The sequence below is a fragment of the Natrix helvetica genome (genome assembly GCF_964273705.1).
Source record: "Natrix helvetica genome assembly, chromosome: 2".
Classification (NCBI taxonomy): Eukaryota; Metazoa; Chordata; class Lepidosauria; order Squamata; family Natricidae; genus Natrix; species Natrix helvetica.
The window spans coordinates 262,720,064-262,792,152 of record NC_138552.1 but is presented as its reverse complement, the minus strand read 5'-3'; positions in this window follow the sequence as shown (position 1 = coordinate 262,792,152).

Sequence of the window (72,089 nt, the reverse complement as noted above, 5' to 3'; positions counted from 1 at the left end):
AAATCATTGGGATATAGTAGTTAAGGAGCTGGATGGGCACAAAGAAGAGCCAGCTCCTAAGCCAAACTCAGCAATAGAAGACTTTGAGGTGGTCATTCTGTCAGCCAAGCTTAACTGACATGGATCAATGAGAACTTGAAGAGAACATTATGAGTCGATGTTCCCTCCAGATGACCAATAGGAGAATACAAAATGCTATTCAATCCCCACCTTAATTACTATAGGTCCTGGAATAACCCCCTCCCCTTTATTTCCATTCTATGCAAAAAGGAAATAAAACACATTGTTGCCACCTCCCTACTCCATATTGCTATGAGGAAACTTAGGCAAATGTAGATAACTCATGAAAAAAGTAAACACTCAAGCACCTTACAATATCCTTCTGCTGGACTTAAACATCTCCAAACAATAAAATGATGTAGCTGGCATGAGAGGAGGAATCTAAATGATGTGGACACCAATAACAGGGCACCGAGTCTCTATGGTAGGCAAGGAGAATAAAAAAATCTTGTTATTTAAAGACTTTCTGGAGCTCCATGAAACTACTATATTTTGAAGGAAAACAGTGTATTGATGTGACACAGGTAAGGGTGATATAGTGGTCTGGTTATGAAGCAAAACATGTATCAAGGGGGCATTGGGGCACATGTTACCTCTATTGGGGTCTCCTCGGAAAATCCACACTTTATCCCAGGCTTACATCAATAGCTGTACAATCTCTGGAAGATATGTGTGGACTGTGGAGGTAACGGGTATTGGCAATATTCCCACGCCAGCTCTGTAGTATTTTCTTGCACCCAGACAGTGACTCATTGCAGTACCTCAAATCAGTATTATCCTGGGGTAGTGTGGCTACCCTACAACCACAGGAAAAGATAGTTTGTTTGAGGAGCTGCAAGCAGATATAGCGTGTATGCCCACACCACCCAAGATACAACTCTTAGGCGTCAGTTTCAAGTGCTACACATTGCTTGTCCAGGATTATTTTCAAAGTGGCATAAAACTCTCTCTAGATGTAGTAACTGTTGTTGTTGTTTTGTTGTTGTTGTTGTTGTTGTTCCAACAAGTCATATCCCAATTTGAAATCACAGAGTTGGAAAGAGATACTGAAGCCATTGAATGCAATCTTCCACTTCAGGGCAGAAAAGTAAATTCAAATCTCCCCAACAAAACTTTTGCATGTTCTGCAAATAGCAAGGAGTGGGGAGATATCACTTCTCAGGAAAAATATTTCTACTGTCAAACTGCTCTTGGTTTCTTGAGGCCAGGCTGGTTTTGTTTTTCCTGATTACAGTCAGATTCTTTCTTCTTGTAACTTGAATCTTGAATTTTATAAAGGAACCACAGAGCACTAGTCTGTGTCACATCTTTTCAGGTATCTGAAGAATGCTACCATGCTCTCCCCCCCCCCATAATCTTTCCCCCCCTCAAGGATAACATTTCTAATCCTTTCAATCCTTCTTCATGAAATTAATTTCTAATTTTACGATCATTCTCATTGTTCTTCTTTCAACCTGTTCACATTTATTTGGATTTCTTTTAAAGCATGGCACCCAGAACTGAACCCATTATTAAGATGAGGTCTGACCAATGCAAAAATAAAAAGGAATGATTACTTCTTGTTATTTGGAAGCTGTACTTATATTGTTGCAGCTTAAAATTACATTTGTCTTTCTTGTGGTGACATCACAGTGCTCATATTCAGTTTGTAATGAACTCTCCTTCTAAGTTCTTACTCACAAGCCAGGAATCCTGTATTTTATAATGATGCATTTGATGTTGCTTTCCAACTCGGCAACTTTACGTTTGTCTTTGTAAAATTCATTCTGTAATTTCCAGCCTATTTCTTCAACTTATCAAAAATGTTCTTGAACGTTCTTTTATTATATTAGCTGTTGCATTCATTTTTCTATTTTCTGCAAATCTAATAGGCAGTCCCTCCAACTCTTCATCCGAGTCCTTAAAAATATATCAAAGAGTATAGGACTAGGACTGATTGTTATGGCAAACCCATCAATTACTCACTCCAGTTTGATGAGTAACTAATGATGAATACTCTGCATGGTTTTTAAACTAGATATGCATTCACTTAGCCCAAACTCAACTAATGAGAATGTCTTAGGAGGTTATTTTTTTTTTAAAAGAAGAAAATTAAGACATATCTGTGGTGTTTTGATAATCTACAAAAGAAATTACCTGATCAAAAAATGAGATAAGGCTAGTCTGGCAAGAGTTGTTCTTGGGAAATTTTTGCTTGGGGACTGCTGACATACTAACTTTGGTATTTACTGAATTGCTTTAGAAGAGCTTTCAGGTCAATCCCTTTATGATCTACTCTACAATCTCCCCAGGTGTTGATGTCAGATTGACTGGTTTGTAGTTCCATAGCTCTCCCTTCCCTCCTTTTAAGATAATAATTATTACCTGTTGCTGTCCAGGGCAAGAAAACACAACATTTAAAGCCACCAGAAGTTGTGAGATAGATTGAACTAGACAGAGCAGCAATGGTGGGGATAAATGAACCAGGTAATAGTACTCAACTGTAGGGATATTAAACATCTTGATTGGGTATTCAGATCGGGTGACTTTCTTGAGTATTTTTAAAGCAGAATTTTGAAACCACTTGCATTGTTCCCTTGCCATCTGATAGTTGTAGAAAAAGTTGTAAGTGAAAGTTGCATTTGTGTATAAAAAAACCCTATGTGAATATTTGCATTCTGTTAGCCATTTGCAAGCATATCTGCACACTTTCCCTCTCTGTGCTCTGAGTAAGTGAAGGAAAATACTGTAGCTTTGCACTACATTGTATTAGGAGTCATGTACCCTGAATGACATAATCAATTAAGTCATTTATGTAACTATTTACATAATTTGTAGAAAATATGCAAAATTCAAAATTTAGCTTTACAACTGTGATATTATTGGTGGTTTATGATCTAGGACAGCAGATATTTGATACAACATAAACTGGTGAAATCTGCACTGAAACCAGAAATCCAGCAATCCTTTTTTGATCAATGACAGTCTTATGTTCTTTATCCTGTCTGGTGCTGCTGCCATAAATAATCTAAAGGAAGCTGGCTGCCATTAAGGAAGCTTATATTTCATCAGCTCCTCCCCCAGTTTAACTTTTATTATTATTATTATTATTTTTTGCTGTAGAGTTGGACAGATTTTCTGTATAATATTTTGACATGCATTCTTTCTGCTCTACTGGATTTAGTCCCAAAGGTAGTTTTAAACACACAATCCCTTGTTTGGAGTTCAAGGATCTGTCTCCCTCAGAAATCTTTCAAGCAGGATCCCTTCCAGATCCTTTACAAATTAAACAAAACCTGCTACTAAATCTCTGACCAGAAGGGGGAACTTTAATGGTGATTTCTTTTATCCTTCTTCAGTTATGAACTAAGAACTGTATTACTTGTAGTACAAAAACAATAATCATGCCATTACATAAATAGCATCACACAGGTACAATAGCATCTTTGAACTATGATTAACTCAATGGAAGTCCTGCAAAGAGGCTTACTCAGAGCTAGCCATTGTCTCAACAATTGTGTAGGCTTTTTAAAAAGGTACAGTACATCCCTAAGACAGTTCATATTTCAATAAGCCAGTATTTTGCAAACTTGGCAACTTAAGGTGTGTTAAGGACTTTAAGTCCCAGAATTTCCCAGCCAGCATGATATAAACTAACTCCCCCTCTCTCCACCTCCAAGAGGCAATAATCTTCCAGAAAAAGCCTCTTGTAACAGTCAGTTCCACTGTCCTTTTGGCCACTTGATTTGTTTTCGAACAAGCTCCTGCCTGGCCTGAATTAAGTCTTACCTTAAGCGCGGGCTGTCATGGGGAGTACTAGGTACTCCCACGTAACACCTCTCCTGCGCGAGCTGCACTGGCTGCCTGTGGTTTTTCGGGTGCGTTTCAAGGTTTTGATTACCATCTTCAAAGCGCTCCATGGCACAGGACCTAGCTACCTGCGGGATCGCATCCTGCCACACACATCCCTGCGACCAATCCGCTCTCACAGGGAGGGGCTTCTCCTGGTGCCATCCACCAGGCAATGCCAACGGGCGACGCCTAGGAGTAGGGCCTTCTCTGTGATGGGCCCAACCCTCTGGAATGACCTCCCCCCCGACATTAGAACCACCACCGACTTCCGCTCCTTCCGACAACAACTGAAGACTCACCTGCTCCGATTAGCTGGCCTGGCACATTCATAACTTTTATCCCCCGGCAGATACATTTTAACTGGTATTTTAGGGGAATTATTTTTAAATTTAACTTATGGGGTACTTTTAAGGGGTTTTTAAAAACTATATTTTAGATACTTTACTTAGATGTACAGTTTTTCTTTTAACCTCCTCCATAACTATTTAATATTTAATTATTTAATTATTTATGTTCTGTATTTTCTATGTATTGACTGTACACCGCCCCGAGTCCCTTCTGGGAGAGGGGGTGGTCTATAAGTGCAAATAAAGTAAAGTAAGTAATTCAAACCTTCCTTCTCTTCCACCTGATTCCCTGGGTATTTTCTTCACTAATGAAACAGCCAGTCCCTCTTTCTTTTGTGCATCTTCTCTGTTATCTCTTGCTTACTGACAAGTATTTTTCCTTCCCTATTATCTCCTTAGGCTACCTAGTACTAGGCCAGTGGTCGGCAAGCTGCGGCTCGCGAGCCACACGCGGCTCTTTACACATTTTAATGCGGCTCTTCTGTGTGCCGGGCGCCCGCTCCCCTCCCTCCTCTCGGGCACTTCAAAACAAGCGCCCCTTTCCCTTTTTTCTTTTCGACCCACAATGATTAGGGAGGATCCTGAAGTCGGGTGGGGACGAGAAGCGTGGAGGCAGAAAAAGAAACGGAGGCTAAGGAGCTTCCCCCCGCCCCCTCCCAGCAAAAATCTAACCGGGGAGCCAGGCGGGCAGTAGCAAATTAGCCAATCACGCAGCGTGATCGGCTAATTTGCTACTGCCCGCCCGGCTCCCTGGTTAGATTTTTGCTGGGAGGGGGCAGGGGGAAGCTCCTTAGCCTCCGTTTCTTTTTCTCCCTCCTCGCTTCTTGGGGCTCCACCAATGGGGGAGCAAGGCCCGCCCAGCGCCAGACTTTGGGCTAACACAGAGGTCTGAAAATTTGGCTGTTTTAAGACTGGTGGACTTCAATTCTCAGAATTCTGGGAGTTGAAGTCCACCAGTCTTAAGAGCCAATTTTGCAGATCCCTGGGCTAATATGATTGATGCCCTTGGTGGACTTCAATTCTCAGAATTCTGGGAGTTGAAGTCCACAAGTCTTCAAGCTGTCAGGTTTGAAGACCCCTTGGGTTTTTTTTCCTAAAGGGTTAGGGATGCAAGGATCTTGTAACTTGACAGCTTTAAGACTTGCGTGCTTCAAATGCCAGAGTTTATTGAAACTAAAAACAGTGTACCATCCTATGTATTTTCGGTTTTAAAAATGTGGCTCTCAAAATAAATTTCAATCGTGGTTTTGGCGAGATTTGGCTCAGTTGAAAAAAAAGGTTGCCCACCACTGTACTAGGCTAACGTCCATTTTCCCCCCCAAGCTAAACCTCCTCTCCTTTCTCTCCCCATGAATCTCTCGGTGTGTAGGTGTGTGTCTGCAGTCATTTTCAAGTCAGCATTGCATGGCTGGATGATTCCCTGCAGTTTTCTTGGCAAGGTTTTTTTTGGAAGTGGCTTGCAATTACCTGTTTCCTAGACCTGAGAAGGACTAGGTCAAGGGGAACTCAGTTGGCTTCATGCCTAATGGGGGAGGGGAAAAATAAAACTCATGGTTTTCCAGTGTCTTAACCACAAAGCTAGTTCTGTGCATCTATCACTTTTAATATCTTTCCTGGCTTTTTTGAACTTCATTTCTAGCCTCTTGGCTCTTTGGGTGAAATCTTTTACAAGCTTTCCGTTCTAATTTATCTTACTAATTTCAAGCAAACAAGAAACATCTTATCACTTCCTTTAAACTTTATCTCTATTTATCTTAGGATCTTATTTCTTCTACTTCTGACCTCTCAGTTTCAGACCCTGTGCAACCAGAAACTTACATCACCCGTCAGCTTCTAACTTCTTTGTACAAGTAAATATTTCTCCCTGACGGTTTGCACCAGTCTTAATCCCTTTATTTATTTCTCCACTCTACTTCAACCAATTCAATTATATGAATGTCACCTGGAATATTTTTCCCCATTATGCTGCCATTGTAAGGCTCTGTCAGACACAGTCCATCAAGGATGAGGTGTAAAGAAAAATCTGTATTACTGCATCCATTTGGAGGGCTTTTGTTTGAAATCCTGGCTGGGAGCCAAGTGTGGAAATCTGCACTTCTGACCTCTTGATTAGTGAGATGTACATTAGCAGTAACAGCAGTAGCACCACCACCACCACCCAAAAAAAGAAGCCCAGATAATTTTAAGCTTAATCATGTGGAAAGTTTTGCAGTCATTTTAAAGTCAGGTTTAACCTCTAATAAAATCTGGATCCAAATGAGTGACCTTAAAAAAATGCATCTAGGAAATACAGGCACTTTTTTTTTTACATTTTGAAGAGAAGCTGAAAATCCAGCCATTACAATTCTATAGAGCACGGGTGTCAAAAGCCCGACATTGCGTTGCCCTCACATGATGTATTGTGATGTTTTACCCCTTTGCAGAGCTGGGATGGGCGTGGCTGGCGCGTGACACATCCAGCCCGTGGGCCACCAGTTTGACATCTCTGTGACAGATTGCTGAAGTTGGCTAGGTTCAATCCAAGGCATAAAAGTTGGGGGCTTCATTATATTTATTTTAGAGTTAACAGTAACAATAGACAACCTATCAAGACTGACTATGCAGTTGTGCACATACAAAAAATGGCGTGGTAGGGGAAATTGCCACGGCTGTGTTTATAAGGCACCCGAGGATGTGTTCATGACCTGAGTGAAACGTTTAGCGGATTTCTGGGTTGGCACCTGAATTGTTCATGATTTGAGCTGTTTGGGACCAGAAGTGCCATTGTATATCTCTAATGGAAAGAATTACTGCCAATAAAGCTATGGCTCAGTCATAATGCCCCCAATCTACAAGATCACACTTCCTCCAAATTTTTTCAATAACTGCCATTTGTATGTGTAGTTTAAAAAAAATCTCTAGTACCAGGTGTGCAAAAATTGTTTCCCCAAATCACATGGGTACTGTTAACATCCATTTTCTAGTCCCCAAACTCCCTAAAGTGTATGGAGACATAAATTTCATCAGCTTTAAAAAAAAATGTATTAGGGAGTTTATTAATTCCTAATTTGTGACAAGATGGGACCCACCCATCCTTTTGAACATGCTTCTTGATTTGCCATGCAAAGCTGATAGGGGTATGGGAGGAGGATAATATGAAAGACTGCAAGCAGGTCAGTGCAAGTGAGCCGTTGACACATGGACCAAAGAATCGTGCTTGGATCGTGAAGCTAAACTGCTATCTTGCAGTTAGAATATAAGAGAAGCTATTCAGAAACTCATTTTGAGATACACATTCATTAATCAAGGGCTTTATTTTTAATATAGAAGAGCAATTTGGCCGGCACTACTTCTGATAACAGTCAGAATATTACTTGACATTTGTTTATGAAAGTGTCTGAAGCCTCAACGGGCAAAGAAGAACGTGTCCCATAATTTATAGTTTCCTATTGCGGTGATGGTGAGATTATATTCCCAGACACAATAATGCATTTCTTTATTTATTTATGAAATATGTACATCATTCTACTTCATTTGGGCTCTAGGCTATCTATAATAAACAAGCAAACAAAGCAAACTACTAATGTAAGCAATACATCTCTGTAGTAAAGCTAAATCTTACCATCAGGGAAGTGCGGTCAGGGGAGGCAGGGGAGGCAGAGCCTCACCTCTCTTCATGAAATAATGTAATATAATATAATATAATATAATATAATAATATAATAATATAATATAATATAATATAATATAATATAATATAATATAATATAATATAATATAATATAATATAATATAATATAATATAATATAATATAATATAATATAATATAATATAATATAATATAATATAATATAATATAATATAATATAATATAATATAATATAATATAATATAATATAATAAGCTGGTTTTGTTGTATTTGTTGTATGTATATATATATATATATATATATATATATATATATATATATATATATATATATATATATATACACACACACACACACACACACACACACACACACACACACACACACACATACATACAATATTATAATATTATATATATACGTCCGGCCGCACCCGGGAGCTGCGGAGGCAGAAATGTTGTCAGCACTCCCGGATGACGAAGGCACGAAAGCAATATGCAGTCACGGGGAGCGCGCAAAGTCCAGCAGAGGCAGGAAGGTTCTCGTCATTCCCCAGTCACTTTTGAGGACTGCGGAGCGCGAGCCAGCGGAGCACGCTCAGGAAGGCGAGGAATGGAATCATGTGTGCTGGAGGCTGAGGCAGCCTGAGCCTCCAGCACACGTGGTCCCATTCCCCGCCTTCCTGATGATGTCACCAGCCTCACCAGCCATAAACCTCACTGCACGTCACTGCTTACCATCAGTGTAATAGCTGCAGAATCAATTGTAAAAAAAAAAAAAAAAACTGGAAAAGTCAGGGGCTTTCTAGGACATCTTAAGAGTTGAAGCAGTTCTTCCAGAGGGAAGATGTCCTACAGAGAAAACTTGTTTAGACCCCTCCCATTGCACCTCCTGGTAGTGGACCTTGATGTCCTGTGACTGTGTGGGACAGGTGGTCAGATTTTATCATTGCAAGCCAGTCTTTAGATACTTGGGCCTTAAGAGGCATTAAGAGCTTTAAAGACAGTGACCAACACTTTGATTTGGACTCCAAAGCATATTAGTAGCCAATGCAGCTCCCACAACATTAGTGTAATATATAATTAAAAGTGACCAATAAGTACATGAACTGCTGTGTTTTGGAACCACTGAAGTTTCTGTATGGTCCTTAAGGGCAATCCTATGTATACTCAATTATGGTAATTGAAACATAATTAGTCTGAAGATGATGCTTGGTTGCTGGAACAGGTCTTTGGCAGGGCAGAGTACTAAGAACTCAGTATGCAAAAAGGCTCTTCCTCCTCTATTTAGTAGTAATAAGGCAGATGGAAGACACAGTATTTAGCAAAAAGTAAGCCCTGCAGCAGAATAGGAGTACTTGAATGTCTGAATTGAACTGTTGGCTCAGCAAAATATTGAACATTAGAAAAAATACTTTTTAGCCATAGATAAGATTACAACATTAATGAAAATAAAAGATTATTTTATTAATTTATGATTAGATTATTTTCTTTTAATATATATATGTTTTTGTATCTCTGTAAGCTACCTTGAGTTGCCATGTGCAAATAGGCAGCAATATAATTTTTTAAATAAATAAATACTAAAAATATTTTAAATGGGAGTATTACAAGAATTCTGGGAGTTGCTGGTTAGAAATACCAGATGATCTTCACCATTGTTAAATGATGTTGCTTCTCCGTTTTCTTCTTGGCCTTCCTTGCTTTCTTTGACCTTCTTCCCTTTTTGTATATACCTTGTATCAGGGGTGGGTTTCAACTGGTACGGACCACTACGGCTGTACTGGATAGTGAATTTTAGCATGCTTTCCTGTACCCATTGTTCAGGAGGCCCCGTACCGGAATGCTCCCTCCCTTCTTTCGCTCTTTCACTCGCCCCAACCATCCGCACCATGCTGCCGAAAAGTTCTCAGCAGAAGAACCAGAAGAAGAAAGAACAGGTGAGTGGCTGGGGTGGGAGTGGGGAAGGATATTGGGGAAGAGGGAAGAGGCAGAGGGGCTGCTGGAAGAGTATGTGCATGTGCACAGGCTGTGGGTTTTTAAAAAAATGTCTGAGTGAATCCAGGAAGAGGGAAAAGGCAGAGGGGCTGGAAGTGTGTTTGTAAGGTGGTCAGTAATTTATTTATTTATTTATTTATTATTCACACTTATAGACCGCCCCCTCTCCCGGAGAGGACTCGGGGCGGTGTACAGTCACTAAAATACGTTGTAAAATACATACATAAACAGTTAAATAATTAAATACGTAGGTGAAGGAGGTTGTGAGACTGTAATAGAATAATAAATATAATACGTTAAAAGCCTATTAAAACCCCAAACCCAATTAAAATAAATGAATCCCGGGAGGTAAAACTAAGAAAGTGCCAGGCCAGCTGATTGAAATAGGTGAGTCTTTAACTTTTGCCGGAAGGAACGGAGGTCGGTGGTAGTTCGAATGTCTGGGGGGAGGTCATTCCAGAGGGTTGGGCCCATCACAGAGAAGGATCTACTCCTAGGTGTCGCCCGCTGGCATTGCCTAGCAGACGGCACCAGGAGGAGCCCCTCCCTGTGTGAGCGGATAGGTCGCAGGGACGTGTGTGGTAGGATGCGATCCTGCAGATAACTAGGTCCTCTGCCATGGAGCGCTTTAAAGATGGTGATCAATACCTTGAAACGCACCCGAAAGGCCACAGGTAGCCAGTGCAGCTCGCGCAGGAGAGGTGTTACGTGGGAGTAACGGGTACTTCCCATAATAACCCGCGCGGCTGCGTTCTGAACTAGCTGCAGTCTCCGGATGCGTCCCAAGGGAAGCCCCATGTAGAGGGCATTGCAGTAGTCCAGGCGAGACGTCACCAGCGCATGAGTGACCGTGCGCAGGGCACTCCGGTCCAGTAGGGGGCGCAATTGGCGCACCAGGCGAACCTGGTGGAATGCCCCCCTTGCCACGGCTGCCACATGGTCCTCCATTGACAGCCGGGCATCAAGGAGGACACCCAAATTGCACGCCCGCTCCACAGGGGGCAACTGTTCGCCCCCTATGGCCAGCGATGGAGTCAGCTGGCTGAACCGAGGTGCCGGCAACCACAGCCACTCGGTCTTGGAGGGGTTGAGTCTGAGTCTGTTGTCCCCCATCCAGACCCCGACGGCTTCCAAACACCGGGACATCACTTCGACAGCCTCGTTGGGGTGGTTTGGGGTTGAAATATACAGCTGAGTATCATCAGCGTAGAGATGGTACTCAACCCCAAAACCACGGATGATCTCACCCAGCGGCTTCACATATGCGTTGAACAGGAGAGGCGAGAGGACCGACCCCTGTGGCACCCCACAAGTGAGTGGCCTCAGGGACGACCTCTGTCCCCCTGTCAACACACATTGCTTCCGGTCGGAGAGGTAGGAGCCGAACCACCGCAAAACGGTGCCTCCGACTCCCATCCCCTCCAACCGGCGCAATAGGATACCATGGTCGATGGTATCAAAAGCCGCCGAGAGGTCTAATAGGACCAGGATAGAGGAGCAACCCCTATCTCTGGCCCTCCAGAGATCATCGACCAACGCGACCAAGGCTGTCTCGGTGCTGTGCCCGGGTCGGAAGCCGGACTGGCGTGGGTCTAGATAGTCGGATTCGTCTAGGTGTCGCGGGAACTGCTGCGCCACCACATTCTCAACAACCTTCGCCACGAAGGGGAGGTTGGAGACTGGACGATAGTTAGCTAGCTCCATTGGGTCGAGCGAAGGCCTCTTGAGCAAGGGTCTCACCACCGCCTCTTTCAAGGCGGTTGGTAAGTATCCCTCACCCAATGATGCGCTCACCAGGCCCAGGAGCCAGCCTCGTGTCACCTCCCAGGCTGCCAGTACCAGCCAGGAGGGGCACGGGTCCGTTAAACAAGTGGTGGGTCGCAGCCGTCCACGCAACCTGTCCAAATCCTCGGGGGCAACAGTGTCAACAGAGTAATGTTGAAGACTGGCAAGGACAGCCATATTTCCTTTGTAAGTAGCTGTTTTATTGTTTTGTGTACTTATTTTATTCTTATTTAAGTAGTAAGTGCACAAAATAATAAATTTCCTTTTCTTATATCTTCTTTTTGTAGGTCATTCTTTGGGGCAAAGAATTCAGTGACATCGACTTGTCCACTCCCACCCAGTCACATGACTGCCAAGCCACTCCCACTCAGTTACCTGACTGCCAAGCTACTCCCATCCAGTCACATGACCACCAAGCCACTCCCACAAAACAGGCCACACCTACAGAATAGGTTCTAAAAAATTTGAAACCCACCACTGCCTTGTATGATATGGAATCCCACTACATCCTCTCCAGGTGAGCAAACCACTTTATTTGCTCTTTTTATATAAAGTTAAAAATTGGTACTATGCCAATTCCTCCTCTTATGATTTTATCTCTTCTGGTCACTCCAGCAGCTTCCCTCAAACATCTAATTTCGGTTGTGACTAATTTTTGTTTGTTTTATTGCAAATGTCCATGTTTGGCACCAGTAACATAGAGTGATGGATGAATATGCTTTGTATGAGATGCTTCTTTGGGCTGATCGGTACTGCCTTATGTTGTAGGAGTGGAGCTAACTGTCCTAAGAGGTCTCAGGGCTGTCCCTAAAAGCCTCAGGGCTGCAAAAGGGATACCTAATAGTCACTTTCTGTCCCACTGACTAAGTGATCAACATCATGTTGTAGCAAATGTATGTTGCTCCAAAAAGCTGTTCCCACTCCCAAAGAGCCTAATATCAAATGTTTGGTAAACACTGCACAGTATATGCAGACACTATATAGATACTATTGTCATAGTCTCCTGGAATGCTTTAGTAGTGTATGAATGCCAGAAATGGCAGGGGAAGATCAAGAAGGAAAAATACTTTTTTTTTGCCTTACTGTCTTCAAATCTACACCCAAGGCACCAAAATGGCCATTTCCTCACCACCTCCATAACAAAGTGACTTTAGATAAACTTATTCCAATCCTGCTGGTCACAGTTCTCCCCTTGGCAATAAAAGGGACAATAATAATGGCAATTAGCCATCATATGAAAAGCATTCTGAAACTTGAAAGGACGATACAGGTACTTCCAAGACTGCTACTACAAATAAATGGTTTCATATTTTGATGTGCTATTTATTCGTGCCCCACTTTATTATTTTTACAAATAACACAAAATGGTGAACATACCAGGGGCGGGTTCCAGCTGGCTTTACTGCCAGTTCATTCATGTGCGCGCATGCATGCACATGCGTAGTTCAATTAAAATTGTTCTGTGCATGTGCAGAACTGAAAAACAAGATGGCGGCAGCAACGGTGACCATGGAACCAGTTCGGGGGCATGGCAGGCTTGGGTCGCTGCCAGTTCCAGAAACCGAGGCTGCCATACCACTACCGGTTCAACCTAATACTTCTTTTTCCTTCCATTTTCTCCACAGCAGCCTTGTGAGGTGAGTAGGGCTGTGAGAGAGTGGTCTAAGATTACCAGATGGCTTTCTTGGCAAAGGTGGGACTAGAATTGATGGCATCCCAGTTTCTAGCCTGAGGCCTTAATTATTAGATAAACTGGCTCTAAAACATAATTAAATAAAATTATTTTATTTTAAAATAATTATTAAAATGATTGCAACAGTAATCAGCGTATATAGGACGATTTGGGAAAAATAGAAAACCATTTTTCTTCTTCAGATTTGGGGAGGACTCTCATATTCATTACCAACTTTGTCCTCAATACCACTATTAATTATTATTATTTGATGAATGATTAATGTTCCTCTTGCCTCCAGATTAATGGAAGTATAATAACAAACTGGTAAACAAATCAATTAAAAGTTCAAATATAGCCACCAATTTTTAAATGAAATAACAAAGAATTCATAATATAATAAAAATGGAGGAAAATAAACCTCTAACAGCAGCAAGGATAATGTTACTTATTAAAACTGGAAACAATAAAAATACGAATTGCATATTTAAATGCCCATTGTAATAAACCTCTCCATGGTTTCTGATAGAGAAGACACAAAGAAAGAATCCAATTTCACCTGGGAGAACATTTCAGAATGCTACTGTTTTGCTCATACACACTGAATCTGCCAAGACTGAGGGAGAGATATTAATCTTCCTGCATCTGTCTATACTGGAAACAAGTTGTCCCCAAAATTACGTTGACACACTTCTTATTCATTCATTCATTCATTTATTCATTCATTCATTCATTCATTCATTCACTCACTCACTCACTCACTCACTCACTCACTCACTCACTCACTCATTGGCTAACTAATTCCAGTGAAGTCTTACGATTGCTTGAGCAATCTTTTGTTACTGTATATCAGTGTTGCCCAGCAAGGCTATATGGGGATGTAAAGAACTTCCTAATTTTAGAGTTTATTTCCTTCATAAAGAGTTTAAGAGTGATCTTACACCTTCTGTAAGAGGCGTGGTGGCTCAGTGGCTAAGACGCTGAGCTTGTCGATCAGAAAGGTCAGCAGTTCGGTGGTTCGAATCCCCAGTGCCGTGTAATGGAATGAGCTCCCGTTACTTTTCCCAGCTTCTGCCAACCTAGCAGTTCAAAAGCAAGGGAAAATGCAAGTAGAAAAATAGGAAACACCTTTGGTGGGAAGGTAACAGCACTCCGTGCTCCTTCAGCATTTAGTCGTGCCGGCTACATGACCACGGAGATGTCTTCGGACAGTGTTGGCTCTTTGGCTTTGAAACAGACATGAGCACTGCCCCCTAGAGTCAGGAATGACTAGCACATATGTGCGAGGAGAACTTTTACCTTTAGCACCTTCTGTGAATCACAATAGAGCCTGAAGGAAGACCTGATGAAGTGCTGAGAAAAAGCCAAGTTGTTATCTGTTACTAGATTTAATCTGGCAATAAGAAGAAATGTCTGATAGTTAGAACAATCAACCAATGGAACAGCTTGCCTTTGGAAATTGTAGGAACTTCATCACTTGCGATTTTCAAGAAGAAATTCGACTGCCATTTGTCAAAAATGGTGTAGGGTCTCCTGCTAAGATGGGCGGTTGGACTAGATGACCTAGAAGGTCACTTTCAGCTCTGTTAATCTGTATCTAGATTCTGGTCAAAGGGAAGAACATCAAGAGATCCAACCAGAACTTCAAGTAAGTATACTGAAGAGCAATAGGCAGTTGATATTGTATTCCAGACCTGCACAGCTGGTTCTGGCCTGGGGAAAACTTATATCAAATCTCTGCTGAACTTTCACATTTATTTGGTGAATCTGGGCCAGTCTCTGACTGGCTTTGCACTTTGCATTAATCAATCAAAGTGTTTGTCTGGTTTTGACAGAGCATGCCACTTGTGATTCCAGCTATTGTGGTTTATAAACTGTGTCTTACAATCGTAGTAAATTTTTGTTTCTTCAAAAAGCCATGGTAAACAAACCAGGCTTAGTCCAACAAACCAACTTGCCCACATCAGAAGCTCCTTTAGTATTAAATGTTACATGTCTCAAATAAATGCTTTCCTGAAATGCTTGGTAGAAGTTTTGAGATCCTGGGTATGTGTGAAAGAAAGAAGGAATGAGCTAAGAATGTGAAGTTTTGCACCTTTCCCTGCTATACAATGCTACATTAAGAGAGTTGAATTGTTTTGGAATATTTAACTATCCTTGAATTAACACAGATAGTCATCCGTTTACAACCACATATTTAATGATTGTTTGTCTGATGTTATTTAAAGAAGTACTAAAAAGGGGGAATTACAACTGATCGTCACACTTAAAACTGTTTCAGCATTCTCACAGTCACACAATCGAAATTTGGGCCCTTGGCAGCAGGCATGTTTTTATGGTAGTTGCTGCATCCTGTGGTCAAGTGATTACCATTTGAGACCTTTCCAGCTGGCTTCTGACAAGCAAAGTCAGTGGGGGAAGCCCTGACAACTGCATGATTCATTGAACTATTACAGTCATTTGCTTAACAAACATGGCAAAAATTGTCATAAAATTGGGGGTGACTCATTTAACAATTGCGTCGCTTAGCAATGAAAATATTGACCCAATTGTGGTTGTAAGTTGAGGATTACTTGTAAAAAGAAAAGAAAATTAAAGGAAACAAGGGAAAATGAACCGTAGAAAGTACAGTTAAGTAAAAACAGTACTTGGGAAACTTTTATACACTCGCAACAAGCAGTTTATAATGAAAATGCTTCTTCAGGCAGAACTTTAGCGTTGCAGCTGCAAAGCTATATAATACAATAAACTATCCTATTAAATCTAAAGAGTTTGATTTAATAAGACAGGGCTTGTATATCCAATAAATGCCAAGTGATTATTAAGAATCTTTTTATACTGAGAATTAACAACTATTTCACACAGTTGTTGCCACCTTATTACACCTGAATAAAAATGCACGTGTGAGAAGGGGGATGGGGAGGGGAAGCAAGAAAAGATGTTATAAATGGGCTGTTAAAAGCTGCAAGACCACTGAAAGCAATCCTTTCAAATATTGCATTAAAAAGGGACAAAATAACAAAGGCAATTTGGTAGCTTGTGTAATTGAAGCAGGAATCTTTTTAAAATACAGTTTCAACAGATTGCGAGGGGAAATGAGTCTGTGGCACAACAATAGTCTGTTATGATCCCTGCATCTTGCTAGCTCCTTACAGAAGTGGCTGTTTCATATCCAGGGATGATTTATACTCCTTGTTACATTTTAAGAGGGAGAAACAGGTTTGTGATAAGGAGAAAGCTGAGGACCATGGGTGTTAGAAATGGTGGAAGGGTAAAAATAACCTCCAATACCAGGAAGTATTTTCTCATTCTGGTAAGCTTACAAGATTGCTGGCTGAATTCTTTGACAATAATATGAAAACAATATTCCAAGGTAGCATTAATCCATTAATGACAAGGGGAAAGGAATGCAAGATAAAAACTATGTAGAGAAAAGAAATAATGAGAATTAATGATTGGAAAAAGCCGATGTAAAAAGAAGTATTTTTTAACTTGCCTATTCCATGGAGTTATTTTGCAAAAAAATGTGATCTTCTTATTAGTAACAATTGGTCTAAACCAATAACATACAGAAAACGATCAATATTGGCCTAGATATTTGCTAGCTGAAGTGGAGACCAAATACCTAGTCCCTTTTCCAAGGCAACAATTTATAAAGTATGGAAGTCACATTGAACTCCTGGAGAAAAGTCAAGAAGTAAAAATAACTACCTAACAAATCATTATTAATAATAGCATTAATTAAGTCTTACTGCATTGTTCAGACAATTCCTACTTTCATTTATCTTCCCCCAATTTGTGGTATTGTATGAAGTGGGTTGCTTTTCCATGAGGAAAGTGATGAGGTTCAGGGATGGAGTTATAGCTTTTGAAAATAAAATGGCTATATCAATCCATAGTGTATGTACATCAGGAATAATGTTCATTCTTCCAGTTACCACAATTGGAAGGGATATAATATTTGGTATTTTAGGTTATTCTTGTTAGTTGATTATGGATGCTTGTGCTCTTACATTGTAACTTTATTATCTTGCTCTACCTGTATATTTGTAATTCTTGAAGTTCCGCTAAAGGTAGTTCTAGCAGTTTCAGAAAACAAGCTCTCTCTGTTGTCTTTTGTTTGATTAGTAGAAAAGACACAACATAACTGAGCTTGAAAAGGGTAGAAGAGGGCAACACAAATTATCAGGGAGCTGACTATCTGGAAATATTAAAACCTTTGGATTCTAGCTTAGGAAAAATATGGCTGAAATGAGGGGAAATATGACTGATGTGGGATAAAATCATGGAAGACACAGACAAAGTGGACAGAGAAAAGCTCCTTTGACCCCTCTATTTTTTCTTTGAAAACTCCAGCATTAAGGTCATGTCATTCAATAATGTTGACTGGAAGGAAGATTTAGAAGATACAAAAGAAAGTATACTGCACACAATTAACCTGTAGAATTCATTACTAGAAAGCATGATGATAGCCAAGGACACGAAAGGACAAGTTTATCAAGTGCTTTTAGTTTTAAGTCTCAATGTTATTTGGGAGTTGTATGAAGTACATGGTGGCTCAGTGGCTAAGACACTGATTTTCAATCAGAAAAGTCAGCAGTTCAGCAGTTCGGCAGTTCGAATCCCTAGCGCCACATAATGGAGTGGGCTCCCATTACTTGTCCCAGCTTCTGCCAACCTAGCAGTTTGAAAGTATGTAAAAATGCAAGCAGAAAAATGGGAACCACCTTTGGTGGGAAGGTAACAGTTCCATGCACCTTTGGCATTTAGTCATGCTGGCCACATGACCACAGAGACATCTTTGGACAGTGCTGGCTCTTTGGCTTTGGGAGATAAGCACGGCTCCATAGAGTCGGGAATGACTAACTTATATGTCCAAGGGGAACCTTTACCTTTACCTTATGAATTACAGTTGTAAATACCAGAGTTGGAGAACAATGTTGGGAAAAGGCTATGTCTCCATCTCCTACTTATGAGCATCCCATACTGGATTAAAATAGGCTTTGTCCTGATCCAGCAAGGGCATTATTATATTCTTATGTTTCAATATGTTCCATTGTGCTCTTTGACATTGTAAAGGTTGTTCATTTCTGCAACCAAGAATTGTTATGAGTGTAACCTGTTCATTACAGATAAAGGACAGAGGTAATTATAATAATTGGCTAAATAAACTTGAGACACTTTTCAGTTTTGAGTCATAGATTAAGCAATGGATGAGATAAGATGCCATGCTAGAATATCTGGAAAATCGGTGTCATAGGAAACAGGACTCTCACCTGGATAGGTGACCTCCATGCCATAAGACACAAAAGGAAAGGGGGATTCTTGGGTTTTATAGTTGATTTTGCTTTTTCTCATTGGGAAAGTGAGTCATGCAGAAAAGCCAGTCTGGTTTATGGAAATAATTAATAATTTCCATAATAATTAGTTTAATAATTAATTAAAATTCATTTTAGTTGTAACTTTTTTAATGATTAGTAACCTATGATGGGAGAGACCTGGCCCGTAGAGTCACCAAGAGTCGGACATAACTAAATGAAGACTAAAGAAGTATATAGCACTTAGCACTAGCACTTAGAATTATATACCACCTCACAGTCCTTTACACAGCCCTCTCTAAGCAGTTTACAGAGTCAGCATATTGCCCCCAACAATCTGGGTCCTCATTTTACCAATCTTGGAAGGATGGAAGACTGAGTCAACCTTGAGCCGGAGAGACTTGAACTGCTGAACTGCTGGCAGCAGTCAGTCAGCCTGCAGTACTGCATTCTAACCACTGCACCACCACAGCTCTTAACTGTAGAGACAAACTGGACAAACTTTAATGCTTTCCAATTCAATGTACTGTCCAGTACAAAAATATTCAAAGACCACCTGCCTGAGATGTACTCCCAAGCAAATGCCTAAAGAATCGCACCTCTAAGAGTACTTTATTTTAACCAAACTGTACCCCGGGATAGTTGTTTATTCACCCGTCAACCTGACCTATCCTCTCCTGATTATCCTGGTTTCTCAAGGCAATGCTACAGTAGTGGTGCTATAGCAAGTACTTCTAAGGACATTTGAAGCAATACAAAATAAAGAAAATGCAGCTATGGAACAAGAAACCCCAGTAAAAATTAATCTTAGACTCTATTTCTACAAGAATAGAAGAAATGTCGCAGCTAGCTAGCAAAAATGCAGGATTGACAAATAAATCCAGTTATGGTCCAGATTTTGGACATCTTGTCCTTAGTCATCAATGACACCCGATGTATTCCTTCACTATATGAACAAACAAACACAGAAACAAATGCTAGACCTTACATCTTTGTTACTTTAGGCTACAGGTGAAGACTTATGATTGTCTCTCGTAAATTTGATCAGTTTCCCATCACCCTGGGTATGCACTATACAGGGACATCTGTCAGTGTTAATCAATACATGGAGTGTTAGTCATGGATGATAAATTTGAAAGGGATTATAACAGTAAACAGTGATCAATAGAGATGTTGCTGGAGGAGACATGAAGGAAGAACTACCTTAAAAGTATTAGAAGGTTAATAAAACAAGGTGGTCAGTCTTAAACAAAAACTCTGGTGAGACCCACTTATTTCTCTGTTTTCTTTTCAGGAGAAGAAAAGAAACAACAACAACAACAACCAGACCTAGCAATTTTCACCAAGCAATTGCTACTAAAAGGGCACATTATTAATTTAGAACATATTTGCTGATCCCTCTGTTTATAAGTCATATTCTCCATTAGCACTCAGTGGAAGAAGGTTTTCTGGCTATGAGCTAGCATCTCTGAAGCTCCTGAGACTCCCCTTTGCTTCTTTTCTCTTTCCTTTCTACAATTTCCCCCTCTGACTTTCTCTGACTTTACCATTGGTCCATGACTGCTCAGGATATTGCGAACAATGGTTACTTCCCTGCAAAAACTATTTGTCCAAGGATGCCACATTTAAAAATAAAATAAAATGCCAAGAGTTCAGCTCACCACCCACCCATAGATGACCCAAGCAATCTGTCTTGTCATCAGAGGTCATACAAGAGGTTGCTGCAAGCATATACCTTTCACTGAGATACTTATATTCACAGCATCTTAAAACAAACAAGAGATATAACTCCCCCTCTCTCCCTCTCTCCTGTCTATTTTACACAAACAATTTGCTTATATAAAATGGTTATCTAATCCAACTGGGATTTTTTTGGATTATGACATTTTCTTGAAGATTTTAAATGAAAATTGGTATGAGGCTCAGGTAATGTAGAAGCAGACAAGGTGAGAGTCAAACAAAAATGAGGTTCCTGAGAAGCAAGTACAATACAACACAATAGCAGAATTGGAAGGGAACTTGGAGGTCTTCTAGTCCAACCCCCTGCCTAGGCAGGAAACCCTATACCGTTCCAGACAAATAGCTATCCAACATCTTCTTAAAGACTTCCAGTGTTGGGGCATTCACAACCTCTGGAGGCAAGCTGTTCCACTGATTAATTGTTCTAACTATCAGGAAATTTCTCCTCAGTTCTAAGTTGCTTCTCTCCTTGATTAGTTTCCAACCATTGCTTCTTGTTCTACCCTCAGGTGCCTTGGAGAATAGTTTGACTCCCTCTTCTTTGTGGCAACCCCTGAGATATTGGAACACTGCTATCATGTCTCCTCTAGTCCTTCTTTTCTATTAAACTAGACATACCCAGTTCCTGCAACCGTTCTCCATATGTCTTAGTCTCCAGTCCCCTAATCATCTTTGTTGCTCTTCTCTGCACTCTTTCTAGAGTCTCCACATCTTTTCTACATCGTGCTGACCAAAACTGAATGCAGTATTCCAAGTGTGGCCTTACCAAGGCATTATAAAGTGGTATTAACACTTCACGTGATCTTGATTCTATCCCTCTGTTGATGCAGCCTAGGACTGTGTTGGCTTTTTTGGCAGCTGCTGCACACTGCTGGCTCATATTTAAGTGGTTGTCCACTAGGACTCCAAGATCCCTTTCACAGTTACTACTGTTGAGCAAGGTACCATCTATACTGTACCTGTGCATTTCGTTTTTGTTGCCTAAATGTAGAACCTTACTCTTTTCACCATTGAATTTCATTTTATTAGATAGTGCCCAATGTTCAAGTTTGTCAAGATCCTTCTGTATCTTTAGCCTATCTTCTGGAGTGCTGGCTATTCCTGCCAGCTTGGTGTTATCTGCAAATTTGATGCGTTCCCCATTTATTCCCTCATCCAAATCATTGATGAAGATGTTGAAGAGTACTGGGCCCAAAACGGAGCCTTGGGGTACTCCACTGCATACTTCCTTCCATGAAGATGCAGTTTCATTGAGGGCTACACTTTGAGTGCGGTTGGTCAGCCAGTTACAAATTCATCTGGTGGTGATGCTGTCTAACCCACATTCTTCTACTTTATCTAGTAGTAGGTTATTGTTAGATTCGGGCAACGAGAGAACAGACTCCAGACGATAGTGACATATCAGCTCTTTATTAGTGAGGTAGTAGTGATCCAGCTAGCTATGGGGTCGTGCAGCTCCCCTTTTATAGGGAGCTGGCAGACCTCCCGTCCAATCAGGACAACCCCTTGTTCCCGCCCTAGTGGCGGACCTGAGTGGAGACTACAGCAGTTTATGCAAATATCTAACACCCCTCCCCTCTTAGATGGAGTGTTCCGGTTAGTGACAAAGTCCTGTAAGTATGCCGGTTTCTGCCTTGCTCGGGTGGACCTGCGTAGTTCGGGTTGTGGCGGAGCGGGCGTGAGATCGGAGTCTCCTTTTTGTTCCGTTGTCCTGGCTGGGGATGGTAGACTCCCTTTGCTAGGAGGCTGCTCCGTTCTTTCGTTGGTCTCAGGTTCCACCCCAGGCTCTGCGGTGCCGTAGTCGTCTGTGATGGGCGATTCGGGTTGTTGTATCAGCAGTCTTTCTGACGGGATGAGTTCTTCGTTCGATGATCGTAGGTTGGAGTGCATCAGGCGACCTCGGAGTTGGTCGATGTGTCTTTTCCAGTTCCTACTGTCTTCCAATTCTAACAAGTAGGAACGAGGACCGGTGATGCCTATTACCTTTGCTGGAATCCACAGTGTCCCCCCTGCATAGTTGTGGGTGTATACTGAATCCCCTATGCTAAAATTCCGGATTTTGCTCGTGGAGTCTGGGGGCGATGTGGCAGAGTAATTTGGGTGTAGTCGGTCTAGGTGAGACCTTAGCCGGCGACCCATGAGGAGTTCAGCGGGACTCCTCCCCGTCGTGGCACTGGGGGTAATGTGTTGGATTAAAAGATAATGATCGATTCGTGTTTGCCAATCACCCGGGCCCATCCTAGCAAGGGCCTCTTTTGCAGTGTGCACCATTCTTTCCGCCTGTCCATTCGATGCCGGATGGAATGGTGCGACGAGGGCATGCCGAATTCCCTGAATTGCTAAGTGTGCTTCGAATTGCATGGCCGTGAACTGGGGCCCGTTGTCAGAGACCAGGAGGTCGGGCAGGCCGTGCGTGGTGAAAAGTCGCCGTAGTACCTTGCTGTGATCGAAGTCATCAGGACTACTTCTAACCATTTGGAGTATGCGTCCACAACTATTAAAAATGTCTGTCCCTGAACTGGTCCTGCGAAATCTATGTGTATTCGTGACCAGGGTGCTTTCGGTTTGTCCCACTCCATAGCGGGCGCTTCCGGGGGGACTGGTCTGGATTCTTCGCACGGATTACAAGTGGCTACCCATTCCTCTATCTCCTTGTCCATGTTAGGCCACCAAACGTAGCTCCTAGCCAATGCTTTCATCCTTACGATCCCAGGATGCCCAACATGCAACGCTTCTAATACATTTCTCTGCAGTTTGTGCGGTACAACAACTCGATCCCCCCACAACAAACAACCTTTTAAAACCGACAGTTCATCACGCTTAGACCAAAACAGTTTGAATTCGGGTCCCATAATCCCTTTGGGCCACCCCTTCCATACCCAAGTTTGCACTTGTCTGATCACGTTGTCCTTAGCAGAAAACCTAGCAACGTCCACAGAAGATACCGGTCCTGTGTCCAAACAGTCAATCAAAAGGACCGGTATTTCTGGAGTGGGGTCGGCCAACAGTTCCGGTAGCGGGCAGCGGCTGAGCGCGTCTGCATGCCCCAATGTAGAACCCGGTCGGTGTACCAGTTTGTAGGAATACGCAGCCAGGAAAACAGTCCACCTGGTCATGCGCGGGGAGAGGGAGACTGGTGTGGGACGGTTTCCCGCCAGTAGACCCAGCAATGGTTTGTGGTCCGTTATAAGTTCGAAATCACGACCGTAGAGGTATTCGTGAAAACGCTTGACTCCAGCCACAGTGGCTAACGCTTCCCTGTCCAGTTGGCTGTAGTTGCGTTCCACCGAAGACAATGTCCTTGAGTAGAAAGCGATGGGGGCTTCGTTCCCGTTTGGCATTCTGTGGCTGAGAACTGCGCCGACGCCGAAAAGTGAGGCATCGCAGGTCAATACCAGTGGTAGGGTTTGGCTGTACTGGATTAGCAGAGAGTCGGTCGTCAGCAGGCGCTTGACTGCAGCGAAAGCGGTAGCCTTGGAACGTCCCCAGGTCCATTTCGCGTTCTTCACTAGAAGTCGGTGCAACGGCTCAGCAACGGTGGCTTTCTGTCTGAGAAAGACGCTGTAGAAGTTAAGAAGTCCAAGGAAGGCCTGCAACTCGGTCTGATTTCGTGGTGTGGGGGCGTCCTGGATCGCCTTAATTTTTTTCGATGTTGGGTGTATTCCCAGTCCATCGATCCTGTAACCCAGGAATTCTATGCTGGGCACGTTAATTTGGCATTTTTCCTTTTTTAGGAGGAGACCCTTTTCTCGAATTCTGGCCAAAACAGTCCTTACACGCTTTAATAATTGCTCCTCGTTTGCAGCCGATACCAAGATGTCGTCAAAGTAAGGGACGACTCCTGGTATGCCCTGCAAAAGCCGTTCCATGATGCTTTGGAACAATCCCGGAGCGATGCTTATGCCGAATTGCAACCGGTTGCATTTAAAAGCACCCCTGTGCATCACTATAGTTTGGGCCTCCGCCGTGGCGCTATCCACTGGCAGCTGCTGATACGCTTGTGCCATGTCTAGTTTTGCAAAAAAAATTCCTGGCCCCAACGAGTGCAATAGGTGTTGTACTATGGGCACAGGATATGCGCTTTGTTGTAGGGCGACATTAATTGTGCATTTATAGTCCGCGCAGATACGGACTGACCCGTCTGGCTTAACGGGGGTCACGATTGAAGTTTCCCAGCGAGCGTGATCCACTGGTTCAAGGATTCCTTGCTCTATCAGCTTATCAATTTTCTTATCAATTTTGGGACGGAGCGCAAAAGGCACTCTCCTAGGTTTGAGCCTGATAGGCGCCCCATTTGGATCCAAATTAAATGAAATTGGTTTGCCGACATACTTACCAAGGCCGGGGCTGAACACATCCTCGAACTCCTTAAAAATTCCTTCAGCGCTGCTGCTACCCACGGCGTTGATCCCGGTAACTTCTAGCCCCAAGGCTTCGAACCAATCCAGTCCCAGGAGGCTTTGCAATGGCACGCTGGCAACGGTCACGGGCAGCTGGGCTGTGATATTTTTGAACTGGACTCGAAACGTGCCTTGACCCACGATGGGGCCCCTGTTCCCCTGGTAGTCTCTAAGCAGGATGTCTGGTGTTCGTAGTTGGCGCTTCTTTAGGCTCGGAATCGCCTTTTTCATCGCTGACCACGAGATGATCGTCAGTGATGATCCCGTGTCGACTTCAAGCTCGCAAGGGGAGTCCTCTAGGAGGACAGTGAGTTTCAGCTTTTTAGGTCACTTTGTGCGGACCTGTCCTATCGTTGTGAGATAGGTTCTTAGTGGTTCTCTCTGGGAATACTCTCTCTCGGCTCCCTGGGGATACTCTCTCTCGGCTGACTCTCTTGGCTCTCTCTCTGGGCGCCCTTTGTTTTTTTGCCAAGCCCCTGGGGTGGGCTTCTGTCGGCAATACGATGGCAGCTGCCATGGTGTAGCAGGGATTTCGCTCCAGCACACCTTTGCAATGTGCCTGATTTTGTCGCAACGTGAGCAAACAACGTCTCTAAATCGGCAGGTAGACCGGGGATGATTCCCTCCGCAGCTTGCACAGGGTGGCAAATGGGATTCGAATTTTTGCGCCGGTTTTGTGTGGCTGCTGCGCATGCGATGGCTGTCTTCGCACTCGCTGTCCTCGGTTTCTTGATCGGTGGCCTCGTGATGCACCCGGGTTTGTCTGGTTCCCGATTGGGGTGTGCCGTACCCGCGTTGTAGCGTTTCCGTGGATCTGTCCACTGATTCTGAAGCTCTTGCCTCATCGAGTGTGATCTGCAACGTTAAATTGGATCTTGCCAATAAACGTTTCTGCAATGAAATGTCCTGCACTCCGCATATGAGGCGATCCAGGATGTGCTCGTCCAGATTTCTGAATTTGCAATACGTTGCCGCTTTGCGAAGTGCTGCAATGTATTGGTTGATCGTTTCGTCCGCCTTCTGATTCCGCATGTAGAACTCGTGGCGGCGAACGTGGCGGGAAGGCTTGGGTGCTTAGTGTGTCTGCAGCGTTTGTTGCAGAGCCGTCCATGTGACTGCCTGGATGGGAGTTGGCTCTGAAAGATCCCTGGCCGTCTCGAAAACCTCTCGACCACAGTAGCTCAGGAACATGTTCTTTTTCCGGGAGTCCGGTACTCCTGTGAGATCGTTTGCCTCGAGGAAACATTCGAATCTCAGCATGTAGGATTCCCAATGCTCAGCTACTGGGTTGTACGGGGTTGGTGGAGCGTGCATCGCCATCTTGTCCTGCATTTGAATTTGCCGCGCTGAGATGGCTGCCGGAATTTCCGCCGAAATCTGGGCTGGATCGATCCGTGGATTCTGTTAGTAGATCTCCTGCCTCTCGATCCCACCTTCGTCGCCAGTGTTAGATTCGGGCAATGAGAGAACAGACTCCAGACGATAGTGACATATCAGCTCTTTATTAGTGAGGTAGTAGTGATCCAGCTAGCTATGGGGTCGTGCAGCTCCCCTTTTATAGGGAGCTGGCAGACCTCCCGTCCAATCAGGACAACCCCTTGTTCCCGCCCTAGTGGCGGACCTGAGTGGAGACTACAGCAGTTTATGCAAATATCTAACAGTTATGGTCTACCTTATCAAATCCCTTACTGAAGTCCAAGTAAGCTATATCGACGGCATTCCTCTGGTCCACTAATTTTATCACATTATCAAATAATGCAATAAGATTAGTCTGGCATGATCTGTTTTTGACAAACCCATGTTGGCTTTTGGATATTACTTTGTTTGCTTCTAGGTATTCGCTAATTTGTTGCTTGATTATAGTAGTATACATATTTTTCAAGTATTTCTGATGTATTTGGGTTGATAAATGATAAATTGAAAACAGAAATTAAATTTTAAAAAAGGGATGATTAAAGCAAACAATTATAATGAAATATGGAGAGATTTTATAAAAACAGTGTTGGTGGAAGGCAATGGGAATAAACCTACTCAAGAATATATGTTATTTTGGAGGGTGTGCACTGTAATATTTGTATTTTTTCCTTTTTTGCATTTAGAGTTATATGTATTATGTTTGTATTATTTGTATTCAAAATAAAAATATTATTAAAAGAAAAAGGAAAAAAAAGGATTTTAAAAAAGGAAAAAGAAAGTAACAATGACATGACATCACTCACCCTATAGTGTTCCTGCCCAAATAAAGAATTTGATATTTGCCCCTTCTATAATGCATTTTGTTGATTTCTGATCATTGTTTCAGGCAGTCAACAGTTTTAATAAAGGTCTTTGCTTTCCCTTTATCTTTGAATTGTCATAAATCTGATAAAAATATTTTCAAGACCTTCATTCATATTCATTTATTTATAAATAAATTAAGCAGCACAGGGTCTAGAACAGAACCCTATAATACATTGCTCATCACTTCCTCCCTGCATGATACAGAACCAATTCTACATCTATCTAGTAGGAATATAGTCCAGTATATATTTTGCCATCTTCTTCACTGGGATTCATTGGGACTACGTAAAATGTCCTGCTGAAATCAATATATACCATGCTCATTTTACCCCTATGGCCAGCTAAATTAACAAAAGTCTAACAAAAGAGATCTGGTTGATTTTCTTCATAAAGCCTTGCAAACTCCTATCAAGGCATTCTTTTCCAAATGCTTATGAATCAATTGCTTAAGAATCTATTTAAGAGATTTGCCTGCAATCAGTATACTGTAATGCTGACTAGTCTTGATTCTCCTTTTATCTTCTTTAAAGATTGGTACATATTTTCCAGCCTTTGGTCCATCAATATTGTAATAAAACCGCATTTTCCATTTTATAACATTCCTTTGTGTTTCTTAAAAGAAAGCAATCTGGGACTTAAATTGTTGTTTGATTGAATTATTCCCCATTTAAAAAATAGTTATTCCACACATATTAATAATAATAAGTTTGAATTTATTAGCCGCTCCCTTTCCAAGTAGGACTCGGGGCGGCGTACAATGGGGCATATAAAACACAGAAAATATATAAAACACATAGGCGTACATACAGAACATACATACAGATACACAAACACGGACTCGGAGGAGGTAAACAATTTACATCATATAGACAGTTAAAAGACCCGCATTAAAATACCCCAATTGTAAAAACCCGATATAAAATTAAGATTTAACGTTTAAAATACAATTTAAAAACAGTTAGGAGGAATAAGAATAATTACGATTGAGCCAGGCCAGATAATTGAAAGAGGTGGGTCTTCAGCTGTACACGGAAGGAGCGGAGATCGGAAGTAATCCTGATGTCACGGGGGAGGTCATTCCACAGGGCTGGGCCCACCACAGAGAAGGCTCTGCTCCTGGGTGTCGCCCCCCGGCACTGTTTGGCGGACGGCACCCGGAGAAGTCCCTCTCTGTGTGAGCGAATTGGTCGTAGGGATGTGTGGGGCAGGATGCGATCCTGCATATAACTAGGCCCTGTGCCATGAAGCGCTTTAAAGATCATAATCAAAACCTTGAAACGCACTCGGTAGACCACAGGAAGCCAGTGCAGCTCGCGCAGGAGAGGTGTTACAGGGGAGTACCTAGTCCTCCCCATAATCACCCGCGCGGCCGCGTTCTGGACCAACTGTAGTCTCCGAGTGCATCTCAAGGGAAGCCCCATGTAGAGAGCATTGCAGTAATCCAGGCGAGACGTCACTAGCGCATGGGTGACTGTGCGTAGGGCATCCCGGTCCAATAAGGGGCGCAATTGGCGCATCAGGCGGACCTGATGGAACGCCCCCCTTGCCACGGCTGTTACATGGTTATCCATGGACAGCCGGGCATCCAGGAGGACGCCCAAATTGCGCACCTGTTCCATGGGGGCTAGTTGGACGCCCCCGATGGCCAGAGATGGAAACACCTGGTTGAACCGGGAGGCCGGAAGCCACAGCCACTCCGTCTTGGAAGGGTTGAGTTTTAGTCGGTTGCCATCCATCCAGACCCGTACGGCCTCCAGACACCGGGACATCATTTCGACGGCCTCATTGGGGTGGTTCGGGGTGGAAATGTATAGCTGAGTATCATCAGCATACAGATGATATCCCACCCCAAAACCACGGATGATCTCGCCCAGCGGTTTCATATATGTGTTGAACAGGAGAGGCGAGAGTACCGATCCCTGTGGCACTCCACATGTGAGTGGCCTCCGGGTCGAACTCTGCTCCCCTGTCAACACACGTTGCGTCCGATCAGAGAGGTAGGAGCCAAACCACCGTAAGACGGTGCCCCTGACTCCCAGCCCCTCTAGCCGGTGCAACAGGATACCATGGTCGATGGTATCGAACGCCGCCGAGAGATCTAATAGGACCAGGATAGAGGAACAACCCCTATCTCTGGCCCTCCAGAGATCATCAACCAATGCGACCAAGGCCGTCTCTGTGCTGTGCCCGGGTCGGAAGCCGGACTGGCGTGGGTCTAGATAATCATTTTCCTCCAGGTGACGTGGGAACTGCTGTGCTACCACACTCTCTACAACCTTCGCTAAAAAAGGAAGGTTGGAGACTGGACGATAATTGACTAGGTCCATTGGGTCCAGGGAAGGCTTCTTGAGCAGGGGCCTCACCACCGCCTCTTTCAGGGCGGCCGGTAGAGAACCCTCACCCAACGAGGCGTTCACCAGGCCCAGGAGCCAGTCGCGCGTAACCTCCCAGGATGCCAGTACAAGCCAGGAGGGACACGGGTCCAATAAACATGTGGTAGGTCGCAGACGTCCACGCAACCTGTCCAAATCCTCGATGGCAACCGAGTCAAACTCCTCCCAAAGCGGTCCCTCAAGACTCGCAACGGGCGTCTCTACTGAATCACTGAAAGGGGTCCATCCCATCCGGATTTGAGCGACTTTGTCCTGTAGATAATTCCCAAACTCCTCTGCTCTGCCCTGTAGTGGGGCTTCCCGTGGTCTCTCAAACAAGAGGGAACGGGTCACCCGAAATAGGGCAGCAGGGCGGTTATCTGCAGACGCGATAAGAGCGGCACAATGTTGACGTTTGGCCGCTCTTAATGCCACAAGGTACGTCTTCAAATATGCTCGTACCTGTGCTCGGTCAAATTCGGAACGGGAGGATCTCCAACGACTCTCTAGGCGTCTCTTGTGGCGTTTCATCACCCTTAGCTCCTCGGTGAACCAAGGTGCCAGGGTGGTTCGTCGCCGCAAGAGAGGCCGCAAAGGCGCCACCCGGTCTAGGGCCCCGGTAGTCGCACTATTCCATGCGTCTACCAGGTCCTCCACTCGGGGGCGGGTCAGGTCCACAGTAGGTGGCCCAAGTTCCGTCTGGAACCTATCCGGTTCCATCAGGCGCTTGGGGCGGAACCATCTAATACCTTCCAGTTCCGCCTCCTCGCGGCGGGGGGTAGCACCAGGGAAGTCCAGCCGGAGAAGTGAGTGATCCGACCATGACAGGGGAATAGTGTCTAGATCCCCTATTCCCAGATCACTCGTCCACTGGCCAGAGACAAAAACAAGGTCCAGGGTGTGGCCTCCCTCGTGAGTAGGGCCCTGAATTAACTGGGTCAGGTCCATGGCTGTCATGGAAGCCATGAACTCCCGAACCCCCTCAGACGCTTCTCCCATCGACGGCAGATTAAAATCCCCCATCACTAAAAGTTTGGGGGTCTCAACCGCCACCGATGAGATCAGCTCAAGGAGTTCGGGCAGGGCCGCTGAAGTATAGCGAGGAGCCAGGTATACTATCAGCAGGCCCAACTGCCTCCCTGGGCCCCATCTCACGACGAGGGACTCACACCCGGATGTCTGCGGCACAGTGAACTCTCTCGGCTCTAAGTCTTCCCGGATAATCACAGCTACCCCACCGCCCCTTCCCTGGGCCCGAGGCTGGTGAAATGCTCGATAACCTGGTGGGCACATTTCCACAAGGGGTAGACCTCCCTCGTGGCCCAACCAGGTCTCGGTTATTCCGGCGAGGTCCGGCTCCCCCTCCAAAATTAGATCGTGGATGAGGGGGGCCTTATTGACAACGGACCTCGCATTGCATAACAGCAGTCTCAGGCCTTGGGTCTGTAGGTCCTGACCACCTAGTATGCAGGGGTTGGTACAAACGACCGGGAATGACCAAAAGCCCCGGTCTCCCAACCGACTACGTGCTCTTAAGTTGTCCTCACACCTGCCCCTCCCCACGACTGTTGGTATTAAGGAGCCCTGAACAGGAATGCTATCTTCCCTCTCCTCCCCCACTCCGCTCCCTCCTCTTTCGACCACACCTAAGTGCCTGGCTCTACCATCCCTCCTAACCGGTTCCCCCCCCCACCCCTAGAACCCCTTACAATTTTTAAAAAAGATTTTATTAAAAAACCCCTCAATGTGCGCTTCCTCCACCTCTCTGGGTTAATAAACCCGTCCTCGAGGTGGGTCCTAGAAAGGGCAGGAGGACATAACTGCGAGAGGGGGGATTCTCGCAGTAAAATAAGGTCAGACCTCGCATACATGACAAATAGTAGATAGTAAATACGCCGGGCTACAGAAGGATTCTGGGTGCTGAGATGTTAAATAAGTCTACCCGTAGAAATCATAGCGAACGGCAGCTAAGATCACAAAATGAGAAAAGAAGGGGAAAGAAATCGGTAGAAGTAGCTAAGAATAAATAGGCCCACCATAGGGTTAGGAAGTTCTTCAAAGTCCATAAGTTAGGCAGTTCTTCAAAGTCCATAGGGGGTGAGAAGGTGATTCATAGCGACAGGGGGGGGGGGGAATTCAAATAGTTCCCCGTAGTTCTTCCAAGCCCCTGATAGTAAAAATTCTCAGAGACTATACGACGGCTGGTGAACAAGCCCTGATGGGGAGGGGGTGGTGTCAGCGGCTCACCGTGCATCTTTCAAGCGCCAGCGTCGCCACCGCGCCATTTCAGAAGGCCTCTATTATTCATTCCGATGCCCTCCGCAGATCCAACATCCCCGGTGACTCAGATGATTCATAATGGATGTTTCGTGCCCAGCCCCAACCTCCCACGATGTCCACTGGGCTTCTAGAAGGCTCGGGGCACCCGGCGGGTCCAGCGAGTCGGGGGATTGATGTTTAACGCCCCCCGGTGGTCTTCCGGGCCGCCTCTGCCACCAACATCTCCCTCCACCACCTCTCATATGGGGCGCCATCGTATCCCCCGTCACTAACCGCTCAAGGCGTCGTTGGTCTTGCCTCAGGCTGTCGTAGCTGTCGTGGCTTGTAAAAAACGCCCGCAAACGCCAGCCAGATAGATCGAAGTGTTAGAGTCAAAACGACAGCTCCAGCAGCCGACGACGCCTGCAATCCCCCCAGGAGTAAGCCGACGCGCCCAAACGCCAAACGCCAAAACGCCGACCGCCATTTCCCAGCTCACTTCAGGTTTTAAGCTCGATTTACTTTCTTCCGCCTTTCTGTGCCGTCCGGCCACCCTGGGGGACCACTAGGGTCCAGAAATAAGCCAGGGTGGTCATTGAGTAGATTCGTGGTCCTCCAGTTCATCAACGGGCCAACAGCACCCAGCCCAGGTCAAAAGAGCCCCCGCAAAAACGCGGAGCTCAGAGGCTGACCGCCATCCTCCAGGAAGCTCCTCCTCCTAGTCCTCCTATATTAGCACCGCTATATAGATCTGCTATGAGTTATACCCATTTGTAAAGATCTTTTATCCCTATGTACACATAGTAGTTCATACATGTGCATATATGCATGTGTGTGTGTGTGTGTGTGTCCGCACACACACATTACACAGAATATTTTCATTTCTTCCTGACTCTAATTACATTCCAAATCTAATATCTCCGCTGTCCATTTGCACATTTTCTTCCTCAATTCTTCAGCATTGTCTTTTCTTTCTAAAACATCACAATAACTTAGCTGATTTGCTGAACATTGACTTCTTACAGACAAGCATAATTGTGTAGCCTTTGTATCTATAAAGTATGAAGATAGTGTTGGGAGATCTTTTACAATGCAAGGGATTCTATTTTGATTAATTCTATCAGTCCTGTGAGCTTGCTTACACATTCCCCAAAACTATAGTCTCCTGTACTGAACACAGCATGCCTTGATTCATCTTAAATCTCTAGACACCTTCGCAGCAAGGTTGTTTTGAGTCAGACTTGATGTGTTCACTTGTGCAGCAAATTCAGCGGGCTATAGGGACTGAATGTTTTGTTAATAAAAAGGTCCCAAAGTAGAACACAGAGAGCCTGCTGTGGTAAATATCGATCCTAGGAAATTGGCAGTTATATGTGCTGTGTGCATATTCGGTATGATATATGGAAAATATTGCCTGAGTGCTTTTAGTCGTACTTAAACCTTCTAAACAAAAACGGTTCATTTTCATCTAATAATGATAGCCATGGAGTGGAGAAGGCTATAGACTTGTACAAATGTGCTCTGACATCTCTATCTGACCAAACTTGGCTGTAAAAGATACTGCATGAGTGAATAGATCACAGTTTCCCAACCTGATAACTTTCAGGTGTGTTGGATGATAGTTTCCAACATATCATCCAACATGGCTGTGACAGCTAACATTCTGGAAATGTTAATTTGAGGGAAGCTGCTATGGAAAACTACTGCTGCCAGTCAGAAAGAGAAAGATTGAGCAAACTGGACCAGTGGCCTAGCTTAGCAGAACCACATTCTTAGGTTTAGAGAAGTTTCTACAAACAATCTGTCATGTGAACTGATGATTCAAGCTATATAGCAGATGGGAAAATTTAGAGGTACATCTCGTAACTTTACAGGACTATAGATGTGCTTGTGCCAAAGATCTTTTGCAACATGAACTGGCACTGTTTTAACTCACTGTACTGTCAATTCTAGATAGGTGTAGATATAGAATTGGATGCACACTGAGTTGGGAGTCTCCCCCATTGATGATGCCAATAAGCTATATATCTGTGACAACTTTAAGATGGCTCTATTTCAATTCCAAGAATTTCTCAGGAGCTGAGACTCTTAGCAGTACAGGGGCTAACATTCTAGGACAGCAAAAATAGGTGGAATAGAAAATTCTAGATAATTTTTATAAAAGAAAATATTATGAAGAGTAGCCATCCAGAAATGTAGCTAGAGAACTTCAGTTATTAAAGGATTCTTTTTCATCATCATCATGTGAGAACAGACTGCAGGATTAAATGAATTTTCATGGTCCCAGCATTTATGCTCTTTTGTACTGAGTTACATGTTTAGCCCTTGTGAATCTTAAAGAGACGTCAGTGTGGAAAGCTGGAGCTATTACAGTTCTATCTTTTCAGTTCATCTCATGTTTATAAAACTGTTTTGAACAAGATGGCAGGAAGTAGATAAGTAGAAAGGAAAAGACGGTGAGTGTTAGATTGGGTAATGGATAGGCACACACAGGCGAACAGTAACAACAGCTCTTTATTCAGTACAGCAAGTGAGAACAATCCAGCGAAGGTTGAGTCTGACAGCAGCCCTTTTATAGGGAGCTGTCAGACACTTTGACCAATGGGATTAAACCTCTGTTCCCACTGGAACAGAGGACCTTGGTGGAAACCACTGTAGTTAGACCAAGTATCTAACACACCTTCCCTCTTGGATGGAACAATCCTACTAGTTATGTAGTCACGCAGGTAGGCGGGCTTTTGGGTAGTTCTGCCTGACCTGCGCAGTTCAGTAGGAGGGGTTTCCTTGGACAGGCCAGACGGACCTGTTTGCTCTGCAGCTCCGCTTGGTGGAAGCTCCTGGAACCTTTCACAGGTTGCGGCTGGAGCTGGTTCACTCGGAGCTTGCTGCAGGCCTGCAACAAAACCAGATAAGTTTCCTGGTACCCTCGGGCTTGAGCTGGCTGTGGAAGGAGTGAGTGTTTGCTCCATTTGGGTAGGGCTTTGGCTAACTCGTGCAGGAGTTACCTCTGGTTATCTAAGAGTGGAGTTGGAGAAGCGGCCACGGAGTTGGTCAATATGCCTTCTCCAATTCCTACCATCCTCGAGCTCTAGGAGGTAAGAGTGAGGGCCGGTGATGCCTATCACTGTGGCAGGAATCCACAGAGTTCCCCCCGCGTAGTTGTGGGGGCATATCGAATCCCCTATGCTAAATGTCTGAATCTTGCTTGTGGAGTCTGGGGGCGATGTGGCAGAATAATTAGGGTGTAGCCGGTCTAAGTGGGATCTTAGTTGGCAACCCATGAGAAGCTCGGAGGGGCTTCTCCCTGTAGTGGCACTGGGTGTGATGTGCTGAATTAGCAAATAGTGGTCAACTCATATTTGCAAATCTCCCAGGTCCATCCTAGATAGGGCCTCTTTTGCAGATCTCACCATTCTTTCCACCTGACCATTGGAGGCTGGATGGAAGGGCGCAACCAGGGCATGCCTGATTCCCTGAGCTGCTAGGAAGGTCTCAAATTGCATGGCCGTGAATTGGGGCCCGTTATCAGAGACCAAGACTCAGGCAGGCCATGCGTGGAGAAAAGTCTCTGTAGCACCTTGATGACCGCTTCTGCCATAGTAGAGGTCATCAGGACTACCTCTAACCATTTTGAGTAAGTGTCCACAACTACGAGAAATGTCTGCCCGGGAAATGGACCAGCGAAGTAAATGTGCACCCTAGACCATGGTGCTTGAGGTCGCTCCTACTCCTTAGCGGGCGCCTCTGGGTGAGCTTGTCTGGACTCCTGGCAAGGTGTGCGGGTAGCCACCCATTCTTCGATCTCCCTGTCCATGTTAGGCCACCACACGTAACTCCTAGCTAAAGACTTCATCCTGACAATTCCAGGATGCCCTACATGTAAGGCTGACCACTGTCACTGGGAGTTTTCCGCTGAACTGCTTGAACTTCATCTGGAAGGTGCCTTGGCCCACAATGGGGACCCGGTTTCACTGGTAATCGCGTAGGCGGATGTCAGGGGTGTGAAGATGCTGCTTCTTTAGGCTAGGGATAGCCTGCTTTAGGGTTGACCATGGTATGATGGTCAGTGATGACCCGGTGTCGATCTCCATCTCACATGGAGAGTCCTTGATGAGGACTGTGACCTTCAGCTCTTTTGGTTGCCTGTGGCCGATTGACGTGTGGTGAGTGACTCTATTGTCGCCCTCTGAGCACAGTGGTGGCTTCTGCCAGGCCCCTTGGCTGGGCCTCTGTTGGTGGTTTGGTGCATTTCTAGGCTGCCAGGCAGTGGTAGGGAATTCGTTCTGGCACACCTTGGCAATCTGCCCCTTTTGCTCGTAGCGCTGTCCCGGAAATGGCAAACTGATCTGGCATGGTATCCTCCACAGCTAGAGCAAGGCAGTTGACGTGGTTTGAATTTGTGCGCCAGCTGGGCGGGGTTACTGCGCATGCAGCAGCTGTCATCTTCTTCGCCTAACAGTGAGGAATGAGAATTTGAACCCAATGTCCACCAATTAATGCCCCCATTCTATAGATTATCTAGAGTGCAGCAGCTTGAAGAGGGTTTATGTAGATATTTTTACTATTTGGTGGACATCTGAGTAGCAGTGTATAATTTTCCAAAGTAGTGATTTATATCCAGTCATTCAGATAGATTTCAGAGCTGTTGAGAATAACTTTTGGTCTTTTTTTCTTCAGGCAAAGGAGCTTCTAATGACCCTGCTTTTTCCCCTCCAAAGGTATGACATTTAAATGCAGCTCTTTTCAGATATCACCAAGTAAAGCTATTGTTTCTAACATGAGTAATATGAACAGTTGTTCTTGTTCTCTTGGGAAATATGCTATTTGTCCCCTTCATTTCTTTTCTCCTTTTTCTCATAGTTTGATTCCCCCCCCCTATTTTTTTTTACCTCAGAGGTAGCAATCCCACTGCTATTAGCAAGATGTCTATTATAGTGTCATTAAAAAAACTATAGTCAGAGCATGGAATGACTCACATCAAGGAGGAGTTAATAATTCACTGTAATAAAAGTATAAAGTTTTATGATAAACCACTCTCAGGGGAGTTAAATATAATCCTTAGTGGGTCACACACTGACTACAAAGCTTACATTTGTAATGGTAATTTGAATTTACTACATCACCTTTCATTTTTAAGCATTTGTGTGTCATTAGACCTTATAAATTGATTTATATGTTCAACTCTGGTATAATTCCACATAAAGGTACAATAAATTTTATGACATGGAGATATGGCATCTAAAACATTTTTTGGGGAAAATATTGTTATTAAACTAACTTTATTGATGATGAGGAACAGAGGTTAAAAAAATGCCACAACCCACAACACATAAGGGCTTACTGAAGAAATGTTGGCAAACTAATTGAAATCCATAGCAGAGTCCTCAGTTTTGTTCTTCCTGATCTTGTGTTCATCTTCTTAGAGTCTATTTTATTGCCCAATTTATCTTTTTTCAACCTCTAGGCCTGAAACTTTTCTAGTTTCTTTTTCGCTCCTTCTGAACCACTGTTCAAACATCTTCCCTGGTTTTTTCCAGTTTCCAAGGAAGCCTGAAGTTCCTCTCTTGATCTTTTGTTTTAGCAACTCAACCATGTCTCTTAATCAATCACATTAAAATCAGAACCTTGGGATTAGAGCAGTGCAGTTAAGTCACTCCCCCTCTCAGCTCATTGCAACTCAGCCAGATACAGCTTGAGACTTCACTGCCATGTCTGCCATATTCTTTAGTGCTGTATAATAGAGGTTAACCAGGGAGGACAAATTCAGAAAAGAGAGCATAGAAACTATTTTCAAATATGTATCTGTCTTGAAAGATGCCATTGAATGATGTGCTGAAGTCTTTATGTGCCTGTTGCTAACAGAGGTCCATGTTTACCATCACAGTTCAATGGAATTCATAAACAAGATGGTGTCTGATAAATACAAATTTAAATAGCTGGATGCTTGTAGGATGTTATTTTACTTAACTATCATGTTTCCCTGACAATAATACAGGGTCTTATTTTCTTTTGACGCCTAAAATAAGTGCTTGGCCTTATTTTTGGGGAGATCTTATTATTTTTGACGTGCAGGAGGTGGCAAGTGTGGTCACTCATGGCTGTTGTGTTGCAATAATTTGGGGGAGGGATTATTTTCAGGGGAGGGATTATTTTAGTGCATGCGCTCAAAAGTCCAATTGGGCTTATTATCTGGAGAGGTCTTATTTTCGGGGAAACAGGGTAGAGAACGTTTCTCTCTCCTTTATTATTGTTATAAATAAATCAAGGTGAGGAATGCAGATAATACTCTTTCCTCCTCCCTTCCCCCCCCCCACAAGAACTTTGTGAGGTGGGTTGAACTAAGAAAGGTCATCCAGCCAGCTTTTATGCTTAGGCAGGACTAGAACTCACAGTTCCCTGATTTTGAGGCTAGTACCTTATTTATTTTTGTCACTTTTTCTTTTTCATCTCTTGCTCATGTGGCCGACTCCATCCAACAGGATCCACTGGTTCTAGAAAGGAAGCTTTTATGTTGCCAGGGACATCCTCAGTGATTGTGTGTGTGAGAGAAAATAGTTGAGACCGTGGCTGTGCTGACACAACTAAAACCCTGTTTTTTTAAAAAATGCAAAAAAAAGAGATATGGTACTGAGTATGTGGTTGAAGCTGCCATCTTGACTTTTTTGACCCTCCCATGCCAACCCCCTGTCCCCCCTTGCATGTTGTAGATGGGAAGATGGAGGAGGAAACATCTTTCATTCAACATCTTGATTGGAGATAATTCTACGTATAGTGAGGATGACCTAAATAAACAGACAATGTGAAACACTCCACTAGCTTTGATTTAGCTCTTAGCAAAATATTAATTCCAATTTCACATAGAAGGAAAATACAGCTTTCATTTTCTAAATGGTTGTTTAATAGCCTTGCTATTGGAAAACTTCAGTGTTTGATTTTTCATAGAAAAAGACCTGAAAAGAAAGAAAGAAAAAGAAATCATCAAGGAAAACCTGTTTGAAATAATCAAGTGTCTTTTTCCTGCTGCTTTCCTTTATAACTGGTGTAATTTCAACATTACTGTTCCAAAATCTGTTGTCTAATCGTGTGCGGTAAGCTTTTCCATAACAAAACTTGAAAAGATCCTTCTGTTCCCCCATGAGCAGTTATCACTGTATTCCCCCATCACATTTGCACATTAGCAAAGCTTTATCCCATCATCTTATATGGGTTTTTGTTTTGTTTTGTTTTGAAAGCACTGAGGTAACTCTCAGGTGGCATCTCACAAACACTGAGTGGGTGTGTCACTTGCTAAATGACCCAGCCAGCTGGACAGGTTTAGGTACAATTTACTGGCAATGTATTAAAAGTGCCTTGGGAAATGATTCCTTTAAATGTTCCCACTACTGGTGCAATACAGATTAAGACCTTGGCATGAATCAGAAGAAAAATTAAATAATAATGACTTTTGGAAAGCAAGAGAAAAGATTAAAAAGAGCTCCGGTCTTTGAATAAGTGCTGCCAACTCTCATTACAAACAGCCAAAATGCAGACACTATTTTCATTGGAGAATCTGGATGACCAGGCTGATTCAATGTCTCGGTAGGTGCTGTATAGATATCAACACTGCTAATATAGTAAGAAAGGTAATTGAGTCAGCAGATTGTGTATTTTCAAGCTCTATGATTTTGTTTTCGTTTACTCCTTTTTAAAAATCTCATTGTAGTGTTAAAGTTCTTATTAAGTAAAGATAAAGTTAAAGGTTCCCCTCGCACATGTATGCTAGTCATTCCCGACTCTAGGGGGCGATGCTCATCTCTGTTTAAATCCAAAGAGTCAGCGCTGTCCAAAGACGTCTCCAGGGTCATGTGATTGGCATGACTAAACACCGAAGGCACACAGAACGCTGTTACCTTCCCACAAAGGTGGTTCTCATTTTTGTACTTGCATTTTTAAATGCTTGCAAACTGCTAGGTTGGCAGAAACTGGGACACGTAATGGGAGCTCAGTCCATTATGCCATGCTAGGGATTCAAACCGCTGAACTGCTGACATTTCTGATCGACAAGCTCAGCGTCTTAGCCACTGAGCCAACGCGTCCCTCTTCTTATTAAGCACGCTATCTCATATATCCATAATAAGAACTAAACAACTGGTGAATTTGAAGGAGGTGGATGTTTCAAAAGCATTTAGGGTAAAAATTATTGTATGTTGTCCTTGACTTTCAACCATTTACTTAATGAGAGTGTAAAGTTACAATGTGATTTACAACCAGTCTTTGCACTTATGACTGTTGTGGCATTCCCACAGTCCCACAGATCAAAATTTGGTTGCTTGACAACTGACACATATGTACAATGATTGTAGCATCCTGGAATCATGTGGTTGCCATTTCTGACCTTTTCAAGGACTTCTGATAAGCAAAGCCAATGGGAGAAGCTGAAGTTGCTTAAGAACCACACTCTTCACTTAATGTCCATATTAATTCACTTAACACATGAAGCAAAACGATTGTAAAATCAGGTGTGACTCACTTAACATCTGCATGGAAATTCTGGTTTCAGCTGTGGTTGTAAGCTGAAGGCTACTTGTATAGAGCTGGGCCCTATCATAGTTGGATGGCAAAGGGAGAATGTTGGAATTATGAGATACCGTAGAAAGAATTTAGGTTTTGCTCTGAATATTCTGGTTTCTGATGGAAGCTGTTTATGTTCAGATTAACATAGCTGAAATTCCTAAAGTTTTTCCTAGGTAACAGACTCATGAATTTTGTACTAGGTGATGGAGATACCAAGAATGTTTTTATGATCAACACCATTGGAGAGGATGGCTGCTCCCACCGGATAAATTTATAAATGTAAGTCCACTGACATGCCATAACAAGTATTCTTTGAGAAGAAACGAATTGCATAAATGGATATACATTCAAATTTTACAACTGCATGGGTTAGCAGGAAAAATCCCTTTCTGCAGTTTTCTGACACCCACATTTTTACTAAACAAACCCATTAAATCAATTTATTTTTATTGACAAAAACACTTGTTTTGAAAATAAAACCTAATAACTGGCTATATACTGATCTTGTGGATGCTGCTCTTTTCAGATTAAATGATCCTTGCTTGAGATCATCAAAACTAATAAAACTATTAGTAGACATAACAGAAAATTGGAGAAAATAGTTGCCTCCCAATTTATACCTCATAATAAGGGAATCAAACAATAACACCAATAATGAACTTGCTGATGACCATGATGAATTGTGGAAGTTTTTACTGATGCAAGAAATTAAAAAGAGATGGAAGAAGGCTCCAGTCTGAGTGCAATGATCGCCCTTCTTACTCTTTAAATCCAAGAATTTTGAAGTTAGCAGGAAACAGCCAAAACTAACAGTGAAGGCAATATATTGTTCTTTGGGTTCTGGACATCTTTAGTTTATCTAATTCTAATCTTGTTTCCTTCTTTCCATCTTTTTAAATCTCAATTGAAAATTCTAATGTTAACTTTTAAAATCATTAAGTGCTAATAGCCAGATTCTTTAGGATTTTATTATGCTTCTGTTTTGATTATACAGATTACTTATTTATTTAGCGTATGGCATATCATACATAGAGTAGCAATATATGTTAACATTTCATTTAGATGAATAAAACACAATAAAATATGAATGTTAAAAAGATCTATGTTCAAATACCAAATGTCTGGGCCATCTAACCATTGAAGCACAATATTATACGGTATTAGTAGGAAACACCAAAGATAACAACAGATATTGGAAAACAATCAAAGGATAATATCTACAGTTTTCCATCTCCTTTATAGCTCAGGAATGAAACATAAAGAGGTTGATAATAATTCACAGTGTTTTAATCTTTTATTTGTAGTATTATACCAGAAAATATAAAAGGTGGTATCTGATCAGTAGAAAAACCAGCCATTAAACAGGGTTAAACCTGTGTATTTGGAGAATGTGTGTTATACTCCATGCAGAATCGTGTTTTATGACTTTAGAATATTCCTAACTCCACTGCTGGATCTCTTTCTGGTTGCCAACACTGCTTCTTGAAAGAGCACTATTAATACCAGCACAGTTTCAGGAAACATACTTTAAATAAAGTAATACAGAAATCAACAGAGATCAGCCCTTGATGGACTTTCTTCCTTAATGCCGAAAAGAGTTGCAAGCTTTTAATAAATCAAATGAAATAAAACGTATTCTCTGAATTGGTTTTAGGTCCCATACTTCCCCCCCCCCCCCAAATGTGCTTGTTTCACAGTTGTGATGTCTCTGCAGATGGCAGTATGTAGTTAACTTTGTTTGAGTTCAGAAACTAGGCAGGTGGGCCTGGTTAGTAGTTGGCTGGGAGACCACTGGGGAATCCCAGGGCTGTGAGTCAGATTAGGGAGTTTTAAAAACTTTTAAATTCTTAAAAAATTTAAAGGTCCCAGCAAGCCCCTTCAAGTACTGTTAGAATGAAAACCTCATGGGCATATTGATATGATCAAGCCTGACTTACAGATCCACCATCACTATGTATTTTAGATTGAGTATATTTTGTTAATTTTTTACAATTTTATCATATTTCTTTAGCTTGCAGTATTAACTGCCCTAGAATTGAATGCTGAAAGAACAAGACTGATAAACAAAGAAATGCACATTCACTTTCTGAACATATAGAATGGAATGGAATAGAATAGAACGACAGAGTTGGAAGGGACCTTGGAGGTCTTCTACTCCAACCCCCTGGTCAGGCAGGAAACCCTGCATTTTATTTAGTTATGGAAAGATTTTTGTACTACTCTACTTTAAGAGTTAGGGTGGTTCACAATACCAGTGAAACTAAACACAAAAATAAAACCATGACAAACAAAAACCATCCATTTACAAAGATGGCTGGGTCCACCACCCATACCATAATCTTGTTAGAAGGGTATAATTTATAAGGTAAAGGTTCCCCTCACACATATTTTTAATTGTTCCCTACTCTAGGGGGCAGTGCTCATCTTCATTTCAAAGCTGAAGAGCCAGTGGTGTCCAAAGACATCTTCCTGGTCATGTGGCTGGCATGACTAAATGTGGAAGGTGCACGGAGTGCTGTTACCTTCCCACCAAAGGTGGTTCCTATTTTTTCTACTTGCATTTTTTACATACTTTCGAACTGCTAGGTTGGCAGAAGCTGGGACAAATAATGGGACCTCACTGTTACACAGCACTAGGGATTCGAACCACTGACCTTCTGACATTTCTGATCGGCAAGCTCAGCGTCTCAGCCACTGAGCCACTGTATAATTTATATAGCCTTATAAAAGCCAGGTTGGGTGATGATCTCAAACTTTAGGGGACACAGGGTGTTTCATAATATGAGTGCCACAAACAAGAAAGGAGAAATGTTTGCTCTTTTAGAACATTAAGTTTCTCTCTTCACCATGTGAAGGGAAAATTGGGCTTTGATCACATAGTCACGGCCACCATCTTGACTTTTTTTTTTTTTTGTCTACCCCTGAAGACTCCTGGGTCTCGGTATATATATTTTTTAAACATCATTTTAAAAATGGATGCTGCACAATTTATTACAGTCCAGTCAGCACTTAAAACAGGATTGAAGAAATGGTCTAGAGCATTAAGAAGAGTATAAGGCTTCTGACAGTGCCTTGGCAGTGAAAAATCTTCATAAATATTTTCTTTCTCACCTTCATTCTGCACCCAGGTGGATTTGTGGCTAGTTGCTAAAGGTACTGGAAGAAAACAAAAATATTTGAGTGAATGAACACCTTCAGAGAAGTTCTGGAGGCCTTTCACAGCCTGTTCTCTGGGGGTCAACAAGTTTGAGGTATTACAGCCACTAAGTGAAAATGAAAACTTCAAGAGGCTTGCTGTCTGTCACTGCCTCACTAAATCTTTTTTCAACAATCCTGGGCAGTGAATTATGGAAGCATGGAATTGACTTACACTTCATTTCAAGCCATAGTCAGTTACTCTGTCAAACACAACAGCATTCTGGAAAAGCCTATAAAAATATATGACAGGCGAAACCAGCAGCCCCCTATTCTTTTTACATGGATATCATGTTTAAAAGCATTATGCTGGTGTGTAGTCCCATGCCTCAGGAAACAGATCTAGAGGTCCTATTGATGGACAGCTATTTTAGTTTTTATCTTTTTCATTAAAAAGCAGGTCACTTGCTTTTTGACTCTTTCCCTCTCTCTCTCTTGCATCAGAGGAACAATTACAAGAATAAGACAATATGGCACATTAAGGCAAAGTACCATATTCTGGGCTGTTTGTGCTGACATATGATTCCCTCTGAATTCGGTATAAAGCGTTTTCCTAACAATCTTGTTAAACCCGTGGCCTTATGGGCATCGAGGAACCTTAAATTAAAGGGTTACAACTAGGGCTGAAAGGTTTATGATAAAATATTGTTTTCTCACAGTAACAACCATAGCATATTTCATGCCGCATTGTCAAAGATGTGGGCATTTTGTGATCAAATATGAAATATTTATTAATCCGAGAAGCTTTTTGAATTCATTTGCAGGCTTTGATACAGCTGCTACATTGTGAAGCTATAGACAAGGGAGAGAGAAGTTCTGTGATTGCAGGAATCAGAGAAATAGTAAAGGTAGTTCCTGCCAACAGTGGCATTCACTTACCTTCACTATTGGTTTGCAAATGTGAGTGTGCACACGCTTCACTGGCACATGCCACATTTGTGCATGTGCACCACCTTCTGCACATGCACAGAAGGTCATGCATTACATCAGGGCAGGCGGGCAGAGCCTCCTGCAGCCGCTGCTACCGGTTCACCCAAACCAGAGATAACCGGCTGAATACCTCTTCTGGTTCCTCCTCAGTGTCAGTGGTGTGAGCTTTTCTTGGAGAAAAAAGAAAACTGCTAATTTGGAGAACAAGTTGAACACCTATAACTTTAAATGAAAGCCAGGATCTAGTATTTGTGTCTTTTATGGATGAGTGATGAGCAGGCTTGATTTCTATTTGTCTCCATCCATTTTTCTTAGGTCCTTTGTCCATAACTTGTTCAGTTCAAGTCTCTCCTACAAGAAATTGTTTTTCCTTGAGTAGCGAACAAGGGAAACCGTAATCTTTAATCTTAATCCTTGACTCAGGAATGGTGAAGAATTGAACCTGGCTGACATTTTGAAGCAAAGTGAATCTGACTCACAAAACTGAAGCAAATGTGTATATTAGAATTCAATTTTTCTTGAGTTTGCCCAAGACATCAGATTGGACAGTCCTTATTCTGGTCTCAAAATTTGTACAAGGAAGTGCTTGCATTAGAAAATGCTAGGTACAAATGTCTGTATGTTAGGAAACATTCTGTACAAAATGGCTACATGAAGAGAACATGTTGATTCTCATATACAGAAGAAAAAAATCAGGACAAGAGAAAGTAGTAGAAACTTGGAGTTGATGGAATGAATATCGATGAAATGAATGCATATTGATGGAATACTGCTAACATAATCAATAATTTTCATATTCTGCTCTTCTGACAAAGGACTTAGGGTAGCATACTTGCTACTTCCTATTTTGTTTTCACAAGTTCCTTGTCAGGTAGATTAATCTAAGAATTGTCCAGGGTGGCTTGGAGACCATCATGGAGCAATGGACATTATTACATTATGTAATTTGATCCTTGATACAAAACCAACCAACCAACTAACATGAGAAAAACAAGGTTCTGGGTTTCTCTTAACATTTTTTTAACACATAAGAACATTTACATGTGCAATGTTGATAATGGGATTGGAATTCATGCATTACATGTTAACACCTGCAAACTTTATTATCTCATTCGTTGCAAATGCAGATCAAAGCTTGAGAGAGGAAGAAAGCTGAAAGCCTATTTACCCATTACTGCAGTAATGCTTCCTATACCTGGATAAATGATCCAAAATTGAATAAAAGCAGTTTTTCTTTAGATAACAATACACAAAGTCATATGTTTTCCTGTGAAGTTAGTGTTTTACCTCCATTGCTTAAAAAAGGAATGTCTGATAAGCAGTTTTAGATAATGAAGAAGCGCTACATTACAGGCAGTCCTCCCCTTATGACTACGATTGAGCCCAACATTTAAGCTGTTACGTGAGAAATTTGTTAAGTGAGTTTGGCACCATTTTATGACCTTTTTTGCCACCTTTGTTAAGTGAATCACTGCAGTTGTTAAATTAGTAACATGGTTATTAAGCGAGTCTGGCTTCCCCATTGACTTTACTGGTCAGAAGGCTGCAAAAGGGGATGACATGACCCTGGGACACTGCAACGGTCATAAATGTGAGTCGATTGCCAAGCATCTGAGTGTAAATCGGTGACCATAGTAAAGTAACAATGGTCATAAGTGTGAAAATGGTCATACATCACTTGTTTCAGTGGCGGCGTAACTTTGAAACAGGGGTGAAATGTTCAGACTGGTTCGGATTGGTTCACCTGAGCTGGTAATAAAAAATGCTATCAGTTCGGACAAATAGGTAGTAAAAAAAATATGACTGGTTCAGGGGGTAGCGCTGACGATTAGCGGTGAGACAGTCAGATGTGCCACGTGATTTATATTTGTTAGAAAGCAGGAAATCCTGCTTCCTAATGAATCTAAATCGCACAGCGCAGTTGCCCTCCCCTTGCTGTTCTCCTCACCTGTGCAGACTCAGAAAAGGCTTCTTTAAAGCAAGCTAGAAAAGAAAGTAGGGAGAAGATAAAGTACCCAGATGACAGGGGAAGAAGGGGAAAACAAAAAAGAAAATATTAAATATATGTATATATTCAAGAGCAAGATATAAAGGGGTGGAAATATAACTAGGGTAGACTAGCAAAGGTAATAGAGTAAGAAATGATACTAAATTTGTTCTAGCTAGGGAGAATGCGGGTGGACATACGGAGGCGAGCCATGACTTCAAAATGCTAATAGTTTTAATGCTAACAGGTTGCCAAATGTGGCACTTCACAATACCCGCGTCTCAGCTAACCGGCAACAGCTAAGCGCTGTTTCACAGCTCTTTATATATGCTAGCTGTCAAACAGGTAACCAATCAGGAGCGAGGACAGTGCCCCCTAGTCAACGGACCAGAGGGAAAACAATAGAATGTAGCAAAATTATATTTGGGTTGGTGGAAATACCATCCCAAGGAAACATAAATTGAGTTTTGAAATATACACCAACACTAATAGAAAAAGAAAGGGAGAGATGAGGAGAGAATGAAAGGAAGATGGGGGAAAGAAGAAAGAGGTAAGGAGAGGAGGATGGAAGGGAGAGAAACAGAAGGAGAGAGGGAAGGAAGGGGAAGAGGAAGAGCAGGAGTAGGAGAAAGGGAAAGGAAGAAGGAAGAGGAAGTAGAGGAGGAAGGAAGAAAGTAGAGAAGAGAGGGAGAGAGAAAAGAAAGGGAAAACAAGGAGGTGTCACAAAAGGAGGAAGGGATGGTAAATAAAGCAACCCAAAATGTACATTATAACTTATTAAATGAAATAATAAATATATAAGAATGAAAAATGTAAAGAAGAATAACAATTATGTTAATGTATACTTAAAATGGTATGTAAGAGAATAAAAAAATTAAAAAAAATCTTTGAATTAAAAAAGGGCTTCTTAATCCTCCTTTGTCAGCACTTTGTCAGCACTGCGTGGTAGCACCTGTGGTGTTATGCATGTGCGAAACAAACCGGTAGCGAAGTGAACTGGTAGCAGATTTCAGAGCATTTTGCCCCTGCTTTGAAAGGTCAGTAAATAGACTGTTGTAAGTCAAGGACTACCTGTACTGTATTCATATGTGAGGCATTCATCTATTCAAAGAGGAACAATTCCACCTCAGACCCTTAGCCCTAGTCCATTAACCCTTGCATTGAATATAGAGAGCAGGAAGCTAAAGTCTACTTGTAAATAGCTAATTGCACACCGGATCTCTATGCAGTCTAGATGGCTGGAAGTAAGCCTTCCCAGATCGTGTGGAGCTTCAGTGTAAGACAGAGGTGTGCTTGAACTCTAGAGAAAAAAGATAGTGTAATTGAAGCAAGCAGTAATACCCTGAATTGTAGGTCTTGATATGAGGGCATTTCATCAGCTTCTCTAAGAATATCTGCCTGTATGTGTGAAAAGTTAATGCTATTAAGAACTTTGATTCTTGCATCCACAGGGCTTTGCTTGCTGGCAGAATTAGCTATGCAAGAGGAATAAAAACCTTCGCTCAACATGATCATTTCAGTTTTTGTACAATTCCATTGCAAAACAAATTGCAAAGTAAAGAGCCCCTCCCCAAGTTATACATACGCACGCAGGCACGCACACACGTGCACACACACACACACCATGGAGAGTTGGCACAATGTGAAATGTAATTAGATAGCACTTTGTTAAAAGTCGGGAGTAAAATCTAACAAAGCCAAGCCCCAGATTTATATGCATGTAACTGTATAATACATAATTGTCAACTGTTCCGAAAAGATCTAATTTTGATAATGCATATTGAGACTGGTTGTCTGTTTTGTTAATGAGAGGGTCTGAAAACACTTGGCTTGACAGCTCGAAAGGCAGCACTACTGAGCACAGCGAGAAGGGAATGTAGAGTGGGAGGGAGATAATGTGTGTGTGTGTGTTTGTGTTTCTTAGAAATGAGGAAGAAAAATGAAGTATTCGCTTTATAGCAGACTTTGAATTATCCTCCTGAAATATTAACAATACAACAAAATAACACATTCATCTACTTTTGACAATTTATAATTGATGGGCAGTTTTGTTTTCAAGTCAGCATTTCTGGGACTCACTTGTAAACCATCTGTACACCTGCAAAAGAGAGCAATAGGCAGGCGGGGAGCAGCCAGACAAAAATATGAATGAAAATCTTCACAGTCTTCCTTCCTTCCTTCTTTCCTCCCTCCCTCCCTCCCTTCCTAATATGTTAGAGGTCAGAAACACATTGATGTTTATTGGTAATGGAGATCCAAAATTAAATAATTAAAATTTAAAAATATCAATTAATTTCTGATTTACCAAATGCCATCACTAAGTAGCTGCAAATCATGGTCTCTTTACATCCCCTTTCCCCATATACCACTAACTCTCAGAGTCTCACAAAAAGTTTTTTTTCTTTTTAATAAAAGCAAGATCAACAATATTACATTTGGTTCAAAAACAGTTTAAAAAAAAACTGTGCCGGGATAATACCAGTTTTAAAACCTGTATAAAAGGAAAGTGAAAGCTCTGTAGCAATATTGCTCAGACTAAAAGCCATGTTTCCCTCAAATGAAGGAAGAACAGAGAGAAAAACTAGATTTATTTTAATAGTAAATTTAACAAAGCGATGCTAATGATTCAATATGTGTTTAAACATTCCCGTTTTCTTCAGTAAAGTAGGACAATTAAGGGTATACTTAATTGTACTGTTGAAAGGACTTCATTCAAGGCTTTGCAGGCTAGGACTAGGTTAGGAAATCAAATATTTCTGCTCTGCTGTGAGAAATTGCTTCTCACCTGAACAACGTTTTTAAGCAGAGAAATAAAAATGAAGATAGTTCCTGTGATATCCTGATCCCAGGATATTTAGAATTTGATATGGAGCTGGTGCTGAAAATGGCCCAGGTTTTTTTTTATAACAATCGGGCAGCACCACACTGGGCCAGCTGGAACATTTGGATTTCAAAACAGGAACATCTGAAATATTAGAAGAAGCAAGTCAAATAAGGTATGACACCTTTGTGTCGGTGTTGGTGTTTATGTTCATATAATGTATTATGCTGAAGGTGGACATTTTTTGGTATCTGGGATCCCACCTGCAAGGCAATGGTGTCAGCAATGGTGAGGTACGAGCAAGGGTGAATGCAGCCTGGATGCGTTGGTGAGAACTCACTGGTGTGCTATGTGACAGATGAATGCCAACCTGTCTTAAATCTAAGATTTACCAGACAACCATCCACCCTGTTGCACTGTATGGCACTGAATGCTGGGCAGCAACAACAAGGATCAAAAGCTATTTCCATGCCATGGAAATGAGAATGCTCCATTGGATATCCAGTATCTCTCTCTTGACCACATCACAAATGACACCATTTGGCAACATTTTGGCGTGGCACCAATTTTAAAGAAGATGAGAGAAGGCTGGCTCTGCTGGTATGCACATGTCTTGAGAGCAGCACCTGTTTTCAAAAAGAGATTGGACAACCATTTGTCTGAAATGGTGTAGGGTTTCCTTTCTGAGCAGGGGGTTGGAATGGAAGACCTTCAAGGACACTTCTAGCTCTGTTATTCTGTATTCTGTATTCTGCCAAGACTGCCTACCAAGTAGAAGTCAATGGCTGGCGACCTTGAGGCACCCAAAACAGAGATGGCAAGATACCATCAACAAACATATTGAAACTTCGGGCCTGTGCCCTGGAGATGCAGTTAACCATGCAAAGTGGTGTTCAATGATCCAAAAAAATGGACCCTGCACTTGCAGGAATACTCTAGGAAGAAGAAGAAGAAGAAGAAGAAGAAGAAGAAGAAGAAGAAGAAGAAGAAGGAGGAGGAGGAGGAGGAGGAGGAGGAGGAGGAGGAGGAGGAGGAGGAGGAGGAGGAGGAGGAGGAGGAGGAAGAAAAAGAAGAAGAGGAGGAAGAGGAGGAAGAGGAAGAAGAAGAGGAAGACAACTGTATTATGCTGAACCCTGGCTTACCCTAATCATAGTTTGTTGGAAGAAGCCAAAATATTTATCAGGATGCCTGTATACATTGCACTAAATTATTATTAGCTTCAAAGATATTCACAAGACATTGTAAAAATAGTTGACGGAAGTCATTGTGATACAATTGAATTTCCACCCATTTTGAATGTGCAACACAGACCTTTGAAAACACGTCTTGATGAAACCAACAGACAATGTTTTGCATAATATGATGCATGAAGTCAGCTGGAAACTTTCTTAAGTAATGCTGACTTATTTGTTATCTCTTTTTTAAATTGATTGTGCCTACACTTTTGTGAATCGATTAATGATTAGAGGAGACGAAATAAGGTAGGCATAAGCCAGGAATATCAAGCAAACCATATGACACTTGTTTAGAAATACGCCTATAAGAAAACATGATTTTAAACTAGTTTACTAACCTAGAACATTTTCTTTACAGATTCTATTATCAAGAGTATGCTAATAAGATAAAACTCAATAAGCCATATAAATCCAGGAAATGTGTCCTTCAAGTGATTACAACATAGGGCAAAGAAAGAAGACCATAAAAAGAGGGCCTATGAAAGTAGAAATAAAGGAATCCAGCCCACTGAAATTATGGCTGGGTTCACATAAGACAACATCCTGATTCTTTTGGTCTTGCTTTTGTGTATGGCATGAAATGAACCAATTATGATTTATTCAACAAATGGGTAATCAACTTATAGTTTTTATTCATTATTTTATTTTATTTATTATTACATTTATATTGCCCCCTATTTTCCCATGGTGACTCAAGGCGGCTTACAGAATATAAAAGCCACATTTAAAAACAATAAAACTAATTAAAAAATCAAATAAATTAATATCATAATAAAATCATAATAAAATCACTCCCCACCCCCACCCCCCTGTCCTGGTGACTGCAGATCATACGAAGCATTTAAGGGGCTCCATCCCGCTCTGTGCTCCCCAGATTCTCCCTGCAGAACCAGGTCTTCAGCAGCTTCCAGAAGAGTGTTAGAGTGGGGGGTGTTCTAATCTCTGGGGGAATGATGTTCCAGAGAGAGGGAGCTACCATGGTGAAGGCGGTTCTCCTGAGTCCCACCAGGTGTATCTCCCTCGGAGATGAGATTCACAGTATTCCCTGCCTCCCTGTTCTGATGGGTTGGGTGGATGTGACCAGCAAGAGTCGGTCCCTCAGATAACCTGGTCCCAAGCCATGAAAAGCTTTAAAGGTGACAACCAGCATCTTGAATTGCACCCAGAAGCAAATTGGCAGCCAATGCAGCTCGTGCAGGTGAGGTAATACATATGCACACTGGGTTCTGCAGAAAACCATGTGGGCTGCTGCATTTTGCACCAACTGGAGCTTCCAGATGCCCTTCAAGGGCAGCCCCATGTAGAGCATGTAATAATAGTCAAGACAGGAAGTGTCTAGGGTATGAGTGACAAACCGCAGTTGCGCGAAGATTCTCCTGGCCATGACTGCTCTTCGAACAGGACTTGTGAGTCCAGGAGAAACCCTATTTATAGTGAATGTTCTAGGTGCTTATGATGACATACATTTTCTAAATGAGTATAAAGAAGAGCAGGTGGCAATTGTGGCTAGGTAAGCCCTTTCACATCTTAGTTTTGTGTGGCAGTTGTGAACATCATAGATCTGTGATGGCGAACCTATGGCATGCATGCCACAGGTGGCACACTGAGCCCTCTCTGCAGGCATGCTAGCCATTGCCCCAGCTCAGCTCCACTGCGCATGTGTGTGCACGCCCCTCCAGCCAGCTGGTTTTCAAGTCTCTGCTGCTCATGCGTGTAGGACAGGGCACATGCAAGAGATGCATGTGCAAGCACAGGGGTAGGGTGCATGTGTGGGGATTGTGTGCGCATGCATGGGGAGGGGGTGCATGGGGAGTTATGCATGCATGTGCAGGGGGTGCACAGGGGGCCGTGTGTGCATGCAGGGAGGTCAGACATGCATGTGCAGGGATGGGGCATATATGGGGGTCACACATGCATGCGGGGGGAGTGCATGTGCAGGGGTGGAGCACACATGGGTGTTGCTCATGCATGCACAGGGCTTGTGGTGGGGTTTCACATGCATTGCATTATGAGTATGTGCACACGCATGCTTTTGGCATGCAACAACAAAAAGGTTAGCCATCACTGTCATAGATTCTCCTTAAAATTGTATTTCTTCTACCATGTCCTCTGCCAATGTTTTCCATAGTGTTGGGGGAGGGGCAAAGCTGTTGTTTAACAGCATTCAAACTTGCATCCCTCCTGACATACCGCTATGTTCAACGTTCATTTTCTGTTTTATATCAAGATTTGATGTGAGATTGTTAGAAATCATTTCATGCCCAGGTTTCCTTCTGAGTTGGAATGCATGATATTTTGACTACAGCCGCCCCTCTTGGTTAATTCCCCTCTTTTTTCCCCCCTAACTTAATTTTTATACCGCTGCAATGCATTATTAATTTTCTATTGGGGGATATGACTTTCAAGGCTACCTTGAGTCTAATCCATTTTTTACACAGTGTTGAAAAGGACTGGAACGTTGCACAAATGAAAATGCTCCACAGAATGAAAACAAACAAAAATGATATTGAAAAAAATGATGGCAAGTAGCAGATTGTCTATTGGAGGTTAATTAATTAAACCAGTCACCACTGATTCTTGTATCCATCAAATTCTTTCTATTAAAAGAAATGAAGATTCTTTTTTAAGTGTAGCATTGAAATAGGGGGTGGGAGATAAATGGATTTTAAAAGCTGTATCTAAATCGTGGGGACAGACAATTAAACCATCCTGAGAATTAGTTGGACAGACTGAGCTGCTGAGATATTTGCTTAATTCTAGCTGTTTGTTCCTTGCCTTCAAGGAAAATTAGATAGGGCTGCCGAGTGCTAAATATGTTTCTTTTTCAACAGAATGACAGGTATAATGATCTCACAGGTCTAGGAGATAATTTTAGAAGAGAGATGTTAAACTGCAAGTGAACATAGGCTCAGTGATTGAAGGCAAAATTTTTAGGGAAGTAAACAAAAACCTTGGCAATGTTTATTTGTAGTTTGTTTCTAACCTCCTGAATCATATTAAGAGCAACTCTGATGTCCTGGATTATGCAGCATTTAATATTTGAAAAATGTCATGGACACAGAAAATGCACTTGCCCAAAGAGTCAAGTGGAGCCTTGATATGTGCCATCCTAAAGACATGTAGTGATGTAGAAATAGTAAATATTTTTAAATTTGCATGGCTATCCAGTGCATAAATTAGTTATCTCCCCACACACATACATTCCTGCTTTTATTTTTTCCCCTTAGATTTAACTTCAGAAAGTAGGAATTTTTAAGAGATATGAAAGCTGAGATATACTGTATGAGAAGCAAATAGCAATATCCGGTCTTTCTGTTAAGGAGCCCCACATCTGATAAAAACAAAAGACCCCGCTCAATATATTGATATTGATTCTTTGATGGTTGAGATTCAGCTATCTGTCACCCAATGCACATTCTGGGTCTCGTCTGCTGGAGAGTTCCTTTTGATGGAACTCAGAAGGAGAGACTTCTTTGCTCTGGCATACCCCCTCTGAAACATCCTCCCCACAGAAATCAGATTTGCCCTGACACTTCTGGCAAGGCACTAAAAACCTGCCTTTGCTATCTAGCTTGGGACCTGGGCAGAGGTGGTATTCAGCAGGTTCTGACCAGTTCTGGAGAACTGGTAGCGGAAATTTTGAGTAGTTCTCAAAATTTTGTGAACTGGTAAATACCACCTCTGACTGGCCCCGCCCCATCTATTCTCTCCTCCTGAATCCCAGCTGATCAGGAGGAAATGGGGATTTTGCAGTATTCTTCCCATGCCATGCCCACAGAACCAGTAGTAAAAAATATTGAATCCCACCACTAGGCCTGGGTAGTATGCGTGAACCCATTTTATACCTGATTGGAATGTGAGATGTTGTGGTTTCAGCATCCATTCAATGTTATTGAAGTCATTTGGAGAAAAAGTGTTAGGGTACTAGGTCAAATGTAAGCAAAGGAATATGAGTAGTTCTATCCTAAAAGGAGGCTGAGCCTCATGGAAAATAACTTTATGTGGCATCAGTCAAGAGTTGGAACATCTCTGAAATGAAATCTCTGACACACATGGATTATTAATTGACTGCATACCCTACAATTCTCTAGATTGGTATTTCTCAACCTTGGCAACTTTAATATGCATGAATGACAACTCAGCAATCAGCTTGCTGGCTTGGGAATTCTGGGAGTTCAAATCCATATATCTAAAAATTGCTAAGGCTGAAAAATATTGATTACATGATTGCAAGATGGTGGATAAAAGTGAGGGTTTTATGTACCCCCTTGCTGCTATCTAGTATGCTCCATGGCATTTTTTTTCTTGCCTAAATCATACTTCTGCCTGTTCATCATTCAGATGAGTTTCTTTATAGACATATATCAGACCGAACCATACAATGATCTTTCAATTTTATAATATTGAAAGCCCGGCTGGCCCCTTAAGCAGCTTCCACTCTTATCTTGACTACCTCTACGTTTTTGGTTGAAGCAAGAACCTCTACGGTTGTCTTTCTCTTGTCAATTCTTCACCATTCCTAGTCGAAATTGGTGGTTAGTGCCATCACTGCTGACAAAAGAAATGTTAGGGTCACTTTCTCACTGGTGACTTGCAGCATCTTCATAGCATCAGCCAGCCATCAATGAAGTGACATTACTATGATTTAACCTATCCTAGTCATTTTGGCACAATGATGGTTGGATGCCTTTAGGAGTTGCTAGCAAAAAATGACTATTCTAGAAATGAGGAGCTTCACTTAGCAATCTTCAGTAAGCAGGAGTGTGTAGGAAAAGACCTATCCCTTGGCTGGTACCTCAAATGTTACATTTAAAAATATTAGAGAGTCTGGTTGTTTTAATGACAAAGATCTCTGTAGGTATTATGAGGATTTCTGGCTTTACTATGCTGGTCTGCTGCATTTCATGATTGATTGTTCTCACTAATTTGGGAAATGTTGCTGGTTTAGTGCTTATATTATACATTTCTTTTAACATATTTTAGCAATTTAAAAAATGATATTGTACTGATATTGTGTGCTTAATATATGTTGCCCAGACGGTTCTCGCTGCTAAGTAATAATAAATGATTTAAAATGTAATTGAATAAATAAATGGCCCATAATTGTCATACTATTTAAATAAAAATGTATAAGATTTGTGAAAATCCTAGTTAATTGTTTACATCCTTTTACAAATGTTCTCAGAAGGGTAAGGATGGGCAGGGCGTGAAGATTTCATCCTGAAAATTGATTAGTGCACAAGTTCAGCCAACCTATAACTATATCCAGGAGAATGACTCGAAGTTATTTTCATTGATTTTAGGCTGTATGACACAAATGTGCTGATCACAGTTTTTGGTGAGCTACAAAGTTATGGGAGACTAGTACAGCTTTCAGAAAAGAGTGACTGGGTGTTCTGTCATGACGCCAAATCTCTTGATGGCCTTTGCACAATTACTTAATGTTATTTTTTAAAATTTAATCTGCCTAACAAAAGCCTACAGTCACTGTATTCACTGCAGTGGCTCTACTCCATAGGGCTAGTGGGTTGGCTTCACTAGAACACTTTGGAAATGAAGTATAGTTGGCCACAGGTAAACTCTTTGCCTATTCTGTTCTTAATGAAGAGTAAACTTTATAATTTTACCAAGTTTTTCAGGGTAAATACTTGTTTATTATGCATGCATTTATTACTAGGATTTCTATATCATGCAGCGCAAATGACCCCTGTTAACATACAAGAAGATGGCATATGTAATTTGCAATTTATTAAAAAAAATCCATAAAAGCAAATATGCCTCCCTACCTCATCAAATGGAGCTCCCATATCAGTAACTTCTCAAACTTACATTCAAAGAGAACAGTCTTTTTAATTTTTTTAAAAAATATTTTTAAACAAGCACAAATGGACAGAACAAAAAAAAAACATCAAAACCATCTTCCATTACAAATGATAGAAAGTGTATCAGTTGGTTACAAAATTTCTATTCATCCCTTTTAAATCATATATATATATATATATATATATATATATATATATATATATATATATATATATATATATATATATATATATATATATATATATATATATATATATAATTGATTTATATATATAATGTTGTATTTGTGCTGATAAATAAATAAAGGGAGACTAATATGGATCCATTTCAAGCTACTTAGCTCTCATCAGCTAGCCATACCCTTACTGGGATTTGAACCTGGAATGTGTTACATGTTAGGCAGATTTGTTAGCCACTACACCACAGGCTCTCCTCCTTTTATCCTTTTATATACAACCCCTGGTATGCCCAAATATGGGAGGGAGCTCACAACTCCCTCTTTCTGTCCTTCGGCTCATCACAGAAAACCATCCAGGCATATAAAAAGGCAACATTAAAAATAAAAATATGGGTTTCTGCCTGGATGGTTTTCTGTGATGAGCCGAAGGACAGAAAGAGGGAGTTGTGAGCTCCCTCCCATATTTGGGCATACCAGGGGTTGTAACACAAATACATACCTATTTCCCTGGCTTAGCTGATAAAGGAGGAGAGCCTGTGGTGTAGTGGCTAACAAATCTGCCTAATATATAACACAGCCCAGGTTCAAATCCCAGTAAGGGTATGAGTAGCTGATGAGAGCTAAATAGCTTGAAATGGATTCATACTAGTCTCCCTTTATTTATTTATCAGCACAAATACAACACAGGCCTGTATCTTTCCAGTAATAGTGCAGTCTTATGTATCTTGCCATTTGTAGCATTAATATTCTGATTACTTTCTTGGTAAGTCTTGTATGGATTTCTCTTTGCAACTTGTTGTTCATTTCGTATCTTATGAAAACTCGAAACCCTCCATCTGCTCCTTCCATTAGCTTGTCTTTGGTTATCACTGGTACTTCTGTCAAGATTTCTCTCCTTACCTCCATCAATTTTTCTCTCTTTTCTTCTTCTATACTTTGAAATCTGGGGTAGAGTTACAGTCCTTCTATCTTCCCTTTCCATATTCTTCTCTTGCCATTTCCAACCAGGCTCAATTTGCTGCCAGTATCCACAATTTTCTTATTTCTTTGATCATTTTTTTCTTCAATTTTTAGAACTCTGTTCTCCACTTTCTTCATTTGATAAACATCCTCAATTTTTCCATCAAAATTTTCTGTTTTGTGTTCCATATTTTCCAATCTCTTCTCAATTTTTTCTGTTACTACTAATAATTTTTGAATTTCAAACATAATCATTTGCAATGTTAAAATTTCTTTTCCCCATTGCAGCATTCTTCCAATTTATAAACACTGCCACTATAGCATTCAAGGTTTTTTGTTATATTTCAAGCAAGTTCATTATAATCTTTCAAGTCAAGGCTTTGTCTTCCCTCTAATCCAGCTGCTGATAAAACTCCCAAAGAACACCCGTTTAAACAACCTGTGTTCTTCCTGTTATCACTCTCAGTAAGCAAGCTGAAAAGCCTTGAAGTGTCAAATGATCAAAGAGAGAAAAAAAACAATGTTTCCAAGCCTCCAGCCTCTAAGTGGCAGTGTTACTTCTTTTCCCTCTGTTGTTAGAGCCCTCTTTATATTCTTCTTTATATCTTCTTTATGTTTCAAACTTAAAGAAAAAGGATCCTTAAATGGAGAAAAAAACACAATCCAATCAAGCATTATATAAAAAAAGAAAATTTGTAATCCATAGATATAAGAAAGAAGAAAAAATAGATGAAGAAAAACTAATCCATTCAGTTTAAAAAATAGGAAACATTGCAAAAAATCCATCCATAAAAAAAAAAAGATAACACATTAAGTTTAATGTGGCTTAATTTCGCCGCTTGCTCTCTTCTGTCTTTGATTTTAATTTAGCTTTATTTTTTTTTTGGATAATCTCTTTTCTACTAATAAAATTTCCTCACCAATTCGACACACTTTCTCTTTCCACTTTCTTTCTGTTTCAGAGCTGTCCCAACTTCAGCAGCTTCAATGGCTGTGTTTCTGTCGTTGGAAATAAGAGCTTCTCCTGGATCAATCCAGGACGTTGCGGTGTCCGTGAGATCAGCAGGACGTACTCTATCATCATCTCTACGAGATGGCTTAGGTCCAAAAGGACCATCCAGCGGCAGAAATATCGACTGCGAACTTGGAGCTCCAAGATCGCAGGTTGTGTTGTCACAACGTCAGCTCCTCCTTCTGAGAACAGTCTTAATTGTCTTACTAAAGACCAATATGGAGACTGTTAGGTGTCAATGTACCGGCATTCACCAGGGACTCAACAAGAGAAGCAGTTGGGTGGTTTAAGTGCTTTATCTAGCTGAGCCAGCAGTGTGCAGCAGCTGCCAAAAAATCCAACACAGTTCTAGGCTGCATAAACAGAGGGATAGAATCAAGATTATGTGAAGTGTTAATACCACTTTATAATGCCTTGGTAAGGCCACACTTGGAATACTGCATTCAGTTTTGGTCACCACGATGTAGAAAGAGTGCAGAGAAGAGCAACAAAGATGATTAGGGGACTGGAGACTAAAACATATGAAGAATGGTTGCAGGAACTGGGTATGTCTAGTTTAATAAAAAGAAGGACTAGGGAAGACATGATAGCAGTGTTCCAATATCTCAGGGGTTGCCACAAAGAAGAGGGAGTCAAACTATTCTCCAAGGCACCTGAGGGTAGAACAAGAAGCAATGGGTGGAAACTAATCGAGAGAAGCAACTCAGAACTGAGGGGAAACTTCTTTACAGTTAGAACAATTAATCAGTGGAACAGCTTGCCTCCAGAAGTTGTGAATGCCCCAACACTGGAAGTCTTTAAGAAGATGTTGGATAGCCATTTGTCTGGAATGGTATAGGGTTTCCTTTCTAGGCAGGGGGTTGGACTAGAAGACCTCCAAGGTCCCTTCCAACTCTGCTATTGTATTGTATTGTATCTCTTTCTTAGCGAAACCTGTGATAACCGGCAGCAAATGACGAATGATACAAAGAATACATGAGAAATCAGCTCTAACCTTGCCCTCATGAAAGCAGTCCAAGCCAGTCCAGTGCAGTTCAGCCAGGGAATACCCACAGACCAGTCAGGAGGTGGCCCTGAAAAAGCCTCCAGAATTTCTCTTATGCTAACAGCCGCTCCCGGCAAAGGTACATACTCAGCTGATAATGTCATCGCTCGACCAGCTGCAACTCAGGGAGTGGGGGACGAGCGCTGAGCCATGCTGCTTCTCCGAATGAGTAGAGAAGGAAGCAGCCAGGATGTATGGGGTAGTCTAGATGGGTGCTGGGCCACACTGCTGCTTCAGGAAGATTGGAGGTGGAAGCAACACTCTGCACGTGCCGGGAACAGCAGCCTAAGGGCTGACACTAGACTCATCCTCCAGGGACACATTACAGAGATGGCCTGACCCCTTGATGCAGGTGTGGCCCTGTTTCTTAACCTTAGCAGGTTTAAGGTGTGTGGACTTCAATGGCCAGGATTCCCTAGCCAGCCCTTAGGGATGTGGGAGTGGAGATAAGTCACTTCCTGTGGGTGTGCATCAGCAGTGTGATTCACTTACCTTCCCTACCAGTTTGTAAATGTGAGTGTGCGCCTTCTGTGCATACACAGTGCTTGCGCATTATGTCGGGGTGGGTGGGAAGAGCCTCTTTGCCCAAACCAGAGAGAACCAGCTGAATGCCACCTCTGGTGTGCATAGGCATAGCAGAAGTTATCTACAGGAGGTGATCCCTTAGGTATCTTGACACCAAGCCACATGGGCTGTTATAGATCAAACCTGGTATCTAGAATTAGATTATTGGAGCTATATGTGAATATTATTCTGAGTCTTATTCCTATTACTCTGTATGAGTCTTATTCCTTTAACATTTTAAGCATCTTTCCTGGTGCATAATCTATGTGCTTTTTAATGTATGACATCTCATTTCCTTCCATCCTTTTCTTTTGCATGCCAGCCATCTGCCCCCATCTGCAAATGGAAATGAAAGGTTTTCACCTCAAAATCTCTGGAAATTTGGTCAACAACCTAATAATATCCAGACTTTAATAAGACTTCACTTTCCCTCTGAGAAATCAGTTGACCAAGGACACCTTTGGATTCTACTCTTTCACAAGATATTTGAACAGCTCTTATGCTGCTTATTGATGTCACTTAGAGAGGAGTCTCTAAAGGCACACATGTACACACACACACAAATACCCCTTCTAAATAAAATTAATATTACTAATTTAAAACAATCACAAAGGAAAGATATTTTTGATTGATATTTGGTCTCTAACACCGGCCTTGAAATAGTGAGGCTTTCTCTCACATGCAGCTTGTGCTGTTATGTAATTGTTAGCAGAGTAAATTATTTAGCTGGCCAGAAGAAGGGGGAAAATAGTGCATTTCTTTTCCATCTTGAGTGGACAGCTTAGTGACGAGCATTCAGGCATATGAAAACTGAGGCAAAGGGAATCAAAGCAGGGATGGAAGTTTCATTAGAACTGAACGGGGAAAGCCATCCTGGCTGACATGATTTCCAAATGAACCTGAAACTGCCCATGACCACTGAGGGCATTTTCAAACTTCTGCAGGCTGGGCCTAGGGAAGCAGTCTCAGAGAAAATGATTGGGCATGCAGCTGTGTCTGTGGCAGGCAGGCATATCTGGGGGTGGAAAGCATAACTCTTCAAAGAGAAACTTCTCATGTATTTTGCCACAGAGCAGCAATGTGAATCTCCAGCTACTTTCTTTACTGCCATATTCTACAGCTCTCACTTCAAAGCTGCCTGGGTCACATGATTGACTTCTAATTGTCTTAGAGACAATAAGACCAACATAAAGTAGAAGCCGAGCTGCAAATCGGGAAGCTGGTCCATTAATGAATGCTTTATCCTCTTGGCAACACTCTAGATCATCATTATTCAAAAACATAATGTTAATACTCATGCATGTCCCACAGATAAGATTAGATTCTAGGGATCTTGGAGGCCTTCTTCTCCATATCCCTGCTAGGTTAGGAATTCTCACACTATCCCAAACAAATGGTTCTCCAACCTTGTTTGAAAATCTCTTAATGATTAAGTATTTATGACTAAACAGGCCATTCTATCACTTAATAGATCTTATGGTCTGGAAATTTCTCCTTATTATGAGTTTGTATCTCCCTCAGTAATCTTCCACCCAGTAGTTCTTGACCTACCTTGGGGCATCATCTTCCTTGTAACTGCTTTTCAAATATTGTAAGACTGCTACCATTTCTCCTCTTAGCTTTCCGTTCTTTAGAGTAAACATAAACAGTCCTTTTAATTTTCCTTCTTGAAACTTAACCTTCAAGCTTTGTTGCCCTTCTTTGTACTATATATAGTTCTGCGGCATCTTTCTTATTTTGTGCTAATCAACTATCAAATGGACAAGGTATTTCAATTGGAATCTGACCTGTTCAAAATAAAGTGGGACTGTTATGTTCTGTGATGTTGACACCTCCATGGATGCAGTCAAAGATTGCACTGCAACACATTCCTGAATCATGCTTAATTTGTGGTCTACCAAGACACCAGAACCTTATGGCACATACTATTTCTGAGCAAAGTATCTTGTACCTGTGGATTTGGTTTTTCCTACCTAAGTGCAGAATCTTACCTTTCTTACCACTGAACAACAGTTTGTTGGATAGAGTCAAGTGTTCAAGTCTTTAAAGATTCTTTTCAACCTTTGACTTGCCTTCTGAGATATTAGGAGTTCATCTCCCAGCTTGATGTTAGATGAAACTCTAATGAGCATCTCTTATATCCTCTTGTCTAAATCATTAAGAAACAATGTGGAAGAGCACTGGACAAAACCCCAAAATACCCACATTATTCACCCCCAGTATCTTCTGCTGAATTAACACCTGTTCCAATATTGGCTTGGACTTCTTGGAGTTAGATTCTCAACATATCTGGAGGGAACTAGATTGTGCAAGCTATTTGAAATGATAATAGTTGGAATGAACATGGCATCTCCTTGCACATGATCCATCATTGAACTATAGACTTGTGCCAAATCACCTCAAGTTCATCATACAGCTCAACACAATAACATACATAACTGAATCCAGGGCTACAGGGGCATTGTGACTTTTAAATACCAGCAGCAGTTCCTGCTGGAGAATATTTAATCATGAACTTAAAGTTTGTCAAAGAATGGCTCTGACCTCTAAAGCTTTTTATCGATTACCTCTGAGTCCATTGTGTTTCAATGCACTTTCTCAGGCAAAGAGATGGCAAAATCAGGCATAAGCAAAAAAAAAAAAAAGTCAGATCCCAGCAAGCGATAAGCAATAGCTCTGTTCCAGATTTAATAAGAGCTATTGCTGGCTTCACAAGACAACAGGCATAAAATATTGCATTATGCCATATGCTACTTGGGGGGAAAATCCGCTGGAATTACACAGCTCCAGGGGGAAGCGGGATAGTGGCAGCTATTTTGCGTTAATAAGTGGTGCCTTGATAGACAAAATAGTAATTGGTCCCCATTGTTTCGGAGTCTTCTGATTCTTATTTTCATGCATATTTAATATTTTCTATCTTGAAAATTGATGTGGGGAGTTTCAACCATAGATCGTAATTAGCTTTTCTTGTTAGGGGTTACAAGGAAATCATGACTTTAGAAACTCACTTTAAAAGGAGTGTCAAAGTCTGGATCAGAAACTGGGCAAAGGTTAAATGCCCATGCGAAGAACCACAAATTGGTTCCAGTTAGGACTGCGCTGCTGTCTCTTGCTGCTTTTTTAAACATATTTTATTGTAGTAATGTCAAAATAACTTGTTGGTTGTCCCTTCTTTATGTTTGATAATTGAAATAAATATAATTTGATTTCTGTGATAATAGTTTTTATTCCCATCTACATAATTGGCTTCAAGTAATGTTATCATATTGGACATAGAATAGGGACAATAGACTATTTAACTATTGCATGTTGACTGGTTGGGATTGTTATTGTGATTAATTGGCAAAAAAAAAATTAGGAGCAAGGTAATTATTGATGTCAAAGAAGTTCTGAATGGTACTGAACACACATTATCAACATCACTATTTCTGAATCTGTGTGGCTTTTTCAAAGAAAATATTATATCCAAACAAAACAGCTCAAATATTGAAAATAATTAACTATTTCAATATGTGTCCTTATCCCACTATGTCACAGATTCTCTGTGTTCTTATTTTTTGAATTCACCATTCATTGGACTGAAGACCTGAGTACACTGAGTGGAATGCCTATAGAGTTTACATGCACAAATATGATATGAAAAGAAGGTATTAATTTATAGAAAATATAGTAGGTTAAAAGGATAGAAGTTATGAAAATGTGTTAGAAACAATATTTCCATTAGATAAGTGTATATATATATATATATATATATATATATATATATATATGTATATGTATATGTATATGTATATGTATATGTATATGTATATGTATATGTATATGTATATGTATATGTATATGTATATGTATATGTATATGTATATGTATATGTATATGTATATGTATATGTATATGTGTGTGTGTGTGTGTGTGTGTGTGTGTGTGTGTGTGTTGTAATTGTACTGATAAATAATATATTGTTATTGTTGGTTGCTATAATATATTTTTTTTGTTGTATTTTTTCACCTATTGAAGTCCTTTTTATGCATGGCTTTTGAAAGTATTTGCATTAAAATTATCTTTGAATTTTGTTTTTCTTCTTTTGTTGTTTTTTGTAAAGTATTTTAAGTAATAAAAATAAATTAAAAAAAATAAATGGAAGAAATGTGGCAACTGTTGGAAACTAGTTTTAAATTAATCAAAAGAGGTGCTTTGGGAGAAGAGTTATGTTAAGATTCAGAACATGATGTGGACAATAGAACAATGTTTTCCCTCATAGCAAGGTGACAGATCATCACGGAGGGGTCAATCTACAGTATATGGTCACTGATTCTAACTTAATGGCAATCAATCAGTCAGTCAGTCAAAGCAATGCATTACATCAGTAGCTCTTAAAGTCTTGAGAAGCAATTCTAGAGCCTCTTCCAAAGTTTTATCTAAGTTGTGAAGAGCCTGCCCAGTTTATTTTGAAGTCATATCTTTTCCTCCTGGAGTAGACCAATCTCTCTTACCCTGACAGAAGACTCATTTTTGGTTTAGAAGTATCAGAAGAAAATGGTATGGTAACCTGTTAGTTCTTTCCTGTAAAACTGGGAAAAAAAGAAAGACAGTCTTTCACAACAATATTATTTACATGGTTAAAAGTGAAAAGGAACTGATCAGGCAATGATTTGTTAAAGGGGTAAATGAACAATGGATAAAATTAGTATGGTACTATTATAAAATAATTGTTTAAAATCAAAATAGAAGATTATTAGAAGGAAGAAAGAAATGAATAAGGAATAGAAAGCTGGATAAACAAAGTAGCAGAAGAAGGATTAAGCAATAATGGATTAAATGAAAATGGGAATGAGAATGATGAAAAAGAAATCAGATGATCACACTTGGTTCACAAATTGAAACCTGGAAAATAGTGAAAGATAATTGTAAACTAAAGCAAATCTCTCTCTCTCTCTCTCTTTCTCTCTCTCTCTCTGTCTGTCTCTGTCTGTCTCTCTGTTCCTCTCTCTTTCATCCATTCAAAAGGTTGCAAGGGATGGCAGATGCTGATTTGATCATAAAGATCATTCTCATTTGAGGATAGACCTATTGCTCACCAATAATATGAGGACCAAATGTAGCTCTTAGCTCCAAAAAGTTTGAATACATCTTCAAAGAGGGAAACTTTATTATAAGAATCTTAGAGTGCATTGTACTAGATAAGTTGTGGACATTGCATCAGGATTCAGAGGGAACATTTTGCTTCACAGCAGCTTTAGATATCCTATTGCCAGCTGCCCATAGAAATACATTCTTCTTTGAATCAATCAAGTTGAAAAGTTCTAGGCTTAGTACTACCAGTGCATTTCAGTTAAAAGAAACCATGAGCCAAATGTAGAGGGAGGAACATCTGGAGAATGTTGAGAAAAGAAAAAAGTGTTAGTTAAATTATTAAAAGGAGGGTATATTCGTCTGAGACTTGACAGTCTTTTTAAAAGGAATAAAAGTAAATATGCCATGACTGGAAGTAGGACAGTTCAACCTTTAAAGTTAACATTGCCCTTTCTCCTCTACAGTACCCTTATGTTATTCTCATAATTTTATATTTGGAAGTCATCATTTGGCCCTCTGGTATACTGTTAAGCAATCACAAGTCAAATCAGTGTCAAATATGAGAATCTAGTGCCTTTCCATTTATCTGATTTGTGACTCATTGCTACTGCCTTATCTACTTTTTAATTAAATACCATAAAATACTCTTGGTCAGCACTTTGACTTTTCATTTCTTCATAATGTTGTTAATTTAAAGTTGATTGTTGCTACCTTGCATGGAATTAAATTTTCAAGAATTTGCATGGTGCAAATTCAGTATTCAAGAAGAGAAAGAGAGAGAGAGAGAGAGTTTTTGCTGGCTGGGAATTTTGAGAGTTGGAGCTACAGGGTAGCTGTCTAAAAGAGAAAGAGAGAGTGTGTGTATTTGCTGTCTGGGACTAAGGCTGATGTAGCCATAAAGATTGGTATATAGCAATGATGGCGAACATTTTTCTGCTTGGGTGCCAAAAGGGCGCACGTGCGTGTGTGCCCACACCCATAAAACAATGCCCTTCTCCCCGTGCATGTGTGCACAGCCTCCCATGCTCCCCCCACATATGCGCACAGGCCTCACTGAAGCCTCCGGACTTCCGGTAGGTCCATTGGGCCATTTTTTGCTCTCCCCAGGCTTCAGGAATGCCTCTGGAGCCTGTGGAGGTGAAAAATGGGCCCTATGGGCCTACCAGAAGTTCAGAAACAAACTTCCAGTAGACCTGTTGTGCCTGTTTTCTGCTATCCACAGGCTCCGGAGACTTTCCTGAAGCTTGGAGAGGGTGAAAACAGCCCAAAAATCAGCTGGCCAGAACACGCATGCGCGCTGGCGCTGACATAGGGCAACACCTTGCATGCCCTCAGATATTGCTTCGCATGCCACCTGTGGCACACGTGGCATAAGTTCTCCATCAAGGGTATATGGTGTATACAGGGCCATATACAGGGTATAGAGATCACATGAACATAAAATCAAAGCTGTGCTTTTTATATGAAGCTTCACCATAGCTCAATGAGTGATTGCAATTGCCTAGTATAGCTTGGCTGTTCCTCTATGAATGTAGGTGCCAGGGTTCCAGTAGGGTTGGCTATAGAATTAACATCTACAAACCATTCCAATCCATATGACATAGGTATGCAGATCCCAGCATCTATTATCATTAAGCACACCTCCTATAAATGAGCAATGTGAGGATATGGTGTGCCTTGGACATGCCTATTTGCTAGGCTCTGCATTATGAAGCACAGCATTGTGACTCCACTAATGATAGGAGACCAATTGCCTAATAGGTTCTTTATAGGTACAGTATACCCAGCACCAAAGGAAAACCTGAGTTGGTACTCTGACCAGAGATTCAGCCTCAACCACATTGCCAAACTTCAATAATAACAGAATCACAGAGTTGGAAGGGACCTTGGAGGTCTTCTAGTCCAACCCTCCTGCTCAAGCAGGAAACCCTATACCATTCCAGATAAGTGGCTGTCCAAACTCTTTTTAAAAGCCTACAAAGATGGAACACCCACAACCTTTGAAGGCAACCCATTCTACTGGTTAATTGTTATCGCTATTAGGAAATTTCTCCTTAGTTCTAGATGGGTTGCTTCTCCCCTTGATTAGGAGACTTGGCTGAGATATGATAATATATGAGTAGAAACCAAAGGAACAAGGAAACGTCTAAAATATCAGCAACTCAGAAAAGAATACTGAGATCTTTGGCATCTCAGATTAAGGCAAAAAGAGATTTATTCACTTCAGGTCTCTGCCTTGCTTCAATTCAAAACCTGAGCAACTATATAAAGCAAATAGAGAAGGTCACCACAGCCAACTATAATCCTATAGATTCAGTGTAGGGATATCATATTTTAATTACAAAAATATCAATAGCCACATGATGGCAGCAAATAGATACAGAAAATCCTAACTCTTCATTACCATCTAATGGTCATCTGGATTCTTGCAGCACAGAACTGGAATCCTATCATACTAGAGGCAGCATCAATATGTTGGGAGAAAGAACTATAAACTATGCAGTCTGCCAGATGCTGCCTTGATTTAATCTGCCACCTTCTTACAGTAAGAAACACTGTCCCATTGCAAATGAAGAAGGAAGATCTGATTGCCAATTCAGTCGTCTTTTATTTCTGGAATGAGAATGAATGTTTCCATTTTGTTCTTTGCTTCCGGCAGCAAACTATCTTGGGCTAGTGTTGCACCACCACTTTACTTAATTTGTTATATTCCCCCTACCCCATCTGTCCATAAATGTTATACTTTAAGCAAAGCACCACAGTGTTGTAAATGCATCAGAAGAAAAGAAAGGGGTGGGGGAACCTGCAGCCAGCTGGATTTTCTTGTCTGATATATATTTGTGTTCCTGCTGAAAATACTTGTATCATCTCTTTTCTTGATTTATGGTCTCCAGGAGTTTGTTAACAGCATAACTCAGATCCTTCTACGTTACCTAAGGCTCTGGAAATAAGAACTTTCCTAGTCTGGGGTGGTTCAGCATGGATTCAGAAATCACCACTTCATTAAAATTGTTCCTCAGCTGGATATTCTACATGCTGGTCTGATATATTACTCCTTGGGTTTATGTTTTTTCTCCTTTCACTCTTTTAAGAGTGGATTCATTTCCTCTCACCCACCTGCCGCGATAATTTATTCTCTCTAATGAGGGGAGGCATAGAAGGCTGAAACTGAACGTGAGCTGTGGCTCTTTGACAAGAATTTCAGCCTAGGGATCCTACAAATGCTCAACAGGTCCAGTTTCTGTGAAATGGAGAGTTTAGGTCACAAGACGACGTGTATGTGGGCGAGCAGCACATAGTGGGACAAAGAGAAAACTAAAAATAGAAGGACAGGTTTTGCTCTGCCTTTTTAAAACAATGTCAGCAGAGTCAGTGAGATTGTTCTGCTGCTTTGCAGAGATCACCCTCAACATTTCAATGAGAGGCTTCCCTAAAATAGTATTTTGAGTGAGGATAACCTGATTATGGAACTTTTGCCCTAGAACTGTTCCCTAGACATTACTTATCTCTTTTGTTTATTATACTTATACAGTTTGCATGAAAGAAACATCTAGTATACACATAGTAACATTACAATTAAAAACACAAAGCATCAACAGGAAAAACAGATCAGAAATTGCAGCTGATGTGTAGGACCTGCAACACTCACAAAAACAAGTTGCAGTGTGTACTGCTTCTGTTCAAATTTCCCACTCTTTCCAAGCCATGCCCTTCTTCTAGGTATTTCATCTCACTGTTTCCATTTTTCTGCCAAATGATGGAACTGGAATTTTCTAAGCTTTTAATACTTCCCTTTGTGTGTATGTATGTGTGTGTGTGTGTGGGGGGGTGTCAATGCACTTTTACTTACATAATATCAACACTTAGAAAATATGGTATTTGTGTATCATAGGATGCAGACTGGGAATAGCAACTTGCTTTAACACGTTGTAGGTAGGTATAAAACAAGATGGTTTTGTGAATGAGAAGCCAAAAGAAATAGTGAAAGTAGACTGTCTAGGACAGCGATGGCGAACCTTTTTTGGCTCGCGTGCCACAAGTGGGGGGAGCGCAGGGGGGTCATGTGCGGGCGTGCCGCACCCATAATGCAATGCGCGACCCCGTGCGCATGCGCACACAACGTGCGACCCCCCCATTTTTACATGCTTTTTTCGCCCTCCCCAGGCTCCAGAGGCTTTATAGGAGCCTGGGGAGGGCGAAAAGAGCCTCCCCCGCCCCCCCCGGAGGCCCTCCGGAGGCTTCAGGGACCGTCCGGAGGCTTCCCTGAAGCCTTTGGAGCACTCAAAAGGATCCTCCGAGCAAACCGGAAGTGACTTCCGGTTTGATCGGAGGGTCGTTTTAAGCGTTCCGAAGGCTTCAGGGAAGCTTCCGGACGGTCCCTGAAGGCTCCGGAGGGTCTCCGGGGGGGCGGGGGAGGCTCTTTTCGCCCTCCCCAGGCTCCTATAAAGCCTCTGGAGCCTGGGGAGGGCGAAAAATGGCTTTTAAAAAGGTGAACTCAGCGCCTCGCGTGCCCTGACAAATGGCTCCGCGTGCCACCTGTGGCACGCGTGCCATAGGTTCACCATCACTGGTCTAGGAAGAGCACACCAAAGTCTATGAACTACCACTATGGGGGTTGTATCTCCCATCTCTGATAAACTCAGATCATTGAGAGGCCCAATTATATTATAATCTTCTTAGTTTATTTAGGATAATGAAGTCTATCAGATTAAGAGTGCAAAAACATTCCAGTCATAGAATCAAAAGTGATTTGGCTCCCAATTCTGCTCTTGAATGGGATGATAGATATCAAGATTTGTATTAATTAAGGTAGGAACATTTTATTGTACTGCTGCTTTTGTCATAATTAGAAGGAAAGGCAGTTGTTCTGAATTTAGGGATTATTCAGATATTGTATTTATTCTTAACTTAATGCTGGAACTGGGAGAGCCCCACCACAATGACATGGGTTCATGTAATTCTCTAGCCTTCAGAAATAACCCAAAAGTATCCTGCTCTCTTTACTTTTTCAAGGAGAAGAAAAAATAATAATAAAACTTTTTCCCCGTTAGGGTGAAAGGAATAATGAATTCGAATTTATTTACTTTGTTAGGGGGCTCATTGCTTTTGAAGTAAATTCCACACAGAAGTAAATGAACGTGAATAATAGTAATATTCTTGTGTACATTGCAAAAGGTTGTGTGTGTTAGCTTCCAGTGCTTTACTGCTGGATGTTCTTATTCTGTTATCTCTTACTTGAAAAGAGGAATTCAACAGGGAAAATTTCTTAACATGATTACAACTTGCCACAGTTTGTTTGCAACAACAACACAAAGATTAAACAAAGCAAAGCAAAATCCCATCCTTTTCAGATGAGTGCTTAGAGTGTGTTCAGAATTATTCCTTCCCTTCATATAAGTTTCTCAAAGCCAGAATACTATTTTGGACATTTTATGGAATTGCATATTTAGTTGATGATAGGCTGACAACGCCATTTTCTGGATGATTCCTACTGTTGAATTCCTGTATTGTCCTGGGAGTGGAATGTTCTGGCACTTAGCCACAAGGTAGCTGTATGTGAGAATATTCTGGTTTTTTTTTTTTTTTTGTTGCCCAACTCTCTCTGCAGTGGATTGCTGCCTTTCTGGTTTCCCAAATGTCAGTTAAACCCCAGACAAGAAGGCATGATGGGCATTCTTAGTTGGGCTTTTTCAGATTGGGGAGTGAAGTTATACAAGCACCCTTCAAGGTAATGAAAAGATGAGTAATACAAAACAGTAAGATGGGCAATGCCTCTGGCAGTCAAGCAATTTTACAGACCTCACCAAGAGGTGTTCCAAAAAAATTCTCCAGGGTCCCAAGAAAAAGGAAAAAGAGCAAGTTTATTTGGCACAAAAACAATATTTCAGAAATTAATGTGCATTTAAATTACAGGTAATCTTGGACTTACAACCATTCATTTAGTGACTGTTCAAAGCCATACTGGCATTGAAAAAAGTGACTTACAACTATTCCTCACATCAATGACCATTGCAGCCTCCCATGTTCACATGATCAGAATTATGATGCTTAGCCAGCGGCATGTATTTACAATGGATGCAGTGTTGCTTGATTATGTAATCACCATTTGTGACTTTTCCAGCTGTTTCCAACAAGCAAAGTCACTGGGGAAAGCCAGTTTTGCTTAACAAATGTGGGGAAAAGGTCACAAAATTGGGCACAACTCACTTAACAACCTCCTCGCCATAGGGGCGCAGTGGTTAGAATGCAGTAGGTGTTGGATTGTTTTCATTGCATATCAATAGAAACGGGAGCAGGATTCACATCTCCTTTGTTTGGTTTCCTGGAAATTCTGGAAATTTCCCACCAAAAACAATAATAGAATTTGTCCCTTTGAGTTCTGCTGTTGTGTGTATCCAGTACAGTGAAACATTAAAACCTGGAGGCTATCGGCAGCAATGGTTTCCATCAGCTTCTCTTCATCCAAACATGCACAAGAATATTCAATTCTGCCAAGGGCTTTTTGTTCTGCCCAAGTATCTATTTGCTATTTCAGGCCTGACTTTTCCTTTCCCAAATTGTGTGGCAATTTTCTGATATCGACAAATACTGGCTTGGGATTTAAAAGACAATTACCCAACTCACCTTTCACTTTGTTCAGAGAAGGAAAGTGAGCCCTGCTGTCCAGCAGTAAAAGGTTAATGCACTCTTTCAAAGATCCATATGGGTCCCTTTCTTCATTTGGCATTTTTGTAGGACTATTTACTTTACATTTATTCTCTTTGAAGCACCAGAAGGTTGTCTTTTTAAACATACATTTTTATCTCAAGTTAAGATGAACTGAATTCTTTGATGGTGAGTCAGGAAGCACCTGATGTTAGAAATGCACACTGAATAGCAGATGATGATGATGATGATGATGATGATGATGATGATGATGATGATGATGATGAAAAAAGAACTGCCTTCCATTCAACAAGGTATGATGTCTCACAAAAAAATTATTCTCCTACTCTTTCTTCACAACATAACCCTAGAACAGGG